The 72,089-nt window shown below is 41.8% G+C and overlaps 1 protein-coding gene across 2 annotated transcripts; it reads right to left on the bottom strand.

The window, feature by feature from the left end:
- Positions 1-20,953: 20,953 nt before the first annotated feature.
- On the bottom strand, positions 20,954-39,749 carry DDX18 (DEAD-box helicase 18). Of its 2 annotated transcripts, none has more exons than XM_008054851.1 (14): positions 39,633-39,749; positions 36,195-36,482; positions 33,505-33,645; positions 31,706-31,841; positions 31,254-31,354; positions 30,934-31,133; positions 30,724-30,838; positions 28,400-28,539; positions 26,734-26,895; positions 26,234-26,344; positions 25,505-25,618; positions 24,254-24,310; positions 23,752-23,929; positions 20,954-22,725 (listed from the first exon to the last, which is right to left on the bottom strand). In XM_008054851.1, exons 1-14 carry the CDS (start codon positions 39,715-39,717, stop codon positions 22,583-22,585), a joined length of 1,971 nt encoding a protein of 656 aa, XP_008053042.1. In that variant the 5' UTR covers positions 39,718-39,749; the 3' UTR covers positions 20,954-22,582. The 2 variants fall into 2 exon arrangements, with proteins under 2 accessions (XP_008053042.1, XP_008053041.1); XM_008054850.1 differs by having other exon boundaries at positions 26,234-26,386.
- Positions 39,750-72,089: the final 32,340 nt, after the last annotated feature.

The following is a 72,089-nucleotide window of genomic DNA, read 5'->3' on the forward strand; positions in this document are numbered from 1 at the left end:
AAGTAGCCAGAATTACAGGCGTGTGTTGCCATGCACGACTAATTTTTTTGATTTATTGTAGAGACGAAGTCTCGCCAAGTTGCCCGGGCTGGTCTCAAACCCTCAGGCTCAGGCAATCCACTCACCTTGGCCTCCCAAAGTGCTGGGATTACAGGCTGAGCCACCGAGCCTGGCTACTGCCTGAAACTTTAAAATAACCACCTTTCTTCATCAGCCACTGCTCATCTCCATCAAGGTTTTAGAAAAATCACACAGGGGAAAAAAAACCAGAGTTATATCCACACAAAAACCTGCACATGGTTGTTTATAACAGCTTATTCACAATTGCATAATTGCCAAAACTTGGAATCAGCCAAGAAAAAAATATTCACGTCATCTAGTCCCAGCCACGTACCCCATTATATCTATAGCTGGAGACAAATGGAATTATGCCCTCTATATGGTGACATGTGCCATAGTGTCAGCTGCCTGTGTAATACTATTTTAACCCCATTCCTTCAATTGCTTTACACTGAAATTTAATAATTAAAAGCATACTCTTCTCCTATACTATAAACTACTATGCCTGGTACTCAGCCCAAATCAAGAGAGTTTTGCTCTCATGTGGGAAAATTGACCTGGCTTGGTGTTGTCCCTAGCCTCCTCATCTCTGTGGATTTGCTTTAGAATAAAAGTGGGTGGAAATATTTTCTCCAGATAAGCAATGGGCTTGTCTCCAACCCACTACCAAAGCAAGGTTACTGATCAGATGGAGATGGGGAAAAGAAAACGCCTTCAAGGAAATGCCTAGGCATAATTGGCATTTGTTTTTCCTACTGTGTGTGGGTGTTGGGGCTAATTTGTTTGCTAGAATGTGGGGAGAGAGAGTGCCTCAGAGTAATTGTTCCTCCTCCTACTCTTGGGGTTTTAATTAGCAGATGGGTGACTTCCCCCACCACCTCACCAGCTGCTTTCTTTCACATGACCAAAGGTAGTTATTTATTTTTTAAAACACTTCCGTGCCTTCAAACCTCAGCTCTTAAAAATGCCTCCTTTCGGCTGGGCTCGGTGGCTCAGTCTGTAATCCCGCGCTTTGGGAGGCTGAGGTGAGTGAATTGCCTGAGCCCACGGGTTCGAGACCTGGCTGGGCAATTTGGCGAGACCTCATCTCTACAATAAATCAAAAAATTAGCCGGGCGTGGTAGCATGCGCCTGTAGTTCCAGCTACTTGGAAGGCTGAGGCAGAAGGATCGGCGGAGCCCAGCAGGTCGAGGCTGCGGTGGCCAGGAGCGGCCACTGCACTCCAGTCTGGGCGACAGAGTGAGACTCCGACTTAAAAAAAAAAAAAAAGCCTCCTTTCTCATGAAAAGATCTTGGACAAAGACCCTTGGTCAAGAACTGAAATTTCCCAGGGCCAATGAGGATAATAAATAATAACCAATGTCTGCCAGGACCCTGCACAAACAGGTCACATCCCTGGGTGGATTTCCGGTGACTTTGCCTGGTTTGATGTTGTCGCTGACTTATCTTTCCACCTCTTGGGCTCCTTCCCTCTCCTATCAGTAGGGGGTGGGGGTTAGAAGCCGAATAAGGTGAGGGACAAGAGGGAAGAGGGTGTGTATCTCAGCCAATCCTTCCAGCATTTTTTTCTCTTTTTTTGAGTTGGAGTCTCAATCTGTCACCCAGGCTGGAGTACGGTGGCGTGCTCATGACTACCGCAGTATCAACCTGTTGGGCTCAGGTGATTCTTCCGCCTCAATCTTCCAAGTAGCTGGAACCTCAGGCACGTGCCACCATGCCCAACTATTGTTTATTTATTTATTGCAGAGACAAGGTCTTACCAAGTTGCCCAGACTGGTCTCAAATGCCTGAGCTCAGACAATCCTCTTGCCTCCGCCTCCTAAAGTGCTGGGATTACAGGCGTGAGACACCGGGCTGGCCTCCTTTCTGCATTTTAGAGAAAAGCATGACTATTTTAAAAAAGGTGTGAGTTTAAGTATAGATTCTAAGAATAATCCCTCACTCACTATCCTGCTTCACGCTCCAGTGTGAAAACACCAGTTCTGCCCAAAATCCCTGGGGCAGAAGGTATTCTGATTTCTGGAAGGCCTAGATTTTCATTCCTCCCCAGGAAGTTTCTGAAATGAACTCAAATTCTCCAGGGGCAGAGAAGGGCTGTGGTGAGTCCTGTTTCCCTAGCGTGCCCACTGGCAGTTCTAAACTCACTTCAGAGTTGGGAAGGAGGGGAGGACACTTTCAAGTCGCCCAGATCTCACCAGCCCTTCTCCGTCTGCCCCTTGCTGTCTTCTCCTTGCCTCTCCTCTCTAGGTTTTTTTTTTGTTGTTTTTTTTGTTGTTTTTTTTTGAGGCGGGTCTCGAACCCATTGGGCTCCGGCGATCCTTCCTCCTCAGCTTTCCGAGTAGCTGGAATCACAGGTGCGCCCTACCACGCCCGGCTAATTTTTTGATTTTATTGTAGAGAAGAGGTCTCGCTGCCCAGGCAGGTCTCGAACCTGTGGGCTCAGGCAATCCACTCACCTCAGCCTCCCAAAGGCGTGGGATTACAGGCTGAGCCACTGAGCCTGGCTCCTCTCTAGTTTAATCTTTCTCTTACTGGAGTTTGATTCCCCGTGGGTGGTAGGAAAGAGCCGTTATGATGGCTCCTCTACAGAGTGGCTTTGATGTTCATAATTTCCGATTCCAGCACATTCCAGGCACACTGTTTATCTCACAAAATCGGAACTTTTTTCCCTAGGCTTTGCAGAAAGTGTGGTTTCTGGATGCTCTCCCTCTAGGCAAACTTAACTTTTTTCTTTACAAATTCTGCTTGTGTGCTGGATGATTTTCCAACCGTTACATCTTGCTTTTAAAAGGTCTCTAAGGGTTGGGCGTAGTGGCTCAGCCTGTAATTCCAGCAGTTTGGGAGGCTGAGGAGAAAGGATTGCCTGAGCCCGCGGGTTCGAGACCCACCTAGGCAACTTGGCATGACCTTGTCTCTACAATAAATCAAAAAATCAGCCGGGTGTGGTAGTGCGCACCTGTAGTTCCAGCTACTTGGAAGGCTGAGGTGGAAGGATCACTGGAGCCTAGTATGTCAACGCTGGGGTGGCCATGAGCGTGTCACTGCACTCCAGCCTGGGTGCCAGAATGAGACTCCAATTCAACAAAAAAAAAAAGGTCTTTGAGGGTTATAGAGAAAACAGAGAAGACTTGCAAGTTCTCACTCTTTGTTTCACTCCCACTTTTCCTTCAGTCTCACTCAGTAAGGGTGTGACCCGAGGCTGGGTTTGCTGACTCCAAGTGGAGAAAGAAAGAACGCTCTGGAGCCCTAGCAGCTTGGGTGCACTGCCAGCTCAGTCACCACCATGGAACACCTTGCACACTGCTCCTGTGGCCTCCGTGCGGCTCGCCTCCTCCCCTCCTATGGGAAGTGACTCCAAATGAGACCGGACAAGCGAATGTGATGGACACCGTCCCCCTTTTCCTCCTCTTCCTCCGTTCTCCTCCTTGTCTTTCCTGCTCTCCTTTTTAGACCATCCAAGTTGACACCCAAATCCTCCAACACAGGGTAGAAAGGCTTAGACCCCCCCACTGAGACTCGAAGGGTTGGATCCGCTTCAGAACCCCCAGTGGGGTTGGCCGTGGCTCTTGGGCTTTTGTTGAAACTCCATTATGGTTTAACTTCTCCTTTGGCCCAAACCTTCCTTCACTTTCTGTGGGTGATATTTATCCCCCTAAGAACACACCCCAGTAAACTTCCTGCACACTAACCCCCATCTCAGCATTTGTGATCTTGGGAGCCTGACCTGCAAGAACCATGATGAGGTAGAAAGCAGAAGACGCAATTGGATGGACAAAAGAAATGCACATTAAACAGGTCAATAGCAACACAAGATGGTGACTAATGACAGTCGTGGTCTACACTCCAATAACACATTCTGGGGGGAAAAAACCTACGGGGGACAGTGGTCAGGGGAGGCTTTCTGGAGGAGGTAGAGTGAGAGCTGGGACTTGTCCAGGGGTCGTAGGATTTAAAAGAGAAGAAACTATGCAGGGTGCTTTAGGAAAAGGGAATTGCTTAAGCAATTTGAGAATGAAACCCCTCAATTGTGACCCGGTGGGTTTTATGTGGACAAAATAGAATGAGATAGTAGGGGGTAGGCTTGTAAGAACTTTGACAGCCAGTGGAGATGTTTGTGCATGCACAAACAACGAGGAAGCACGTTGGAGCAGAAGAGGACATGCTGCATCTCATTAAGGTGGAGGTGATGCTGAATAATTCTTTGGGCTGGGCAGGCAGTCATTTCGACATCATACTTGATACCAGTAGTTGATAAGTCTCTCCTAGTTTTACCTATTACAAAGTTTTACTGTTTTTTTATTTTGTCATCAATTAGAACAGGGACTTGCGTTCCACAGCATGCTTAGCTGTTCTATGAACTGCTGATGGTTCCACGGCTGTTATGCTCTCCCCTTCCTGGGATGCTGACACTTTCTGGCGGGAGTTTGAGAGAGGGTACCTGGGCCGCACCACCGTGTTTGCCCCCCTGGATTTGTGTGCTTAGGAGGGTCATTTTACCCACAGTCTAGATCATGGGTTAGTGTTAGGACAAAATAGAAGCAAGGAAATTGAAGGATGGGTGCGATTTCATGAATCCAGGTAGGGAAGGAGCTTGGACTCAGGTGGGGGCAAAGGGGAAGAACAAGAACAAACAGTGTGAGGGAACTGGCCAGATGAATTGGAATTGCCGAAGAGATTTCTATTCTGCCTGGCTCTGAATTTGGAAACAGGGAAGATGGAGAAAGGGGTAGAGAGTTGGGATTTGAGGCTCTTGGAGCATGCAGAACCCTATCCCTTGGATGTATACAAACTTCTTTCACCTGGGAAGCTTCAGAACATACCCATTCCTTTCTCTATTTAGGGAGGAGGTGAATGGACCTTGATAAGGAAGTCAGGCTTCCTCACTCGGACTTTCCTCCTTACTAAGGCAAATGGTTTGCATTGAGTCATCAACAGTCGCCATAACTTGTTGTGTCCAAAGGGTGTGAATGGGGCTTGGAATCCGATGTGTGACCAGGACTCAGGCCCTATCAGAACTGCCTTCAGTCGGAGAGTGTCTGGTCCCTATGGGACAAGAGCCAGCAGCCTTGATGTTCACATTAGCACGTTAGCCTCTTTTCCTTCCTTTGCCTTGGGCATGAGGAGGCTTGGACCCATGTTTAGTTTGTTTAATTTTTTTCTGGTGAGAATATATATATATATATATATATATATATGTAACATCCTATTTGCTATTTTAAACCTTAGGTGTAATACAGTGGCATTAATTACATTCACAACATGTGTGACCATCGCCACTACTTCCAGACTTTTTTACCACCTCAAACAAAAACTCTATAACCATTCAGCAATAACTCCCCGTTTTCCCTTCCCTCAGCCCCCGGTAACCTCGAATTCACTTTATTTTTCTATGAGCTTTGCCTATGCTAGATACTTCATTTAAATGAAATTGTATAACATTTGTCCTTTAATGTCTGGCTATTTACACTCAGCATATAGTGTTTTCAAGGTTCACCCATCTTGTAGTATTTGCCAGATTCCATTTTTTTCATGGCTGAATAGTCTTCATTTGAAATATATAAGCGGCATTTTGTTTATTCATTCATCTGTTGATAGACACTTGGGTCATGTACATCTTTCGACTATTGTGGATAGTGCTGTAATGAACACAGGCATACAAATATCTGAGCCTGTCATTTCCTTTGGAGTGGAATTGCTGGGTCATGTGGTAATTCTATGTTTAACATATTGATAAGTCAATATTTTCTCTTTTTTTATTTATTTTCTTTTTTATTTTAAAGATATGGGGTACAATTCAGGACTTGGTATATCAATATTCATTATGCAGGTACCCTGGTTGATGAGGTGTGCCCCTCCCTCCCCTGGCAGTTTCCCACCACTGCCAATCCCTTTCTTATAGCATTATGATAATTGTTCAAGGTCCACTTATGAGTGAGAACATATGGTACTCTGTTCTTTGTTTCTGTGATAGATCACTGAGTATGATCGACTCTAAATCCATCCGAGTTGCTGCGAAGTCTATACGTTAGTCCTTCTTTATGGCTGCATAATATTCCATTGTGTATATGTACAACATTTTTTTTTAATCCAGTCCAGCTTCGATGGGCAGCATGGTTGGTTCCATGTTTTTGCTGTTGTGAATAGAGTTGCAACAAACATGCGTGTGCAGGTATCTTTTTTGTAGAATGATTTGAGTTCCTCTGGGTATATTCCCATTAGGGGAATTGCTGGTTCATATGGAAGGTCAATTTCTAGCTCTTTCAGAAATCACCACACTATCTTCCAAAGAGGTTGCTCTGTTTGCATTCCCACCAGCAGTGTAGAAGCGTGAGGAGTCAATATTTTCCACAGTGACTGCACCATTTCATACTCCCCAGAAATGTATGAGGAGCCGGGCTCAGTGGCTCAGCCTGTAATCCCGCGCCTTTGGGAGGCTGAGGTGAGTGGATTACCTGAGCCCGCGGGTTCGAGACCCACCTGGGCAGCGAGACCTCATCTCTACAATAAATCAAAAAATCAGCCGGGCGTGGTAGCACATGTCTGTAATTCCAGCTACTTGGAAGGCTGAGGTGGAAGGATCACCGGAGCCCAGCAGGTCGAGGCTGCAGTGGCCGGGAGCGGCCACTGCACTCCAGTCTGGGTGACCAAGTGAGACTCCAACTCAAAAAAAAAAAAAAAGAAAAAAAAGAAATGTATGAGGGTTACAATTTCATCACATTCTTGCTATCGCTAGCTCTTTTCTGTTTTTGTTTTTTTTGTTGTGTTTTGTTGTTGTTGTTTTGAATTATAGTCATTCTAGTAGGTATGAAGTGGTATCTCATGGTGGCTTATATGTAAGTCTTCATTGCAGAAATTATTTTTGCATGTATCTTTCCCTTTGCTGTAAATGCATAAGCTAGCTCTATTTTTATTGTCTTATTTTTTTCATTGTAAATCTTTTTGGAAATAGGTGAATTTTAAATCATGCATGAAGAAATAAAATGACAAGAAGACTTAAGTAGACATAAGCTGCTTTAAAAGAGCTCATATTTTGTGCTACGAAGCTGTATAACCAAGTTGTTTTTTACCTCCCAGATGATCTTGTCATGGAAGATTTTCTTGTTTCCTCTGCTTTTCTTTTTTGAGTTTCTTGTCTTTGCTTGTACGGTCCAGTGGAGATTTCTCTGTTTCTTGAGCCATCTGACAGTTGAACTCATCTAGCCAAAAGAGATGCTAGTCCTTACTGTCGTTTTTGAGTAACATTTATATTCTGTTAGCAAGACAGGAAACTCCCAGTCTCCTAGTGTTCTTTATTGAGGGTGAAATGAGACAGGTGATGGAAGTCACAACTAGCCCCGTCCCTCACCCTGTCATGGTTGACTCCAAGACAAATTCTGGAAATTCTCTGTTGTTTTTAAAAAACTTTCCCAGGGCCGGGTGCAGTGGCTCAAGCCTGCAATCCCAGCACTTTGGGAGGCCAAGGTGAGAGGATTGCCCAAGCTCAGGGGTTCTAGACCTTGTCTCTACAATAAATCAAAAAATAAGTCGGGCATGGTCGCATGTGCCTGTAGTTCCAGCTACTTGGAAGGCTGAGACAGAAGGATGGCCTAAACCCAGCACATTGAGCTGTGGTGGCCGTGAGCATGCCACTGTACTTCAGCCTGGGTGACAGGGTGAGATTCCAACTCAAGGAAAAAAAAAAGACCCAAACATTTTCCCAAATACTAACCATTATTTGCATTACTGACTTCAGGAAGAGCTAATAGCAGTTAATCACAGTGGAAAATAAGACTTAATTCTCTTTTCTAAGTGGCTTGAGTGTGAAATAGGAGAAGGGACAAGATAACCTCTGGGTGTTGTTTTTGAATCTAAAAATTATGGCCGGGTGCAGTGGCTCACACCTGTAATCCCAGCACTTTGGGAGGCCAAGGCGGGTGGATTTCTTGAGCCCAGGAGTTTGAGACCAGTCTGGGTAACATAGTGAGACCTCATCTCCACAAAATAAAAAATAAAAAAATAAGCTGGGCATGGTGGCCTGCACCTGTAGACCCAGCTACTCGGGAAGCTGAGGTGGAAGGATGGCCTGAGGCCAGGAGGTCAAGACTGTGGTGAGACAGGATCATGTCACTGCATTCCAGCCTGGACAACGGAGTGAGACCCTGACTAAAATAAAATAAATAAAATAATAAAATAAAATAAAATTCATGTTTGCATGTATTTGACAAATTCAACAGCATTTCAAGACAAAACATAAACTAGGACTAAAAGGAAATTTCTTCACATAGTAAAGAACGAATATATATATAAAATATATGTATATATCCCACAGCTAACATCATATTCAATGGTGAAAGACTGAAAGCTTTCTTTCTAAGACCAGGAACAAGACCTGGATGCCTACTTTTGTTACTTCTGTTAAGCATAGTGATAGCCACACCAATTAAGCAAGAAAAAAAAATAAAAGGCTTTCACATTGGGAAGAAAGAAGTCAAACTATCTTTATTGGCAGATGACACAATATTATATGTAGAAAACACTAAAGAATCCACACAAAAATCATTAGAGTTAATTAATTCAGCAAAGTTGTAGGACACAAGATCAACACTTAAAAATGAATTGTATTTCTATAGATATACAATGAGCAACCCAAAAAGAAAATTAAGAAACAATTCTACTTATAATGCTACCAAAAGAATAAATTTAACTGAAGAGATGCAAGCCTTCTAAGTAAAAACTAAAAAATATTGTTGATAGAAATAGATCTAAAAAGGTCTAAATAAATAAAGAGGTGTGGTATTCATTCACTAGAAGACTATTTTATTTTATTTCATTAGATCAGGGTCTTGCTTTGTTGCCCAGGTTAGAGTGCAGTGGTACAATCATGGGTCACCACAGCCTCCACCTCTTGGGCTCAAGTGCTCGTCCTCCATCAGCTTTCCAAGTAGCTGGTACCATAGGCACATGCCACCAAAATTGCCTAATTTAAAAAAAAAATTTGTATAGATGAGGTCTCACTGTGTTATCCAGGCTGGTCTCGAACTCCTGGACTCAAGTAATTCTCCCGCTTCTGCCTCCCAAGTTCTGGGATTACAGGCATGAGTCACCGCATCTGGCCAACAATACTATTAAGATATCAATATACCCTAAAGCAATATAAAGATTCAGTGTAACCTGTATCAAAACCACAAGTCTTTTTTTTTTTTTTTTCAGAAATGGAAAACCCAATCGTAAGTCATACGTCTTAAAAACCTGGATTAGCCAAAACAATTTTGAAAAAGAAAAATAATACTGAATGGCTCAAATCTCCCAGGTTCAACAATAACGACAAAGCTACAGTAATCAAGGCAGTGTGTACTGGCATCAGGATAGACATGTAGAGCAATGGAATAGAATTGAGAGTCTAGAGATAAATTCAAATATGAATGACCAATTGATTTTGAACAACAGTGCCAAGATGACTTAATGGGGGAAAGGAATACTTTCCTCACCAAATAGTTGTGTGACAAATGGATATTCGCATGTAAAAGAATGCTGTTGGACTCTTTCCACACACCATAGCAGAAATTAACTGAAAATGTGTTGAAGGTAAGAGCTAAAACTATAAAACTCTCAGAAGACAACAGAGAGGAAAATCTTTTATGACCTTGACCTTTGCAATACTTTCTTTAATATGATTCCAAAGGCACAAGCAACAGAAGAAAAAATAGATAACTTGTGCTTGATAAAAATTTTAAACTTTTGTACATCAAAGGACACTAGTAAGAAACTAAAAAGACAACCCACAGAATGGAAAAATGTATTTGCCAATTACATATTTGATAAGTTATATAGTCAAATACGTAATTTCCAAATACATTATATACTTATCAAAGCATATACTTATATAGTTATATACTTATCCAAGTATATAACTTATCAAATATGTAAGAAAAATTTTCAACACAATAATGATAAAAATTTTGTTTAGGTGGGGTGCGGTGGCTCACGCCTATAATCCCAGCACTTTGCGAGGCCAAAGTGAGAGGATTGCCTAAGCCCAGGAGTTCGAGACCAGCCTGGGCAAATTGATGAGACCTCATCCCTACAATAAATCAAAAAATTAGCCAGGCATGATGGCATGCACCTGTAGTTCCAGCTACTTGGAAGGCTGAGGCAGAAGGATCAGCGGGTCGACACTGGGGTAGCCGTGAGCATGCCACTGCACTCCAGCCTGGGCGATGGAGCGAGACTCCAATTCGAAAGAGAAAAAAATTGTGTTTAAAGGGCAAAGGATCTGAATAAACATTTCTTCAAAGAATATAGACAAATGGCCATCAAACACTTTTAGATGCTAAATGATGTTAGTCATCAGGGAAATGAATATCAAAACCACAACGAAATACTATTTTACACCTACTAGAATGGCTATAATAAGAAAAACGAAAAATGAAAAATATCAAGGGTTAGCTAGGGGGCAGAGAAATTGGAAATCTCATGGACCGGAATGCAAAATGGTGCAGTGGCTGTGGAAAACTGTTGGTGGTGCCTCAATAAGCTCAGCTTCGAAATGCCACACGACCCAACAATTCCACTTCTCGTCTTATACCCCAGAGAATCGGAAAACATGTGCATGAATGTTCACGGTAGCTGTATTCATAATGACCAGAAGGTGGAGGCAACCCATGTACCCATCAACAGAGGAATGGATAGATGGATACATGGTATATCCATAGAAAGGAATATAATTCAGCTTTAAAAAGGGATGGAATACTGATATATGCTACCACACGGATGAACCTTGAAGGCATCATGGTAAATGAAAGACGCCAGACGCGAAAGATCACATACTGTATGATTTTATGTATGCGAACTGTCCGGAGCAGGCACATTTATAAAGAGAGAAATTAATTACATGAGTGGTTGCCAGCAGATGAGTGCAGCGAAAAATGGGGAAGTGATGACTTAAGGTACAGCGGTCTTCCTTTATCATTATCTTTCGGTAATATGTTCCATGACCCCCGGTGGATGCCTGAAACCACAAATAATACCAAACCCTATGTATATACTATGTTTTTCTTACACATACACACTCGCAGTTAGGTTTAATTTCTTTTTTCTTTCCTTTTTTTTTTTTTTTTTGAGTGGGAGTCTCACTCTGTCGCCCAGACTGGAGTGCAGGGGCCGCTCCCGGCCACCGCAGCCTCGACCCGCTGGGCTCCGGCGATGCTTCTGCCTCAGCCTTCCGAGTAGCCGGAATGACAGGCACGCACCCCCAAGCCCGGGTGATTTTTTGATTGATTGTAGAGATGAGGTCTCGTCAAGTTGCCCAGGCGGGTCTCGAACCCGTGGGCTCAGGCAATCCACTCAGCCTCCCAAAGGCGCGGGATTACAGGCTGAGTCACTGAGCCCGGCTTCTTTTTTTTTTTTGAGTCAGAATCTCACTCTATCGCCTAGGCTGGGGTGCAGTGGTACACTCACGGCTACCGCAGCCCTGACCTGCAGGGCTCAGGCGATCCTTCCACTCTCAGACTTCCAAGTAGTTGGAATTACAGGTACGCGCCACCACGCCCAGCTAGTTTTTTGATTTATTGTCTTACCAGGTTGCCCAAGCTGGTGTCAAACCCGTGGGCTCAGGCAATCCTCTCACCTCAGCCTCCCAAAATGCCAGGATTATAGGCGTGAGCCACTGCGCCTGCTGTAAAGTTTAATTTGTAAATGAGGCACAGCAAGAGACTAAAAACAACAAGATAGGACAATTATAACAATATATTATAATAAAAGTTATGTGAATGTGGTGTATCTCTCATTGGTAGCTGAAACTGGAAAGCGAAACAGTGAAAAGGGGTCTACCATACAGATCTCTTTTGGAGGCAGTGAAAATGTTCAGAAATTATTGTGATGGTTGCACAACTCTGTGAATAGGTGTAAAATCATTAAATTTACACCGTTTAAATGGACAGATTATGTAGTATGTGAATTATATCTCAATAAAGCTACTCATAAAAAGTTACCCCCAAGAAAGAAAAGAAAAGAAAAGAAAAGAAAAGAAAAGAAAAGAAAAGAAAAGAAAAGAAAAGAAAAAGGAGGTTGAGGTGTGGGGATCACATGAGCCCAGGAGTTCACAGACCAGCCTAGGCAACATAGCGAGACATCATCTCCATAAAGAAATCAAAAAATTAGCTGGGCATGGTGGCCCTTGCCTGTAGTTCCAGCTACTTGAAAGGCTGAGGTGGAAAGATTGTCTAAGCTCTGGAGGTCAAGGCTGCAGTGAGCTGTGATCGTGCCACTGCACTCCAGTGTGGGCAACACAGTGAGACCCAGACTCCAAAAAAAAAAGAGAGAGAGAGAGAGACACAGAGGAGAGAGAGTGAGCAGCCCCGTGGGCTATTTTGGGTTCTTCTGTTCCAGGCTCATCAGTGGCTACACAGCTTCCCTCCACCTCCTCCGCTCATTGCTGTTGCCGGTAACAAGGAGGACTTGTGGCTGCTTGGTGCTTTGTCCCACCCACTTGTATTTTGCAATTCAAGGTGACACTTTTGTTGTAAATGTGACCCATGGTTTTTTAGTTTCTCTGTTTTCATGGGGGCACTCAGAAAGATCCAAACATTCTTCCAGTATGGCTGCCGCCATCTTCCCAGAATTCCCACTGGAGACCTTTGTAAAATACCCCTTTTTGATACTAGTTTCAAATATTTTCCCCCAATTAGCATGTGTCTTTTGTTGTCTGAGCAGCTTGGATGGGTGAAGGGACATGAAGAAATGGGGGAACTTGGGGAAGACATGCAGCCTCGGCCACTCACACTGTGTTCTGTGAGCTGGAAGCAGCACTTTCTGATCGCCCAGGGAGTTCATCTTCCCCCATTTAACAGCCTTGAAGTTCTAGAAAGTGATTAGGCTTTCTCAGGTTGCTATCGGTATTTTCTCCTGCGCTTCTTCAGTGGTACAATTCAGTTCACCTATTGCTCAGAAAATATTGCTATGGTAACCTATTCTGACATGTAGAGCAATTACCTAGAGTTGAAGAAAAAGAAGTTGGACTAAAAACCTGAGTACTCTCACCATTTATTACCCAAAGGCGCTTGAAAGAATTAAGGACAACAAACAAATGTAGGTATATTGCTGCACTCTCACCATGACAGAGGAGAAAGGGTGGGATCTAGCTGGAATTATCAGAGGACAATTCTTTAAAGCAGGAAATGTTGGGAAATTCAATTCCTTGCCACACTGGGGTTGGCAGAATAGTGTAATGAGAGACTTCCAGATGTCTAATTTGGGATCAAAACATAGCTTGTCTCCTAGTTTATTTGAGTCCTGTGGAGTTCCATTAAAATCTAAACCTAAGTTCCCATTGCTGTGAAAGCCCATCCCTTGGCACCATTTTTTCCCTTTTCCTAATGATCGACCGGAATCCTGAGCAATGTGCTCATGTCCAAGTGAGTCTTCTGACTGGAAGTGGGGAAAGGATGCTGTATTAGTTTCCTATTGCTTCTGTAACAACTTAACACAAGCTTCGTGGTGTAAAGCAGCAAAAACGTATTATCTCACAATGATCAGAAGTCAGAAGCTGGGTCTCCCTGAGCTAAAAGCAAGGTACCAGCAAAGCCAAGTTCCTCCTGGAGGCTCCCGGGAGAGTCTGTCCTTACTGCCGGCTACATTTCCTTGACTCAAAGCCCTATCCTCCATTTTCTAAGCCAGCTGTTCAGTCTCTTCAACTATCTCTATGATTCTGTGACCTCGGCTTCGGTTGTCACAGCACCTTCTTTGACTCTTGACCCTTTTGCCTCCCTCTCTTAGGGCACTTACAAACGTAAGTGCCCATCTGGGTAACCCTGGATAATCCCCATCTCAAAGCCACTTACTTAATTAATCATATTTGCAAGTTGTTGATGCCATATAAGGTAATATGGCCACGGCTTCTGGGGATTAGGATGTGGACGCCACGGAGAGACTATTAATCGGTCTACCACAGACACCAACAGCTCTCAGGTGTGTCTGCCCTAACTAAAACCTGGTCTTCTCATGCAGGTTTCTGCAGAGCTGGTGCCAAGTGAGCTAGAATGCTGCCCATGCTCCTTCAAGCCAAAGATGCTCAGAGTGACTCTGACAAAACAGTTGTTAATCAGAGTGGCTCTTACGAAACAAACACGACTTTCCCGGGCCATACCAGCACCTCTTCACCCAGACAAGTTGGCAGCCAACAACCATTTTTAAACAGAAAACACGGCCATAAAATCAGTACTCAATTGCCCAAAACACCACCGCTGTGAAGGACACCATGTGGCTGCTATACAGGAATCCTCACCACCCCGTGTCTTTGCATCAGTCACTGACGCAAAGTCTTGAGTGGGACATCCATATAACAGAGCCAGGGTCTCAGGCTCTGCAGGGGAGCAGGAAGGAGGATCTTTCCAGGATGGATCCTGAATGGGAGTAGGGCATAGCCATCCCCCCAAAGTTATATATTGTAGGTAGGTAGGTCCCTCACCCCACTATCCTATTAGGATTAGATCTGGCTGCATGCGAGCCAGCCAGATAAGTGCACATGCACACACACCAGAGAAAACAAAGCTTAGACAAGACAAAACTGTATTATATGTCACATGAAGTGTGAGGTGGGGAGTCCAGTGAGGATATAGTGGCTCCAGGATCATCAGGTACTCAAGCTCCTTCTGTCTGGTATATTACCATATTCAGCATGCAACCTCATAGTCCAAGATGGCTGCACCCACTCTAGACATCCTTTCTGTTTTCCAGCCAGAAAGATGAAAGTGACATAGTGAGAAAACAACATAAGGGGCTACTTGTCAGAGGTTGTGCTTGATACTTCTGTCATTGGCTAGAACTTAGTTACATGGCTGCACTCAGGTAAAAAGGAGAGTGGACCAGGTTGTCTTTTTCTGGGCAGCCATGTGCCTAGCTAAAACCGAGGGCTCTGTAACCGAGGAAGACTAGACCTGAGGGGCAAACCAGCATTTTTGAAACACCCTTAAATAAAAGAGGGGTCTGATTCCTACTATTTTTCCCTCTTTCCTAAAAAATTGACAAAATGGTGGCTTCTATGTCAGTTTATTATCTTGCGTCTCCTCCTACTTGAAGACCATGTGTTTTACTCTATTTCTTCCTCCCCGACTTTATCAATAAAGGGACCCTGGTTGCAAATAATGAAAAGTAACTAAGGAAAAAATAAAACGAGAAAGCGATCAAATGGAAGGCTTGAGAACCTTGGCTTAGAGAACTCAGAAAGCAGGCAGGGGTCTGGATTCCGTAGAATTAGTGTGGCTGAGTGATGACTCTAAATGTCTTGCTCCAAATTCTCTTCCGACTTCCAGTCCTCATGGCAGTGCTACTCATGCTTGTCTGGCAGAATGCTCAACACTGACTCCAAACTAAATTTCTCTTCTTCCCCATAAATCAGCATTGCCTTTTTCTGTTCAATCCCTTCTTACTGAACTCGTATTTTGCCTGCCAGGCATGAAGAGAACAAAGAAAAGTAAGATTCAATCCAGGTCCCCAAGGATGGTCTTGAGCTGGGTTTCCCAGCCTTGGCACTGTTGACACTTCGGGCTGGATAATCTGGGCTGTTGTGTGCACTGCAGGATATTGAACAGCATTCCTGGTCTCTACCCACTAGATGCTGGTAGCATTCTCTTCCCAGTCAGGACAATTAAAAATGTCTCCAACCATTGCCAAATATGCCTGCGGAGCAATATTGACCTCAATTGGGAACTGCTGATCTAGATGCAGAGACAAAAGATACAGAAAGAGAACATTTTCTCGTTTTTTGAGTCAGAGTCTCACTCTATCGCCCAGGCTGGAGTGCCATGGCACACTCATGGCCACTGTAGCCTCAACCTGCTGGGCTCAGGTGATCCTTCCACTTCAGTCTTCCAAGTAGCTGGAACTATAGGTGTGCACCACCACACCCAGCTAATTTTTTGATTTATTGTAGAGATGAGGTTTCACCATGTTGTCCAGGCTGGTCTCGAACCCAAAGGCTCAGGTAATCCTCTCGCCTCCGCTTCCCAAGTGCTAAGGTGCGGGTGTGAGCCACCGTGCGCCGGCTAGAGAACATTTCAATATGAAGCAGCTGGAAGCCCAGGGTACAGAAATGGCCTGTAAAGAAATTAGGATGGAAACCTCGAAAACATTTGTGTCTACATGAATGAACTGGCCAACAAACTGAAGCTTAGCCACATGCAATAATTAAAGGACAAAGTAAGACAGCATTTTCACAGGCAGGAAAGGGTGTGAGGGCGGGAGAGAGGGAAAGAACTAACACTTGCTTAGTCTTTGTTATGCAAAAGCTGCTTTGCAGTTGTTGATTTCGTTCTCATGATATTCCTGCAAGGCAGGGATTATATCCCATCAGTTAGATGAGGATTGTAGTGGTCGTCATGCCTTCTTTGAACCACCCCAGCATCACGGGTCTTGCCCGGGGGAGCCAGTGCCAGTGTTCCCTTCTTTCCCTCCCTGGGTCCGTTGGTGAAACCTCCATCTCACCCGGGTCCTCTCACCCCTAAACATTAGCCAGGAAAAACCCTAATGCACAACTGGGATATTGTATCTCCTCTCTCCACTGCACACCAAATTCAGGTCCAAACCTCACAGTGTAGCTCTCCAGATTCGCGTCTCTGGTTTCCACCAAGTCTCCTAGCCCCAACTCTCACCGCCCTCCCGAAGGGGACCGTCAAGCTCCGCTCACAGCAGCGAATATTCCTTAAGTGCCTACCACACCAGTTCACACATCTCTCACAGCAGCCCACGTGGGAGATGTTGCTGTTCTCATTTTACAGGCGACGGCTGCAAGGGCCAGGGAGTCCCTGTGACAGCGCTAGAGCTCAAACGGTGGCAGGCTGGAGTCCAGGCTGCACACTGTCCCAGCTGCCCATGCTGCGGTGTTGCCTTTGCACCTGCTGTTCAGCTGCCTACATGCCTCCTCTTCCTCGCCTTTACTTCCAGGGGGAGTCTCCTTGGAACTCCAACGTCACACCTTCGTCACGCCTTCCAAAGCCGTTCTGCAGCGCTCAGCCCTTGAGATGGCTTTTTTCATTTCCCTGGATTTGCCTCGGTTCTCTCACATAAGTTTGTAGGAAGGAACTGAGCCCCGCCCCTCCCACCCACTCAGGCCCTTCATCTTGGCGGATGCTCAAACAGGTGTTATCAGAATGCGGTCAAGGGCAGTACCCTATGGCCTTCCCAACCCCCTGGCCATGCACACGGCTACCGGTTCGCTGTTTGTTAGGAACTGGGCCACACAGCAAGAGGGCAGCAGCGTGTGAGCAAACTCCGTCTGCTGTCAGAGTAGCAGTGGCATTCCATTCTCATAGGAGCATGCGACACCCCTGCTCTGAACTACGCAAGCGTGGAATCCAGGTTACACGCTCCGTATGAGAATCTAATGTCTGATCATTCCCCCCAACACCGGCCTGTGGAAGAATTGTCTTCCATGAAACCAGTCCCTGATGCCAAAAAGGCTGGGGATAACTGCCCTACGGTGTCTGGTATTTTGTCTAATTCTCACCCAAAGCCACCCCGGTAGGTGTCTCTACGGAATGTCAGGGCTGTACCCTTGCCCCAGCAGTCAGTACTAGATGAGTTCCTCCTTGCTGGCTTCTCCTGTTTGCACTTGAGGACACTAACAGCATCCTTTGGGGAGACAGGGAGAAGGACGGGCTACCTCGGCCAAAGGTAGAGCCCGTCAGAGCACGCAAGTGCCTGGCTGTGGGCTGAGCAGAGCAGCACTGGCATCCAGGCCAAGGGTGTGGACTTACTAGTGATGGCTGACTCTCTCCTGAGCTTCTACTTCCTCACTGTGACATCTGGGTAATGTCCTTTCCAGAGATGCTGGGAGACTAAAGCAGTAAAAGTACATATCTTGGCTCTGGTCCTGACTAACCTGGGTCTCAGACTCCTTTCCTAGTTATCTTCCTCAGTGCATGCTCTGAGCAGGATCGAGCCTGGCAGGTGTCTGTCCCTGTTCTCGCTTGTAAGCTGGAGAAAAAGAACTTCCTGTAGTGCTCCTCGGTCAGCAAAGACAAAAATCCCAGCGGTTCCTCTGACAGTGCAGCTGGCCTGATGCCGCGGCTGTCCTGTGCAGTGGGCACGGCAGCGGCCCTCTGCTGGGGAGATGGGGAACGTGGAAAGGCTTCTCCAGGAAGAAGGCTCCTTGAGCAGTTTAATGGCCTCAAGCCCCTGAAATCATGACTTTCCGATGGGGGAGAGAGGATGCGTGAAGACAGGTACATCCTGAAAACACGATTTTTCCGGTGTCTCATACTCTCACCCCCTTTTCTGACGATCTCAGTAATGGTATCAATAGGTTTTGCTTTTAAGAGCTGACTGCCCATTCTGCACTTAATCCTTGAGGATACCACTCCGTTCTCCCTTTCTATGGATGAGGAAACTAAGGCAGGGTGGCAAGTCATTTGCTCCAAGTCTGACTCCAGAAACTGATGCCCTGGGGGGGGGGGTCTGAGGACTGTCATTTTTGTCTTTCTCAGCAGTGGACACTCCCCCTCGAGGCTCTGAGATGCTAAAGGTCCCATTTCTCCTCCCTCCAAAATCTCCAGATCCAGAGCAGCTTCTCTGACCTGTCCCCAGAGGTGATGGGCTTGCCACGAGCTCTTTCTTCAACGCATCCTTGCCCTAGATTTTTCAAGTCCCGTCCTTGCTAGAAATCCCCCATTTTCCTGGTGCTCAGTAGCAGGGAGGACACGAATGACAGCAAGCGGACGTTTCACACACAGAGAGGGAGAAACCAAACCTTAGCAGTCATATATGGGCTCTTATGAGCAACAAAACGCCACTCTGAATGACTTCATTGGAAGGAATTAACTGAAAGAATATAAAATGGCTGCAGAACCAGGCTTGCAAAGCAAGCAGGAACAAAGGCTGGCAGACGGAGAGAAGGGCCACAGCCAAAGTCACGCCACACACCAAATCACACTGAATCTGGCGTAAGCACGGCTGTTGCCTGGTGCCACAGCTGGAACCACCCCATTCCTGAGGCAGCTGCCTCTGGATCCTGGATGAGGAAGCCACTGCCTGTTTCTGCTCCTGATTCCAAGTCTGGACAGGTGCATGATTTCATCTCCTGTGCCAACACCAATCAGCAGTGACTGAAGAGAACACCGTTGAGGCTTTGCCTGGTTCAGGGAGGTGTTCTGGGAGGTGTGGGTGCCGCAGGTGTAAGGCTTCCTATAGCATGCTTCATTCCCACATAAGGCATTCAACACAACACAGCTGTTTCCCTTTCGAAAGCCCAAACCTGTGTCTCCTCTGGACCACCCTAGTTTGTAGACATACTAACACCGTTTCCTGTGCTGGGTATTTTCACTTTGCAACATGAGAGCAGAAACAGTAAGAGGCTGCTTGTGTGTGGATTCTAGTCTGGTTGTTACCAACCTAGTAGGGCATGAGAATCACCCAGAGTCCTCCGCTCTGCCGAAGACCTACTGAATCAGAAACTCCGGGGGATGGGACAGAAAGATCCTACTCCACTAGAACCCAGGATGCAGATTTTCCAGGCTTATAAATAGCTGGAACACTTGTCTGCAACTGTGTCATTAGGAAAACATTTCAATTGCTTATGACTACCTTCTCTATCTATAACCACCCTAAGAGGGACCTGGTCACGTTGCGTCCTCTACAGTTTATAGCACCTAACAGACTTTTAATTCATGATGAATTAGGCTACTCACAGCCACACTGCTGTTGCCCCCCAACACTGAGCACAGTGGCCCGAATTCCAAGGGATCCATACTGTCAGAAGTCCTGTCTGGAGACCAAAAGGTCCAAATGGGCTCAGAGAGTGAGATGAAGCCCCTGTACCTGCTGCTGTCTGGCTGCAAGCTTTTCATGCAGATGCACATACGGCTAACACACACAGCACCGCACCAGGGCTCTGTCCTAAGCACTTGATGTGCTTCTCGCTCGAGTCTCGTCACCTTATTGAAGTAGGTGATATCACTTCACTCATCAAACAGCCCAGAGGTTAGTAATGGCACAGATGGAATTCGAATGCAGGCCTTCTAGTTCCAGAGCACTCACTTCCAACCCCTACAACATTTTCAGATGTGGTTTTGGATATCTTGAATTCAGGTTTATTCATACAAAGCCAGCGAAGACTAAAGAGATTAGGCATAGCTAAAGCTGATCGTCACTTGCTGCCTAGAGGACCCTAAGACTTCCATCTGCATGTAGTGATCTGCTTGGCTCCCTGACGATTCTGCCTACTAACCGTCATGGATGAAGTCACTTAATCCCCCTTATCAACCACCCACATTTGCCACCACCAACTGGGCTGTTAGCACAGGAATCACAGCCCTTCTTGTACACACGAGCCTTGCAGATGGTGCTGCCCTGACCCTGTATGCGATTTGGAACATCTCGCCGCCAGAATCACACATAGCACCAAGCAAGCACAGCAGTCCTTCACCCTTGGGGAGCTCTGCTCCAAGAGCCCCAGGGGATGCCTGAACCCATGGAAAGTACTGAACCCTATACTTACTATGTTTTTTCCTGTACGCACACACCCATGATTAAGTTTAATTTGTAAAAAATTAGGCACTCTAAGAGGTTAACAATAAAAACCAGAACAATTCTAGCAATATACTGTAATAAAAGGTATATATAAATGTGGCCTATCTCTGGAAATATCTTACTGTACTTACCTACTTTCAGAGCAGTTAACCACAAGCAACTGAGATCATGGGTGGGGTAGACTACTGTTGGCCTGAAATAAGCCAACTTATTATATATTAGGACAAACCTTTCCACCTTCTGTTTATACACTTTTTTCATCAAACCTCTGGAGACAAACTCATACTGGAGATCAACAAGGCAAGTAGGGGCACTAGACATGTGAAAACAGGGAGCTTGGGACGAGCACGACCCCAAATCCCAGCAGACCAAGCAAGGGTCAACACAGTATAAATAAAATACTGATATAATTATTTAATGACACAGAAAAATAACATGCTATGAAACTGGCTACAAGTAGTAGATAGAGGACGATTTCATTTTTGATAAAAAATTAAAAAGTATGAACATGCTTGTAAAAACGTGGAAAGTTAGATACCAAAATATCAATAGTATTTACGTCTGTTAAGTGGTTAAATATTCTTCCCGTTGTCTTTGTGTAGTTTAAAAACATGATTATTTATAAACAAAAAAGAAAAACCAGATCCCAGAGAAAGTCAGTTAACAAATACCAGGAGTTAGGAATACAAGAAACCAAACCAGGAGTTAGCAGTTAAGGGCTGAAACCCAGGACAGGTCCAGCCAGGGTGACAGTGGTCAAGTCCAGAGGCAGCGTGTTGTTCTTTCCTTTTTTTACTGGAATGTTACTTGTTCGACTGTTTCCTCCACATCTGATGTTCTCAATGTACTTACATTTAATGGGCTTCTATGAATGTGAATTGGCACAGCAGCAAGATGATGCTAGCAACTTTGGTTCTAAATTGCTACGAAATGTAACTATTTTGTAGTTATGTACTACACAAAACACACTAGAAATCAAGTGCTTTTATAACAAAAAAACCCAAGTAACTAGACAACTGACTTTGCTGTGTTTTTCTGACTTCTGTTCAATTTTCACTGCATATCTATTTTTTTCTTTCATGGATCTGGAAGAGGTAATTTTCCTCACAAAGTTCTCATTAATGCATGCTGGGCACTGCCTGATGGTTTGGTTTTATGTCTGACAGTTTGGTCGTGTCTTCTGAGTACTCTGCAAAGTTGAAAGGGCTTGCTAAGACCCAAACCACCTTGAAATAAATTGGAATGAGGAGTATCACCACTCTTTGTTTTTTAAGAGTCTTTGCTAAGTTACCAAATAAAGAATTGCAGTGTATTGGTATAAATGAGCTCAAAAATCTCAATACCACCCTCTGCCTTCTCCACACCTCTCCTGCCAAATGCTGACTGCTGGGACACATTATCCAAATAACAATAACAAATAATCCATAGTACTTGCTCTTTAAAAAAAGCTCTGTTTTAAAATTAAGAATACATAAAAGTGATACCACCTTTATCCTGAGATGCTTGTTTCTCAGGCATTTCCCAAAGCTTTTTGGCCTTCTGTACTGCAACATTTTCAGGAGGTGTCAAGAGAAGTGCCACGGTCTAAGAAACAACTAAAAACAAAAAGTAACCTGAGACTGTTTTCTGTATTACCACCACCTGCCCAGTATACTAGGCCACGCTTTACAGGAATAATATAGCAATCCACACCACAGAAATCTTCACATACCAGGAAGGAAAGGTATGTAAGGATTATATTAAAACAAGGACATACATTTTTGTGAGGGGAGAGTATGTAAAATTAAAATATTGTATCATCACAATAGAAACCTTACTTTGCCCTTGAGCAATCAAGAGAAATTAAAGCCTGTTTTAAATTTCCAAAATAAAAGAGACTTAATGGAAGTAACAGTGCTCAATGCTTGCAACCCAAGACAATACATACTCTTGTTACATCAGTCCAAATTCTAAAGGCTCCAAGATCCCTAACAAGAGTTTTTTTCCAAGGCAAAGTTATTCAAAATGAAAGGACGGTATGTCTTCAGTGGGAAAACTGCCTGGTGTCAGATGATTTCTTGCTGATGTGCTTGAAGATTTTGGACTTCTCAACTTTCTTGGTTTTCTGGTAGCCAAACCCACCGCCACCTCCTCTTTTTTTGAGCTTGCCATCATTGCTGTTCACGTCTACAGGTGTATGTTAAGGAAATCAAGCAGCAGAGATCATGAACTTCAAATATCCACACAGAGAAAAAAACCAGCATGCATACTACGTCCCTCCACTACCAACCCCTCTCAACAATGAAAACGAGGGAATATGAGCCTATGCAACAATTTCCAGAAAATCAGAAGTGGCCAAATGATTGTGGGCTAAAATTAGCAGTATGATTTTGAAGTTCAGCATAATTGTATAATTAAGTACTTCCTCCACACGATGAAAATTTATGACAATGAATGATAAAATGATAAGGAGTTAAGAGGTCAACCAAGAAGTTTGTAGGAACACATTATAAAAAAATAACCCCAGAGTCAAATGACCCCCTTGGGAATGAAATCAGGAATGCCTCACCTAGTGAAGGCGCTATTCTTCCTTTCACATGATTAACATGCACTAATCACAGTAGATGTTTCCTCAATGCCTACCATGAGAATGGTGACCCCAAATTTGGTCTCCGGCCCCCTCAGCAGTTACTGCTACAGCATTAAAGAACAGGCTTCGTTTTGGCCATTCAAGTTGTTCTGAAAATGCGAGAAAGCACACATACATTACAACAGAACAACTAAGGCCTTTTATCTTGGGCAACACCTGGAGTTTTATTTTCTTTTGCTGAACTTGGCACTTCCTTATGCAAAACGCTTTCAGAGCATTAAAAGAGGATTAAAACTCTGAAATGTCCCATCCTCTCTTTAGCTTCAGAGCACCCTGGTCCTCTGGGCACCCTCTGCAGTGCAGCCACAGAAGTCATCTGAGCTGTGCTTTAGTTACAGGCTGCCTCTTCCTCTAATCTCATCCTGATGATTAATCTCCACTTACTCCATCCTACCTCTACATCCTGCACTAGCACACAAAAGCAGACAATGACCAAGACGAACACCTGAGCCGCCAGTCCACAGCCAGAGGCAGGCACCAACCCACTACAAAGTCCCAAACGTCCCTCCGTCAAGCTTTTGTCCCACTGTTCCAGGATGACTTCATAACAAAGAAAAGGATACTCAGATCAACAAAAGGAGGCACCTTGAAACCAAATGACAAAGCAACCTGAGGCAAATTTAAGTTATTAACATTAAAAATCTGTTTCAGAGAATGGGAATCATAGGCTCGTATGTATGACTTATATGCTTCCTGGGCTGACTTGTGAAGAAAGTAGTTCTTTTCAATCAATTTTTCAAGCTGAAATAGAAAAAAAATGTTTTTAATAAAATAAACAACAACAAAAAACCCTTTATTCTAATACACTTGCTCCAGGCTCTGTATCATTTGCAAAATCACGCTGCAGTAAGGACAATGCCAAAGTTCTTTTAGGGGTAGAAGGAGAGGAGGAAGACAGTACAGCACTGTGATAATGAGCACCGCAAAAAACCTTGAAGACCATACAGTCTGACTCCCCATGTCAGGACAGGGCAGACTCGGAGGACAGTGAGTGCCCACTGAAGCACTCAAAAGGCCGTGCTGACAAGGTTCCCTCTTACTCACAAATGTTTAAAAAACACATACCTGAGATTGAATGTCAGAAATTTTAGACCAGGAAAAGTCAAATTCACTTAATGGAACCTAAAAACAAAAGTGTTGAGATTAGTAAACCAGGATGATCAACATTCAGATATTCAGATGATCAGATAAAGACAGGGAAGGATGGCCAGGCCTGTGGAATTCCCTCAGGACAGATAGCAAAATCTGTTTTCTCTAGTTTCTCAGTGTCAGTGGAAGTTTCATCTTTGTTCTGTTAAGACAATCTACTTCCTTCTTTCTGGGAGGAAAGGCAAAGAACTGGACAGAAACAGAGTTGGAGGAAGCCCTTTTCTCTAAGAATCTCCATAATCCTGATTATTTGGAGCAGTGGAACAGCTGGAGGCTTCTAGTTGGAAGGACCATTTGCCCTTTCTCTCTGTATCTGAAGAGGGGCCCCAATACCACACAGCCCTGTGACTGGAGTTTGTGACACCGGAGGCAGCGATAAACACAATCTCCTACAGGGCGGATTTGCATCATTATTCATTAGATAACTGAAAAGCACCAGGCCTGTGCTAGGTGCTGGGGAAAAAATAGGTATCCAAATCCTGAACTCTGCCCTCAGAGAGTTTACAGTCTTGTGGGGGGAGACAGGTAAGTAATGAAAAAGAGGCCACTTATGGTTCTATCGGTTCCAAAGCTAGATTAGGCTGGCCAAAGTTAGGTCAGGCTGGTAGGAGATCCAGTGGGAAGTAACTGGGAAGAACACAAACCATTTTTCCAAAAAGACAAACTGAAGAAAGGCAAGAGGCAGTAGCTATCCTGGAGGCAGTGGTGAAGAATGGGTGGAGGAGGAGATCGAAGGCCAAGAGTTGAACAGGAGGCAAAAGAGCAAAGTGCAGAAGCAGCAGTGAATGGGGATCTTTGTCACGTGAGGTAAGAGAGACACCAGGATGAGTGGATGAAGAGAAGATTACAGGAAGGGGAGCAGGAGTAGAGATGACCAGGTGTACCGGAGTTCAAAAGGAGTAGAGAAGGACTCCAGCAGGGATGGAGGGAGAGGATAGACTGGGACACATGAGGCCATGGGGCAACACAGAGCTACAGGGTTGAGCATGTGAGGAGTGCCTTCTGTCCCCAATTCCTGGGCTAGAAGTATAAAATCTTACTTGCTTAACTGCATAACAGCAGGTTTAATAGCACTGCCCGAGCTCAAGACTCTTCTGACATGTAGAAACGACACTTGATAACAGTCCCCACACCAAGAGGAATCTTTTTCTAAGCAAAGAGCTTCACCTTGGATTGCTTCAAGTACCGAAGGAAGCCCAACTCTTCTGGGCGCAAAATGAGCAAGGCATGGCCTCTTCCATTTAGGCCTCTGGCTGTTCTGCCGACACGATGAATATATTCCTTCGGTGGAGAAAGAAACCCGAGTTAATGCATGCTTCCATCTGAGCCTGTCAGCAAGGTCTCTGCATCTCAAGTCTGTACACAGCGACAGACAGAGATGGTGTACACTGAGCTAATGCACTCCCACGTGGCTGGGTCACACACAATTTCATGATCAAGATGGAAAAAAGGCTGGAAACGATGTTTACATTAACACCACGATCCAATGAGTATGTGTACTTCTTTAAGATGGCCTAAAAATAACATGTTTAAATGCAACCTGACAATTTATTATAATCTACTGTCTACTGAAAGTATCTCTCAATGAAGTTTATTCTACTACATATATTACAAAATCTTATCTACCTCCTTAAGCAAATGTTACTTCCATTAGGCCATCTGCTGCTCTTAAAAGAGTATTCTGAAGATCAAACATGCATAACTTAAGTCCCACTGATGCCTCTCAATCCTTCTTATACTCCTCTTTGAGTCCTCTTAGTAACATCAGAGGAATACTGCAGGGTCGGTCACTGTACAGTAGGGTTGAACCTTAAGACCATGGAATGAAGAAACCTGGAAAGCAAGTGCACTCCTTAATGAGAACCATTCTGAAGACACCCCAAGGATGCCAGTTACCTTAGGGTCATCAGGGGGGTCATACTGAACAATCCAGTCAACTTCAGGAATATCCAGCCCTCTAGCTGCCACATCTGTACACAACAATATTCCTGTATCTGCATTGCAGAACTGGAAGAATGTGGTTGTACGTTTATTTTGCTTCTGCCTTCCCTAGAATGAAATAAAAACATCCATTAGAGTTGGAACCCTGAGGCTGGAAAAAAGTCTAGATGTAGAACCCCTGCACTGTGGAGTTGTTATCCTACTTCGTTTCAGGCTTACCCATGTCCCTGGTCTATGCTCCATTTCCCCAACTGGTCTGCAAGCCCCTGGAGGAAGATGGTGTCTCCCACTCCTTTGAAGTCCCTGTCCTTCCACATGTGGCAGAGCTCCCTCTGCACAGGATCCATCAGCCAGTGGTGCTCAAACTACTCAGTGGAAAAGCAGGCCCTCTAATCCCTGTCTATAGGACTTGAAAAGCACAACCTGTTTTTAGTAAGTTCATCATAATCACTTACATGAATGGCCAAGACAGGCAAATCAATGTAGTTCAGCAACTCGTAGTGGTATTTCACCGACTTACAAGATGAAAAGAAGACCATCAGTTTCTTCTTTCTGTTCTTCTTAAGGAATGTAAAGAGTAGAAGGAATCTCTTTTCAGATGGACAAACAACGTATCCCTAGAGATGGTTCAAATGAACAGATACAAATGAATCAGACAGACATTTTCAGCTTCATGAGCCAATGTAATTTGACTGAGAGCACTGATAAACTCAGCATATAAACTATCCTATCATGCCTTACCTATACCATTTTAAAAACTAAAAAACCAACCAAAGGTTTTTAAGCTACATCTAGTTACAGAGAGTATTTTATTCAACAGAAAACTCAATCTTAAAAGCACTCATTTTAACCCTTTGCACTCAGATTTCCCCTGAGGGGACATGAAGAGGCTGCTGGTGATTACACAGGGCAAACATATGCCAATGAAAATTTCTGAAACATGTATGTTTCCTGAAGTTTTCCACTCAAATTGCACAAGAAAGCAAATAAAGAGCTGGAACATATACTAAGATAAATGTAAAAAAACGTTATATAGAAAGAGAATGTGTGAGAAGTGCTTTTACAGTAGTGGACAGACTGAACAATAGATTACATATTAATGTGGGAGGAAGAAAATGAAACTGCATTCTCTGCTTGAATAGAAAAACACCAGGTGGAAGACGTCAAATTACTACTATACAACATGTATGAGTGAACCTGCAATGTATGTCGGTGACTATTTTACATGTTGCCACACGTTAGAGAAATATAAGATATAAAATTTTGATTTGTCATAAATGAGTTCCTCAATATCCAGAATTCCATTATAAAACAAATATCATTACAATAAAATAACTGGTTCCAATGCTATACTATTTAATAAAGTGACTATTTTGTAAAAATGTGAGGTTGAGTTGCTGGTAGGTGATCCGTGAGATGTCTCCAAATGCAAAGGGTTAATCAACTTAGTTTGGATCTGTTACTTCATTTCTACCTTTTCACAGTGACACACAGTGAACCAATCTCCCCATCACCAAACTTGCCTTGCATCTTATTAAGAGATTATTAAAAACATTTTTTGCTGCATATAAAATTGGTAGTGATTAATAATGCTTTCCATGTGATAAGTGGTACTAACCAAAGAGAGCTGATCAAATTTTACAGTTTGTGATATTTTATAACTGAATAATCTAGAACCAATACCCAAGTTCACTATACTTAAAATGGGGTCATATCTGATAAACCCATCATTAGTTGAAAATATCTTAAGTCAAAATGCATTTAATACACCTAACCTATGTAGTTTATAGCCTAGCCTGTTTTAAATATGCTCAGGACACTTACCTCAGCTCACATAGAGTTGGGAAAAACCATCTAACACTAAGCTTATTTTATAATAAAGTGTTGAACATCTCAAGTTTGACGGAATACTGTATTGAAGTATGGCTTCCACTGAATGTGAATCACTTTCCCACCAATGTAAAGTCAAAAAATCTAAAGTTGAACAGTCATAAATGAGGGACTGTCTGTACTTGAAGTAAAAGTTAACTAATTCATTTGCTTTCTTAATGATCCTCCAAACTACATGAAAACCCACCAATTAAGAAGATCCTTATGGTTTCAAGTTACTGACAAAAGTACCTGCTCAAGACCATCCACTGTTGCATTAGCTTTGTCATCATCAACACCAACATACAATGGCTCCTTCTTCAGGGAAATCCTTGCCAGGTCTTCAACTTTTCGAGTTTGTGTGGCAGAAAAAAGCATCGTCTGTCTGCGTGCTGCAACAAATACATATAAAAATAAACCTAATCTTCCAGGGAATCTTTATAATTGCTCCACAACTACCAATATTCCAAGCAGAAATATCAGAAATGAGATATGTAATATGAATCCTTACAGATTCTACAGATACTATAAAATAGGGCAAAAAGGCATATTATCAAACACTTCAGGTCTATAAATTTGAGAAAGTAGATACAATGGACAAATTCTTTGAATGACAAACTACTGAGGAATAAAACAGAAAACTTGAAAGGCCTTAAATCTACTTAAAAAATTTTAGGGGCAAACCCTTCAGGTCCCCTCCCACTGTGGGAGATTTTCTGTCCTCTCAATAAATCCTGCTTTCTTACTTAAAACAAAATTTAGTCAAAATTTTCTTTGTTTTTCTCTGAGTTAGAATCTCACTCTGTCGCCCAGGCTGGAATGCAGTGGTACACTCATGGCCACTGCAGCCTCAACCTGCTGGGCTCAGGAGGTATTTCCACCTCAGCCTTCCAAGTAGCTAGAACTACAGACATGCGCCACTATGCCCAGGTAATTTTTTGATTTATTGTAGAGACTAGGTCTTGCCATGTTGCTCAGGCTGGTCTCGAACCCGAGCTCTGGCAATCCTCTCGCCTCTGCCTCCCAAAGTGATGGTATTACAGGTGTGAGCCACTGCACCCAGCTAGTCAAAATTTTCATGTAAAGAAAATTCCAGGCCCAAATGGATTCTTCTGGTGAATGCTATTAAAATTTTAAGGAAGAAATACCAGTTCTTCACAAACTCTTCAAGAAATCAAAGAGGAGGATTTACTTGCCAACTCATTCTTTGAAGTCAGCCATTAAACTACATAAAAGTTTGGCAAATGACATTACAATAAAATTATGAGCCAATATAATTCACGAGCACAGATGCAAAATTCAAAATGTAATTTTAGCGAAGTGAATCCAGCAATGTAGAAAAAGGAAAATAGATCATGACCAGGTGGGATTTATTCTAGGAATGCAGGGTTGGCTTAACACTTGAAAAAAATCAACCAATTCAATTTACCAAATCAGCAAACTAAAGAAAGAAAATGCAGAGATATAGAAAAAACAGCTGATCATCTATTTCTGATTAAAAACCCTCAACTAACTAGGAACAAAAGGGATCTTCCTCAATCTGATAAAGGGCATGTAGGTAAAACCTACAGCTAATTTCATTTACATAATTACTGGAAAAAGACTAAATGCTTTTCCCTAAAAGCAGGACAAGGATGTCTGCTCTCACCACTTCTATTCGGTATTATACTAGAGGTTATGGTCAGGACAATCAGGCAAGAAAAAAACAGAAGTTAAACTGTCTTTATTTGTATATGACTGCCTATGTAGAAAATCCAAAAGGCTAGGGTCATCTAGAAAATCACACTGAACCACTGTTCAATACAGAAATAATGATCTTGCTAGATACAAGATCAGTATGAAAAATTCAACCATATTTATAGATATGAGAAATGAACTGGATATTGAAATTTTAAATGAAATACTCATTTGACAAAAGAAGTGAAAAAAACCAGTACACCAAAAACTCCCAAATATTATAAAGAGAAATAAAAAACACAGAATGAAGACATACCTTATTATGGGTTACATAACTCCATTGTCTTCCAACAATGATCTCTATTCAACACAACCTTAATCAAGATCTCAGACTTTTCTTTTTTGAGGGGCAGGGAGAAACTGACCCTCAAATTTAACCAAAAGTGCAAAGAAAATTTAACCAAAAGTGCAAAGGACAAGAATAGCCAAAACAACTCTGAAATAGAACAAATTTGGGGTAACATAACCCAATTTCAAGATTTAACAGAACAGTTTAAAATGTTGCAGGTACTTTATAACCAAGGAATGTACAAGTCAAATATAACGCCGAAAGCAACAAGCCTATGACTACTTGAGAGATGTTAGATGAGGGAAGACAGGTAAGAGCTATGTTAAGACCATTTAACTTGGATTGTAATCTCTAAAACAGCAAAACTACTGTATTAACTTACTAGCAAGTCTGATGCCTATTCCAAACTACCTCAAAGGATAACTGACCCAACGATCTCACTTAGCTACGGTAAAGTTCTGGGAGGTATTAGTACTGTTTTCTATAGGAACAATTCATATCTACCTCCAACAGGTACTTTGCAAACCACATACAGATGCCACCTACTTACTTGGTAAAAGTTTAATAATTTGCTTTAATTCCTCTTCAAATCCAACGTCCAAAATACGATCAGCCTCATCAATGACCAGACACTGTAGGTTTTTATACATAAACCCTGGGGTATTCTAACAAAACAAAGGACGAAGAGAAACCGTTAGTTGTCAAGCTTATGTTTCACACAAGACAATGAGACAGGCACTACATAAAAGCGTTCTCCTACCTGCATGTGGTCCAAGAGTCGGCCTGGAGTGGCTACAATGATGTTGATCCCATTAGCAAGTTTCTGTGCTTCAGCAGATCTGTTACTGCCACCCATTATCAACCCGTATGTGTGCACATGGTGAGTCATTAGCTCCTTAAGAACACCAAAAGTCTGCATGGCCAGTTCTCTAGTAGGTGAGAGAATAAGGACCCCTGTTCCTAGAAAGCAAAAAATAACATATGATAAAAGTCAAATCGTGCTTGTCAGCATGAATCCATTAAGAGTTACAATAAACTTCTGGTGAAATAATGGCAGAAACAAGCAGATTAAAATCTTACCATTCCTGGGCATGAACCTTAATTTAACAATGAGTTCAACCGCTGGGATGAGAAAAGCGAGAGTTTTGCCACTGCCTGTTTTTGCAGCTGCTAGAAGATCCCTACATATTAAAAAGGAAAAGAGAAACAAAGACATTTGGCCTACTCATTTACCATGGATTATGTACGCACATTTGAGGCTCTAAGGCTAGAACATGAACAAGGAAGATAAAATTCCTTTCTATATCACTGAACTCAATCACCTGGGTTATATACCTAACTTGGAAATCAGATTTGTGCTACAGAAGTGAATACTTTCCTTCAAACATCAGTAATTAACCTATAGTCTTTAAAGCAAGCTGGTATATGACTCAACACATAGTGCAAAATCAACAGAATACAGTGGTATTTTCTTTACAATCTACTAGCCCTACAAATAGATGCCAATGTGTAAGCACCAGTGTTAATCGTACCTGCCTTCCAAAAGTGGTCTGACACTTTTATGCTGAATTTCAGTCATGTTTGTAAAGCCCATTTCTTGTATTGCCTTCAGAGTGTTTTCATTGACAAGATCAGTTAGGGAAGTAAATGAAGTATCCTCAAAAGCTCCTAAACAACAGACAATTTATCATTAGCAAATTTCTTTAAAAAGTTAATACTGCTACAGTTACAAATTATGTTTAGAAAAGCTTCTCACAGCAATACTAAACCCCAGTCATTCCTATGTGATACTAAGAAAAATACCCTAATACCAGGAGTCCCCCATCCCCAGGCCATGGACTAGTAACTATTCATGGCCTGTTAGGAACCGGGCTGCACACAGCAGGAGGTGAGCAGTGGGTGAGTGGAGATCTGCTTCCTGTCAGATTGGCAGTGGCATGCATTTGATTCTCATAGGAGCACAAACCCTACCGTGAACTGTGCGTGTAAGGGATCTAGGCTGCATGCTCCTTATGAGAATCTAATGCCTGATAAGCCCCTTCCCCTGTGGAAAAACAGTCTTCCACAAAACCGGTCCCTGATGCCAAAAAAGGTTGGAGACCACTGCCCTATATTTTTGAAGTTTCTCCATTGCTGATGGCCATGTGATTTAAAGTGCAGGGTCTACACTAAAATAAAATAAGGGGTAGAGAAGAGGTATAACCAAAGGACTTAATATAAAATAAAAATGCCAAAGCAAGGGAAAAAAGAGTTAAGAGAAAAACGAAATGTTTGAGAAACCTGATGCACAAAGTAAAAACACTGAGCATCTAAGTCTGAAGTCAATTAAAAAAAAATGCTACTCTCACTCCAAAAAGATAACTGAGATGAGTCAGATATAGCCACAGAATATCAGATTGGGCCCACAGATCTAATAGTGCAATCATTCTTCAGCAGAAAGCATCAAAAATCACCTGGGGAGCTCCCCACACTCCATTCACCCAGGCTATAAACTAGGAATTCTTAGCTTGGCACCACTGACATTTTGGGCTGGCTAATTCTTAGTGGTTATAGGCTACTCTATGCATTATAAGATGTCATGTAGCATCCCTGACTTCTACCCATTAGAAGACTACCCTTGGTTCTGACAATCAAAAAATGTCTCCTAAGGGCAGGGTTACCAGCCTTCTCAGTATGCTAGGGACAGAGGAGGTTTCTGGGATTCAAGATCAGTACCAAAACTGGGAAAGTTCGGAGCCAACTGAGATGAGTCAGTCATCCTACCTGAAAGGCAAAATTGTCTTGCTTGAGAACCCTGCCAAAACTTAAAATTTTGATTAAGCCGGTCTAGGGTTGGGCACCAATAATTTAATAAACAACTTAAGTTCTAGACCTTTCTAGTTAGGAATAGCTAATTCTAGTCTAAACTCTTGACTTTATAAAGAAACAAAGCCCAAACGATATTGCTTGACGATATTACTTTTATACTTCCTTCCTATTTATAACTGTATTAAACCTCTGATCTTCAGACTTCTGGGCCAATGGTTTTTCTATTACAACACAAAATGAGCCTTAGAAAAGGCAAACCAAAGAAACAAAGAATCCTAGAACCAGCTTGTGTGCATGTAAAATATTCAGTGTTAGGAATGGAGAAAAAAATATACAGCGAACAACGATAACAAAAACTCCTAAGGCACCACAAAGTAGAAGATAAAGAGAAAAGAATAGCAGAAAGATATAAAAAACTTCTTGTTGATAGTTATTTTTTCCAGGTAAATTGGAAGTCACAACTGAAACTTCAATCCTATAATTCTCTGAGTGGCACATTATTAAGAAGCTATGTCTAGATTACCTGTCAGTCCCAGGGGTAGGCTGGGCACTTCACTGTCTTCTTCATTATCTGGCTTTTCTACATTGTTTTCAGTTTCCACAGGAGTGTTGGCATTTTCTTCTTCAAACTCCCCTTTGTCTTCAGTTTTTGCCTTTTTGGTATCTTTGGTTCAAAAAACAAACCCCCCCCAAATTTTTTCTTAAAGTGAAAATACCAAATAAGATCAACAAAATAAAAGGTCTGTTGTACAAAGACAAATTTTCACAAGCTTAACATATTCAGCATTAGTTAAGAATCCCTTTTCCAGCTGGGGCTCGGTGGCTCAGCCTGTAATCCCGCGCCTTTGGGAGGCTGAAGTGAGTGGACTGCCTGAGCCCGTGGGTTCGAGACCCGCCTGGACAGGCAAGACCTCATCTCTACAATAAATCAAAAACTTAGCTGGGCGTGGTAGCATGCGCCTGTAATTCCGGCTACTAGGAAGGCTGAGGCGGAAGGAATGCCGGAGCACAGCAGGTTGAGGCTGTGGTGGCCGGGAGCGGCCACTGCACTCCAGTCTGGGCGACAGGGTGACTCCGACTCAAAAAAAAAGAATCTCTTCTCCATGAAAAAAGATTTGGTTATACTTAAAAACTCAGGGTACAGACAGATTTGGCAAAAAACCTTATATTTTAGGCTTCTTAATGTATTATTTCATAAATAAAATATTTTTAAAAGATTAAGGCTGGGTGTGGTGGCTCATGCCTATAATCCCAGCACTTTGGGAGGCCAAGACAGAACTGCTTGAGCCTAAGGGTTTGAGATCGGCCTAGGCAACATAGCAGGACCTCAGCTCTATAAAAAAAATAGCCGGGCATGGTGACGCATGCCTGTAATCTCAGCTACTCAGGAGGCTGAGGCTGCAGTGAACCATGACAGTTTTCCAGCTCTCCAGCCTAGGCAACAGAGGAAGACTCTGATTAAAGAAAAATAATAAAATTCAACTAAGCATAAAGATACTAATTAAGTTTCATATAATATACTGAGGAAAAATAGCACACAATTGACATAATTCTTAAAATTCATTACAAGCACTAATTTTTCTTCCCATGTCAACTACCATACATATTCTATAAAAACTACTTTTGTTTTAAATATGAACAAAAAACCCCAAAGACTCTTCATGATACTAGAGAGATTGTAAAGTAAGGGCAACGATCTATTTAGCTGGGTGATATACACTGGATTGCTCCTTTGTTGTCAGCACTGAGGGAGGAAAGAAAGGTAGGGTGTCCTAGCTTCTCATCTCTACATTCACCACTTTTTGTGGTCCTAAACTACCTTTCCAGTTCTACCTCCCATTTCTGTTTGACATTACACTCTGGGTCAAATGGCTTAACTACCATGCTGGGCTTTTATAAAAATGTATGGCAGTTAGTGATGTCTGAATAGTACTGACCTAGACCAGTCCCAGGAATGGCCTCTTCCCTGTATCCTACTGTCAACCTTGCAGGATATAGTCAACTCTATAGAATCCACATGTTGAAAAGCCACAGACTTCATCAGTTGGTCTCTACAGTTTGTTTCCCCTAGAACAGTTCTTAAAGTTTACCCGTAAGGTTAAAACTCCCAGCCCTACATTTCAATGCTTGAGAGCAGAAATGTCACCTCCCTGGGTCTACTCAGAACAGTAATCATAAATGCACTAACAATATTAGGAAAGGATTACAATCACTTTAGTTTCCAAGCAGTGTGAAAACAATTGTATTTCAATAGTTCAAAGCTCCTTTCTAAATGAAACACTTATTTCAGACTAGATACATGAATATGATATATGACGATAACTCAGGGGCTGGCAAACTTTCTATAAAGGGACAAATAATAAATATTTCAGGCTTTGTGGGCCATTTGGTCTGTCAGCATAGAGACATCTAAATGGGCATTGTGGTAATCAAATAAAGCTTTATTTATAAAAATAGGTGGAAGGTTGGATAGTTTGCTGACCGCTATCCTATTCTATCCTATCTCAAAATCTCTGCTTGTACACATCTCAATTAAAATATCCATTCTTTCATCTGAGCTTATTCAAGTTCAATCATCTACAAACAACAGTCCTTCTTTCTCCCTCTGTTCATTCAAATCACATGGATATTAACACCATTTATTCAGACTTTTCCTAAAACTATTTTATATACTTTGTAACTAAGATTCCATTCAAAGAAATTTATGTAGAAAAGGGGCAAAAAAGAGGCAAATTGAAAAAAAATCGAGAAAATAAATAAAAATAAATCACTAATGCAAAGCCCCTAGATACAGAAATGCCTGGGAAGAACCTCCCAGCCCAGTTTCTTTAATATTAGTAATCCTGCAATTGTTGGCAAATAGGTAAACCTAAAATACTATACCTGTTTACATCCTGTTTACCATTAAAAAGCCCAGCTAACTGCCAAGAAGAGCAAATTTCTAGAATTCTGAGGAGAGTCTTATCTATGTGGTGAGATTTTCTTCAAAGTTAATAAGGAAACTAAAAATATAACATATCACTCAATATTTTGAGATAAGCTAAAATGGACACCCCTCTTCCACCAGTAAGACGTTTCCTTCAGTTACCAGGTTAGTCTCTGGTATAGTGGTGAGTACAGAACATTCTTGTATGTGAGGTGCACACAACAGTAATCGAGGAAAGGTGGAATGATAACTGGATGGCTGAAGTTCAGAGAAAATAAAGTACCTACCAGGCACAGCATCATTCACCATTTTTCTCTTTTTCTTCTTCTTTTTCTTCTTTGATTCTGAATTAGGAGACTGCATTGCTGCTTCTCCATTGGTCAATACAATAGATTTCTGAGGGGATTTTTTAAGTTTTACATTTTCCACTGTTTCTTTAGACATGTCTTCATTTTGGGCTTCTGATAAGCCCTCATTAATAGAATGTTTTAGAGATTTTTTAACCTTTCCTCCCCCCATTGTTTCTTCAGACACACCACCATTCTGAGTTTCAGACAGGCTCACATCTGAGGCTCCTGTTTAAAAACAGAACATACACTGTGTCAAAGAAGAAGAGGTTTACTTAGAAACATTGAGATCCCAAATGAGAAATTTCATGGCTTCATTACTCAAATTACTTAGCTCTTTCTCTCTTTCACACACATTATTAAGTCACTTACAATTTTATGGGGTTTCATTACAGGAAAAACAGGTTTCCTTTATTGAAAAATGTTAGAAACTTAAGACCATTTATCTGTCTTTAAGTAGTCTGGGACAGGAAAACTTCAATGAGATCAAATAGTTAAACAAATGGGGTTAGACAATGACAGCTACAAAACAAATATCTTAAGTACTTAATAAACATGACTAATATATTGAAAAAGACATTTACCTCTTATTCACACAACTCCTATTTCTATAGCTTCAACACATTCAACCTCAACTCTCCTAGACTGCAGTTAATAAAAAATTCAGTTGATAAAACTACTTGTTTGTCCCAATATTTATGATATGTAAATACAGTCATGTACTGCATAACGTTTTTGTGCATGATGAACCACATATATGATGGTGGTTTTGTAAGATTATAATGAAGCTGAAAAACTATCCCCTAGTGCCATCAGTGTCCTAGCACAATGCATTAGTCACATGTTTGTGGTGATTACTGGTGTAAACAAACCACCATAACAAACCACACTACACTGCCAGTCACACAACGTGCAGCACATGTAATTATGTACAATACATAAAACTTGATAATAAATCATGGTTACCAGTTTAAACTATTAATCGTTATTTTAGAGTGCACCCCTTTACTTATTTAAAAAGTTAACTGTAAAACAGCCTCAGGCAGCTCCTCCAGAAAAGCCCTGTTATCACATGCTATTGCCCGAAGACCTTCCAGTGGGATAGAAGGTGGAAGGCAGTGATATTGAATGCATTGTGTCCTAGTATTTTTTTTTTTTTTTTATTAATTGGAGTCTCACTCTGTCGCCCAGACTGGAGTGCAGTGGCCGCTCCCGGCCACCGCAGCCTCGATCTGCTGGGATCCGGCGATCCTTCTGCTTCAGCTTTCTGAGTAGCCGGAACTACAGGCGCGCGCTACCACACCCGGCTAATTTTTTTTTTTGATTTATTGTAGAGACAAGGTCTTGCCAAGTTGCCCAGGCGGGTCTTGAACCCGTGGGCTCAGTCAATCCACTCACCTCGGCCTCCCAAAGAGCAGGATTACAGGCTGAGCCACCGAGCCCGGCTGTCTTAGTATTTTAAACAAAAATGTAAAAAAAAAATTTTTTTAAATAGAAAAAAACATAAGTGTATTAGGAAAGAAAATGTTTTCTTACAGCTGCACGATGTGCCTATGTTTTACGCTGTTATTACAGAAGAGTCAAAAAGTTAAAAACTAAAAAGTTTATAAAGTAAAAACTACAGTAAGCTAAGGATACTTTATTTTTTTGTTTGTTTTTTTTTTTTGAGTTGGAGTCTCACTCTGTCGCTCAGACTGGAGTGCAGTGGCCACTCCAGGCCACCGCAGCCTCGACCTACTGGGCTCCGGCGATCCTTCTGCCTCAGCCTTCTGAGTAACCGGAATGACGGGCGCGCGCTACCACTCCCGGCTGATTTTTTGATTTATTGTAGAGATGAGGTCTCACTGCCCAGGCGGGTCTCGAACCCGCGGGCTCAGGCAATTCACTCAACTCAGCCTCCCAAAGGAGGATACTTTATTATTGAAGAAAAAGTATCTTAATGAATGTAGTAAGGCCTAAGTGTGCAGTGTTTATCAAGTCTATGGTAACTTCCTGGGCCTTCACATTCACTCACCTCTCTCTCATTGACTCACCCAGAGCAACATCCAGTCCTGCAAGATCCATTCGGGTTAAGCGCCCTACACAAGTGCACCATTTAAAATCTTTTATACTGTAGTATTTTTATTGTACCTTTTCTATGTTGCACATGTTTGTAGCCCAGGAACGAGAGGCCATAACACATAGCCTAGGTGTGCAGTAGGTTATATCATCTGGTTGTGTAAGTATACCCAATGATGTCTGCACAAGGACAAAATGGCCTAAGGACCCATTTCTCCCAGCCTATCCCTGTCTTTATTGGAGGCACGACTGCACCTGAGAAAACCCTTACCAATGTTGCCCTGTTCATATTTAGAAAAGATAAAACGTAACACCGTCTTTTGTTCGAACTGTTACCTATACCCACATCAAGAAATAGTAATACTGCATTACCGTGAAGGAATTAGAAACATAAGGAAGCTTATTCCTAAAACCCACAAACCTATTGCCTCCCACAGGATTTCTTTCAATTAACGTGATTTCTTTCAATTAACCAACGGCAGTGAGGCAGTTGTTGGGACTTCAACATTTCCTTGGTGGTGGTGGTGGGGCTTCTATCTTAATCTGGACCCAAACGGTTAACACAATTAATTACTTCAAGATCTGAGGTCCACTGTTAGGAAACTGGGACTGCAAGTGAGGAAGAGAAGAAAGACGACATTCATGTAAAACCTTTTTCCTTTACGTCACTGTGCAGGCCTCAAATACCTAGAGGCTCTTAAGACCTCAAGCTGATAGAGATGGGAACATGGGGGCACGAGAAACTGCGTTCAACACGTGCAGAAGACCCCCTCCAGCTGAAACGAGGACGTGGTGCAGGGGTGAGAGCGTGGAGGCGGGTGGAGGGGGGTAGCCGATGCTATCAGAAAAAGCTCCGTGGGAGAGCGAAGCGACCTTAAGGGGTTAGAAATACAGACACTAAACAGATGATGTGTAAGGAAGGTGCGTGGAGATGAGAGGATTCCACGTGCCCGATGGGAAACGCGGGAGGGATGGAGGTGAGGCGGGACCGGAAGGTGAGGGGCCAGAGTGGGCGAGGTGTTCGTGCCAAAGGCAGGTGTAGCCTGGAGGGAGCCCAGCGGCTTCCTGAACTAACCCGGTGAAGAGAAACGGATGCGCAGAAAGATCGGGGGCAGTGGCAGTTCTGGGGCCACGTGGGGCCCGACCGGAGATGGCCCCAGCCCGCCTTTTCACTCCCACACTCGCACGTGCCCTGGGGGCTGCCGCCTCGCCGCCCCGGGTCGCGGGGACTGACTGCACTCAGTCCCGCCGGTCCCGCCGGCCGCCGAGGGCCAGGGCGCGCGCGGGCCTCCTCTGCCGCCGCGAGTCAGCGCAACTCACCCCTGAGCTTTAGATTCCGCTGTCGCAGTTTGAGGTTCCGCTTCTCGATCTTTTTGCGCAGGAGTTTCATCGGCAGGTGAGACATCTTGTCGGAAAAACGCCCAAAGCGCTGCGCCGCAGCTCGGTCCAGCAGCTCTCCCGGCTTACGTCACTTCCGTCCCGGCGGAAAGTGCGCCGCTCAAGCGACCGGAGGTGCGTCACCGGAAAGCCGGCGCCCGGCGGAGCGGAAATGCTGGTCGACGCGAGAAACGCGGTACCCTTGTCGATCAAGTTCGGTGCAGCGCCCCCTTGGGACCTGGAGGTCGATCCCTGCACCGGGTTCACGTGGTGCCGGAGCTGGCTGCGCGTTGGGGGGATCTGGGAGCTTCGGTGGTTTGAGCTTCTCTTAGTTAGTGGCGAAGAAACATCGTGGAGGGGAAGGCGGTCTTAGGGAAACTTCACTTTTGATATTCCTACCGTCTTTGAATCCTGAGTTCCCCATCAGCGGATTCAACGAACTCCCGGATTGAAAATATTCGGGGGAAAAAACTCAATTAAAAAAAATTACAACAATAAGAAATAATGCAATATAACTACTATTTACATAGCATGTACATTGTATTAGGTGTTATAAGTCATCTAGGGGAGATTTAAAAGTATATGGGAGATTGTCGATAGGATATATACAAACACCACTTTTATATCTGGGGCTTGAGCATCCTAAGATTTTGGTATACTCAGGGGGTCCTGGAACCAATCCCCGGTGGATACTGAGAGACGACTGTATTTTGGAAATTGAATGAAATCTACATTATGTATGCATGCATGGGCATTTCCAGGCTTGTTTGATCAATCTCAGAAACACGCTTTCCATGACACTTGGAACACATATATGTAACATTTTTCAAGACAATATTCTTGTTTTTCACTTTGATATTTTTCCTTCAATTTCATCCTGTACTATTCTGTTGTTAGTTTGTTAGAAATACCGAGTACCATGCATTTAAACTAAGGTTACTACATTATAAATAGTTTGCAGTTTGAAAAGCAGAGGTTTATTTATTCCCTAAACATGCCCGTAGACCCTTCAGGAGTACACAATGGAAATTTCTGTCTGACTAGCTAGTAGTCATCTTTTTTGAGGGGAAAATAAGGGGATGGAGAGAATGTTTAATTTTTTTTTTTAAAGTCGTAGTCTCACTGTCACCCAGGCTGGAGTGTAATGGCACACTCACGGCCACTGGAGCCTCGAACGGCTGAGCTCAGGTGATCTTTCCGCCTCAGCCTTCCAAGTAGCTGGAACCACACGCGTGCCACCGTACCAGGCTAATTATTCGATTTATTGTAAAGGCAAGGTCTCTCTAAGTTGCCCAGGCTGGTCTCCAACCCTTGGGATCAGGCAATCCTCTTACCTCCACCTCCCAAAGTGCTGGGTTTACAGGCATGAGCCACTGCTCTTGGCTTGTTTAATTTTTTAAAAATTGTTACCAACATTAAACAATTGGTAGAGTTTAATAAAAATTCATATTTTCTTTAAAAATTGGCCCGATGGCTCAAATTCTCCCTGAAAATAATCAATTTAAGCTGAACATCAACTGGAAGAGTCCCCGAAACCTGGGTTAATTTGTTTACTCAGAGTGACAGGACATGAGACCCTAGGGATTAGATATGATTATGAGAAGGAAAGGAGAGGGAGAAAACTTGGGAGGGAGTTTACATGGAATTTAAAAGCTAACTGAGAAATCACATTGTATTAAATTGGAAAACCAAGACAAGCCAACAAATCATGATGTACTTATATTAAGTTGTTACTGGTCAGATAGGCTGAGGAATGAGTCAGAAATTTAAAATGGCACACACAGATAGAAACTTATAATTTATCTCAGCTTAAATATATATGTCAGTTCAAGTTTGTATATTATATATAAGTTCATATACATATATACACATATCTATTTCTATCTCTGTATATACATGCATATATAGTCACATGATTACATTCCTGAGCATTGAGTCTGTGACTGAAATTTACATCTATATCTCATAGGTACAACAACAAACTTGTCTTCCATATAGAAAGTGCTCAAAAATTATTTCCTTCTGTGGTAACTTAAATTTGTGGGGCTAGTAATGCTTTGGTAGTAGTAATGGAAGGATACTCCCTTTTCTCTGGAGTGTGACCTTTTCCCAGTGAATGGAATTGGCAGAGTCATCTCCATGAGACCAGAAAACCCACATTCGTGATATGTTCAAGACATTTTGATCAGAGATGATCTCTTGAGATACATGGAAATGCTTAGTTTTGGGAATTGATAACTTTTAAAGAATCACAGATAAGCTACTGATACCAATCTTCTGGATTTTTGGAAGAAGAATGAGAAATTGCAACCTTGCAGCAACTCTTAAAATTGAGATTGAGAGTGCTTTTAAACAGAGTAAATTTCTAAGACCACGTTAGCCGTTACTTTAGCAAACAAATAAATACCACCAGGTTTCATACCCAGAAGGTATATGTGAGGGTATTAGGAGGTAACATTCATGTGCTTCTGAAAATTCTGTTGTCCCTCCCTGCTAGAACCTATCCCAGTTATCTCTTCAGTATACGTTTAAGTCTTTAAAACTTGCTTGGGATCCCCATCACAGAGATCCCTTTCCTTAGAATATAATCAGCCACCAATTCTCCACTCATTTGGCAATTATTTTTTTGAGCATTTTTGCCCTGAGTGGGTGACAAGTGTGTGCTAAATAATGGGGATACAATGGTGGACAAGACAGACCCGGCTCACCTTTGTGGAGCTCTGTAAGCTTTAAAAAATTAAAGAAAATTAAAGAAAACTTAAATTATGGTGGATACAATGAAAGGGAGGCACATGACAGGAGCAGCATCCCAGTCTGAGAGTGAGGCTGGGGGGGTGGGTGGAGCCTTCCATTCAACACCCTTAGCTAACAGTAGGCAGAAGAGGGAAGGAAGATGATGCCTCTTGCTTCCCAACTAAAGCATATTTAAATTTAACGTACACTAGGTCTCATGCATGCTGTTTTTTCAATTGTCACTTGAAATCCTTAAATCTGAGGCAGGTGCTTGTAAACTAAAAAGCAGATTTGTGTCATTTCTTTTCATCCAAATAAAAAACACCCCACTTCACCGGGAAATCAGTCTATTTTACCAACATCTTAGACTTGTGAGCCAGAAATAACTGACTCATCCTCTCCAATCACTGCATTAGGATTCTTGGAGTGATTTTCTAGGAACATTCAAATGCTATTTTCTATAAGGCTAACCACCCTCCAGCATAAAGGAACTTTAAAAGAATTGTATTATTGTAAATAAGCAGGGTGTTGCTTCCTTGACATGGCCCGACTTTCTGGATAAGACTCTGACTTAGTCGGACTCGGTGGCTCAGCCAGTAATCCCGCGCCTTTGGGAGGCTGAGGTGAGTGAATTGCCTGAGCCCGCGGGTTCGAGACCCGCCTAGGCAGCGAGACCTCATCTCTGCAATAATTCAAAAAATTAGCCGGGCGTGGTAGCGCTCACCTGTGATTCCGGCTACTCGGAAGGCTGAGGCGGAAGGATCGCCAGAGCCCAGCAGGTCGAGGCTGCGAGGGCCAGGAGCGGCCACTGCACTCCAGTCTGGGCGACAGAGTGAGACTCCAACTCAAAAAAAATAAAAATAAAAATAAAAAATAAAATAAAAAAGACTCTGACTTGTAGAAAGTAGATGGGATATACTTAAGAAATGTCTTCTTCAGTGACCTGATGCATATAAGAATGAGAGATCATTTAAAGAGCCACCACCATAATTCACCACAAGTCATTATTATTGCAGTGATCCTAGGAGCTGGAGAGGGCACAGAAGCATATAACAGAAAGCTCTCTTTCAAGAAATTTATGTATTTATTAATTTTAAAACATCATCTACTCTGTGCCAGGTACTATTTGGGGATGTAGGGATCAGCATTGAACAAGAGAGGAAAAGGCCTGGTTTCCAGGGGGCTTTCTGCCTAGATAAGGGAAGACAGATATAGTTGAACAAGTGAGTGAACAAGATAAATTTACATGGAGCTAAATGCTGGGAAGATGTTACAACAAGACAATGTAATAAAGAGAGGGATGGGTGGGTGCTGGGAGACAGCATGCTACTCAGCATGGGAGGTATATTTTGTGAAGATAAAATGGAGACAAAGATCTGAGGTCAGAAAAAGGGCTGGCAAAGACCCATCTTAATATGCTATTTTTTTTTTGAGTTGGAGTCTCACTCTGTCGCCCAGACTGGAGTGCAGTGGCCGCTCCCGGCCACCGCAGCCTCGACCTGCTGGGCTCCGGCGATCCTTCCGCCTCAGCCTTCCTAGTAGCCGGAATCACAGGTGCGCGCTACCACACCTGGTTCATTTATTTATTTATTTATTGTAGAGATGAGGTCTCGCCAAGTTGCCCAGGCGGGTCTCGAACCCGCGGGCTCAGGCAATCCACTCACCTCAGCCTCCCAAAGGCGCGGGATGACAGGCTGAGACACCGAGCCGGTTAATATGCTATTAATTAACAAGACAGGAAAGCAAGCGATTTGTAACCAGAAGAATAAGAACAGGAGGGAGAGAGAGAGTCTAGGGGTTGGGCCAGGCTTTCAGAGTGAGAACATAAAAAAGACAATTATTTTTTTGACCACATACCCTTTAAGTCATACAGTCTGACCGCTGATGATTGAATCCTAGACTGACTCTTGTCCAGTAGGTTGGGGAAATAAGAGTTTGGAATTGGATTTATTTGAATATACCTTTTATGAGGAACAATTTTAGACTTACAAAAAGTTGCAGAGGTCGCACCCTGCACCCAGTTTTCTGTAATGCTCACGACTTGTGTAGCCATAATACATTTGTCAAAACGAAGACATTGGCATTAGTAAGTTATAATTTCTGATAACTAAATTAGACTTTATTCAGATTTCACCAGTTTTCCCATTAATGTCCTTTTTTCCATTAATGTATCTGATTCAGCGTACCACATTGCATGTAGAAAATTTTCTGAAATATGATTTTTACCATTTCCTAGACAACCTGCATTTGGGAATAAATGAGAAAAATGATATCAGTCAGAAGCTAACTTTTACCACTTAGTCCTTAACACTTTTTTTTTACTGGTTTTTAATTTTTTTTTTTTTGAGTTGGAGTCTCACTCTGTCATCCAGACTGGAGTGCAGTGGCCACTGCAGCCTCGACCTGCTAGGCTCCGGTGATCCTTCCGCCTCAGCCTTCCAAGTAACTGGAACTACAGGCATGCGCTACCACGCCAGCTAATTTTTTGATTTATTGTAGAGATAAGGGCTCACCAAGTTGCCCAGGCGGGTCTCGAACCTGTGGGCTCAGGCAATTCACTCACCTCAGCCTCCCAAGGCACGGGATTACAGGCTGAGCCACCGAGCCCGGCTAACTTATTTTCGTAAACATTTTTGAAAATGAATCACATATGGAGGCTGCGTTTAGGGAAGCCTCTACGAGACGCCAACCCCCAATCTAACTATTTTACTCCAACAATAAGAGTAAGTCTGACTCTGTACCAACCGATTTCATGCAGTTTATCAAACTGCCTTCCTGTGTTTTACTGACTGCATGTGTCTTTAAATCTCAGCTAATTTTACCTACTTGAGGACAATAACATTATTTCATTTATCTTTAGCGACCAGTTACACTTAGAACTTTCCATTCACTTACACTTTCAAACCAGCAACTATTAATTAATGTTGGTGTGCTGGGAAATTGACAAGGGTTAAGGATACAGGGATAAATCAGCCAAAGCTTCCATCTTCAAAATGCTCACATTTTGGCACGGGGGTGGGGGGGAGTCAAAGATATCTTTATGGCACTGTTTTTAAAGAAGACCTTTCTGATACCAGCAGAAAAAATGGAGGTGAGATGATCATTCAGGGCAGCTGTTGCAACAGTTCAGCAGGGACATCATAAAGGTCTTGGGACCAGAACAGAGTGAGTTTAGCTATATTTTCTCAGAAAGAATGAACATGACTGAGAGACCTATTGGATGTAAGATTTAAAAGAGAGGGAGAAGTAAAGACTGCTTCTGAATTTCCACCTTGAGATGTGTTGCATAAAAATGCAAGAAGAGTAAAAAATAGTTCGGAGGATGGTGGTGGAGAGAAAGAAGAGGAAGGAGAAAATAAGAGAGAGAATGCATTTCGTGTGGGACATTCACTTTGAGAATTACATATAATAGATGACCAACAAACACCTCTTGAATGAGTAAAGGAAGGAATGGATCACTATTTAAGTAACTGTGGACAGATGAGGAAGTTGGACTAAATGGGGCTAAAGTTTTTCTGTGGATAAAATTTTGGGTCTGTTATGCCAATTGCCCAGGTAAGAAAGGGCCAAGAACAGGTGGCACGTGAACTGGATCCTCAGTCTGGGTAGAATCTGGTTATAAATAAAGGTGTCAAGTAGGGTTGAGCCTCCTGTCAATAAGAAGTAGACTCATTAACCGTTTTTGAGGGGTGTTGGTAAGTACTAGTAAAGATAAGGATATGTGGGAACAGATCATAAGGTCCTTAAATAAGAGGTGGCAGTTTGGGCATACTTTGATAATTTATGACAATATAGATGCTTAGGAGGGCAGTGGGAGTGATCAAAGTTATGCTTTTGGAAGGTCTGTTTGTCAGAAATGTTCAAGCAGACTTGGCTAAGGGGCAGCATTGAGAGCAGTTGGGGACTGGAGTGAAGTGGTGAGTTTCAGGTGCCTCCTTCTAGCCTCCACTGCTTGGCACTCTCCCCCCCCCCTTCTTGTGTCTACTCCATCTTGCTCACCTGTCATCCTCCTTCTCCTCCTTCTTCCAGACTCAGCTTCAACACAGCCTCCTCAGGAAGTTCCCATAACCCAAATGCCCTCCTCATAGCTGCCTGCGTGCTGCGTATAATTTTTGTTGATGGTCTTTCACACTGGTGCCAGTGTACTCTCCTGAATATCTTTCTCTTCTAGTACATTATGACTTGCTTAAGGGCAGAGATACTATACTGTCCTTGGGTTCTAGAACTCTGCCGAGCATGTAGCAGGCACTCAGTAAATTGATTCTAATTATGTTGAATATGTTAATAACAGGAAAAATGAAAAGAAAATAATGAACCAAGGGTATATTTGGAAGACAAAACTTATTAGATTTACAGGATAATTTAAGGGAGGCAGAGCTGTCACCTATATAACTGATATAGTCCTTGATGGTGGAGTGGAGATGGTGAGTTGATTTGGAGGTAATAAATTTGGTCAGGAACAGCATCATAAATATATTATACATAAAAATTATATTCTACAATGTGTCACTTATAGAATATAAATTATACAGCATAAGTATATAATCAATATATAAGCTATAATATATAAAAATGCCTGATATACATATCTAAACACTTAGTTTGGAAACTAAAACCACATAAATACAGCATGTTTTGGTTTCCAAACAAAATACTTAGATTCCAAGAAAAAATATTGAGTGTTTAAGCAATCAAGGTTTGGAATAAGAGAGACATAGGCATGAATCTCAGCTTTGCCATTTATGGCTATGTAACTTTGGGCAAATATTTACCTTTTGGGAGTCTTAATTTCTTTATCTACTCAAGGGATAGAGTAATAATTATCCCACAGAGTTGTGTAAGGATTCATTGAGGTTATATGTTAAGCACACTTAGCTTGATGCTTTGCTTTTGTTAAATGACAACTGTCATTATTATTCATGAACATGTAATAGAATGAAAGATGAATTAATCAGGAATAGGGGCAGACAGTTAAAATCTATAGCTATGAGAAAGCCTTTGAGCTGAGGATAGGAGTTTCTACCAGGGTAAGAAAGTTAGAGACAAGGGAAACAGATCCCATGTACATTCATGTGATTACTTTTAAGTAAGTTAAACAGAGCTGTATTTATCAAAGCATCTGCTGGAAGAATTTCTGTATTTTTATATAGGACATTTGGGCTGCAATACTAATTACATTCATATGATGAATTTAAAACAATATATCCAAGTCAGGGTCACCTTTCAGCATCAAAGGAAAGATAAAGAGTTTGGGTCTAGGACTATGATTACTGAGATGAGATTTTCTTGAAGCCCCATGCTGAAAACTAATACCATATATCCATTTTTAGAAGATGGATAAAATGGTTATCAAAAACCAAAAGGAATATCTTCATATGCCTTGTTGAATGTGATACAGAACACGTGCCATTTATGGGTAGCTGATTTGATTCTTCAGTCTCAGAAACCAAATCAGCATGTACTTGATTTGATTGAGGAACCTCACTCATGCTCATTAGGGTGCAAACGTTGTAGAATTTGACTTTATAACTTTTATCGTGTTCTGTCAAATCTCTACACCCACTATGCTGTGAGATACCTTAATATTATATTGGTTTAATTCTATCATTTCTGTCATCTTTAGTTACTAAAACAGCTGGCCTATTGAACATGTCAATCTCATATTCAATTCAAATTGCCCTCCACCTTCCAGAGCAAGCCAGGCTTTCCAAGGACTTGGAGGGGAGGAATGTCTGTTTGCTTTTATTCTCCTTTCTCCTTCTTGTGTTTGTGTCTTAAGCACTGCAGTGAGAAGGGAGAGTAAAAAAATGCAAAAAGTCATTTCTTTTATTGGTTTTCCATAGTGAGCTGGTTCTCCTTTCCTTGTTGGTTGGGATGGCTTTCTTCCTATGCAAACAACCATATATTGATGGTAAGCAGGTTACTTTCCTATATTTCTTTTCTTTTTTTTGAGTTGGGATCTCATTCTGTCACCCAGGTTGGAGTGCAGCCTCGACCTGCTGGACTCAGGCGATTCTTCCGCCTCAGCCTTCCAAGTAACCAGAGCCATAGGCATGTTCCACCATACCTGGCTAATTTTTTTGACTTATTGTAGAGAAGAGGTCTTGCCAAGTTGCCCAGGCTGGTCTTGAACCCTTGGGCTCAGGCAATCCTCTTGCCTTTGCCTCCTAAAGTGCTGGGATTACAGGATTGAGCCACTGCACCCAGCTTCTTCCCCTATGTTTCTAATCACTATCCCTCATCTACTTCTTTGCTAAAGACCTAGACAGGTAGAATCCCCAGCAGATTCCATGGGCAAGGAGCCTAATTCTAAGGAGTTCTCATAGACTCGTGGTTCTTTCTGTGATTCACCTGCATGTTCTTGTTGACCCGCCCCTCCCGCTGGTACCCTCAATGTATCTTCCTGTCATGTATGTGTCTCATTGTCCTATGCTTTATAGGTCACTAACAAGTCTATGGCATCAATTTCATCTACACTTTGTGGGCCCTTTAGCCCCTGTAATGGCTCATATTCCTCTAAGTTTCTTAAACAAGGCATTGGTATGGAACAAAGGTACTAGAAAAGTAAAAAAAAATGTTAGTTATTTTCCCTTGTCTCTTTTTATTTTTATTTTTTTAGAAAGCAGGATATATTGAGAGGACAGAAAAGCTCCCACAGTGGGAGGGGACCTGAAGGGGTTGCCCCTGTGTCTCTTTTTAAAAGTCTTCTCTGCTCAATCAAATATTAAGTTTTTTACTTAGTGCTTCATTATCATAGGCTTATTTTTGCAAATAGCTGCCTGTGAACTCACAATTATAAGACTTCCTGGAGTAAAGGTACAGGTGTAGGCAAAGGAACAAAGGAAGGCCTAAACTATGTATGTGGTGATGTTAGGTGAGAGCTAATACCAAGTAGCTGTGTCAGTGTTATTGATTCTCTTTAACTTGGAGAGCTCACTTCTATGGCTAGGAAAGAAGAATGCATCTTTATTCTCCTCTGTCTTTCCATTTGGCTTGCCTTATGTCTGTGTGAAAGGAATCATCAACTGGCATCCCCAATATCTACAAGGCCTGGAGCCAGGCTATATAAACATGGGGCCAGTTACTTAAATTTGTGTTCCTTGTTTTCTTATCTTATCAATAAAACAGGGGTGATGTTGGTGACTACTTCATAGGGTTGTTGACAAAATGAAATGAGGAGATGCATGTCAAATGCATTGAACAAACCTGTCATGCAGAAATAACTTGATTAATGTTGGCTGGTATCATGAAGGTGTCATCTGGTTTGCTATTTTGTATTTTTGAAGAAAGGCTTCTGTAGGCTGAGAGTTGTGGACAGCTCAAAAAATGATGTGCTCTGTGGGCTCCGGGCTCTTGGCCCCACAGGGAACATATCTTATTACACTTGTTTTCCCAGCATGCAGTGCGGTTCCTGGCACATAGTCAGCACTCAATAGGAAATGAATAAATACATGAATTAATACGCTCTCAGTCCTGTCTGAATTGTTGGTATAGGCATGCCCTCTTTGGTATAGACATAGTACCATGGCACAGTCACAAGTACAGCTCAGACCCCTTGACTTTAAATTCTCTAAACAGTGGGGGAAGAATGAAACTTTCCATGAGCACAGAATTTAAACCTTAAAGTACCAAGGACCTGTTTTACTAGATCACGTCTGCACAGACTTCACCGTCACTTATAAAGCTTCACTGACTCTTGTAGTTGAAAAGCGATTCCCGTATTTTTTCTACTTGAAGTAACATTAGCACTACAGATCTTTCTACTTGCTATCAAGGCTAGCAAGTAGGGTCAACTGAGTAATGAGCAGATTAATCAAGACTTCAGATGCTGCCTCTAGCTCATAACTTATAGACTGACAGGCTCATAATCCTTAAAATCATAATTTTTCCCTGGGGTAGAGGGCTGTTCTATAATAAGCTACTCTCTCTTTTATTTTTTATTTTTTTAGCATTAAGAATCTCAATAAAAGGACTACAATCTTATTTCCTTCAACGGAATGCACCTCAATTCTTTATACCTATTCAGCTAAAAAATGTTTTAGGAAGTCAGGATTAAAAAAGTTGATTCACACACACTCATACAAAAAGAAATATGAGCTAAACCTGCAGACAAAGTACACTCTTTTCAATTCATAAAGTAACTTATGGCAAGAAGTCATTTAGAAATGTACAGTTTGCCATTAAGTCATTATGTCTGTGGTTTAAAGTTTTGAGTCTGCAGTCTGCTCTTAAAACAATGTCTGAGAGAACATGTTCATAATTGCTGAAGTTCTGTTTTCTATTTGCAGCCTTGAGAATTTGGATCTTTGTGACTGAAACAACATATGAGGGAGGGACCCCCCAAAACCTGGAATTACCTTTTTGGAGGGTGGGCCCATTATAGTACAAGGAATAAATTACTTGGGATCAAACAGTCAACCTAAGTTTATATCTGGGAGTTTTGAGAAGGTTGCATCACGATTTGTGGAAGAATCATCCCGAGTTATGGTAAACAGGTGACAGCTTCTTCCACCATGACAACACACCTATCTATATAGAGCTGAGTGTTCAACAGTTTTTGACTAAAACGTCATGATGCTGGTGCCCCATCCTCCCTATTCACCCGAACTCACCCTGAGTGACTTTGTTTGTTTGTTTCCCCTGTTGAAAAAAGGCCTAAAGCTAAACGTTTTGCCGATATGGAAGACGTAAAACAAAAAACGGTGGAAGCTGCCAGTTGTGGTGGCTCATGCCTGTAATCCCAGCACTTTGGGAGGCTGAGGCTGGAGGATTACTTGAGCTCAGGAGTTCGAGACAAGCCTAGGCAACATAGTGAGCACTTGTCTCTACAAAAACAAAACAAAAAACAAAACAAAAAACCCGCCTCCACCACCACCAAAAAAATGGCAGAAGCACTGAAAGGCATCAAAACTGACGAGTTTGAAACTGTTTTGAGCAGTAGAAAAAGCATCTCAATAGGTGTATTTGCATTAAACGGAGAGTACTTTGAAGTTGACTGAAGTTTAAACATGTAAGAATAAATACACAATTTTTTAATAAATAAATTCAGGGTTTTTCGGGTCCCGCTTCGTAAGTCATGATTTTTAACAAAACTCAGAATGGGATAAATATATTCTCTAAAAGCTCATGTGGCTCAGAGTCTTTGATTATAGGTCTTCTCAGAAACATAAGTACTAAAAAATCATGAAGATAATAGTTGTATAAATAAAAAAAGAAGTATTGTAACAGTTACAGTAAAAAATACATCTCCCACTTCAGTCTTTATCCCAGTGACGACCTGCTTTAATTTTCTAAGCTCTTTCTTCAGTAAATATAATATTCTTAAGTAAATAATATGTTGCCATATCTTAATTAAACATTTCAGACTTTTTTTCTTTCTATAATGATAGGAGATTATTCTTGTTTTGAATAGGTGTGTCTCTTAATCTTTCTTGACAGAGCTTTCTCACTGTTTTAGATTATTAATTCATGCTTACCTCATTATACTCATGTAAATATTACTCATGACAGAAGCATGTAGATTTTTTTTCTCAGACATTCTAATTGTCTCGTTTTTCATTTATTTTTTATTTTTTGAGTCGGAGTCTCACTCTGTTGCCTAGACTAAAGTACAGTGGCACTCTCACGGCTACCACAGCCTCGACCTGCTAGGCTCAGGCAATCCTTCCACCTCAGTCTTCCAAGAAGCTGGACCTACAGGTGTGGGCCACCACTCCCAGCTAATTTTTTTACTTATTTGTAGAGACAAGGTCTTGCCAAGTTGCCCAGGCTGATCTCAAACCCTTGGTCTCAGGCAATCCTCTTGCTTCAGCCTCCCAGAGTCCTGGGATTATAGGCATGAGCCACTGCACCTGTCTTGTTTTTCATTTAAACAACATATTATCTACCAAATTTTTAATTTAAAAAGTCGTAATATCATGGATATATCATAATCATGGAATCATCGTTTTCTCAGAGTCATCTTTTCTGGAAACCTCTATCCTATTGCTTCAATCTTGTTTGTTTGCTCTTTGGACCTGTTACCTAATGCTAAACTTTTCAATACATTAGGGCAGATTTATATGATTTGATAAATACCTCCTCCTAAATAATAAGTGTATCAGGGGACAGACTTAACCATATATCACTTATAATGAGGAAGATTATACGATCTGATACCAAAGAGTATTTATTTTTTCCTCATGTATGACTTGTGCCAGAAAAAGCTCTCTCTCACCCCATCATATCCAGCCTGATTTTGGCTTGTTCTCAACATATTTTATAACTTTGAGCAACCTAGTTACTCTTTCTGCTCTTGATAATCACATAAAGATATAATAAAGCAGTAACCTGTACACATCTCCCAATGTCTAACTGCCAGGTCTACTCATGACTTGTGAATAACCTAAAGGCAGTGCATTGAACCAGAAGCTTTTTTGTTTCCTTTTCTAGGTGTATTTTGATGAGTTACTTGTGTTCTAATCCTTGCACCATATTTGAGGACCTATTTAAAGACTTACTTACAAACTGTAATTTGGTTCTTACTCTGGTGTCCCTGGGAATGAATGCAGAAACTTAACTTGATAGCTCTCAAGATAAAAGAAAATGCATTACATTTAACAGAAAAGAAACATAGGAGCACTCATCAAGGCAGTATTCCTTGTTGGCTGTGCTGGATTCCTGTTAGTGACTTTTGTGGTATCACTGGGAACCATGCATGGAGCTGCCTGCTCTTCTGGTGGTGAGCACAAGAGAAGTCATGTGCAATCATTCATTCAGCACAAACAATTGAATGCCTACTGATTGCTGGTACTAGGAACATAATAGGGAACAAAATCCAAACATTGTCACTGTTCTCCCAGTGCTCAGAATCTGTGAAGGTGTCAGGTGCTAATGCAATATTTTGAAGTTAATGTTTTATTGCAAAGGAGAAGCAGGGTTCTATGAGCACATTTGCTGTAAGTGCTAAAGGCAAAGGCAGCCATTACCTGCCTCTCTTGGGGAAAATCCTGCCACCTAGGCAGAATGTTGAAAGTTTGTGAGAGCTTTTGTGTTTGTCCCCACATATGATTGGTGACATTTAGTGAAAGGGAAACCAAGGGATAGACACCCTACACTCACAGGACAAACCTGTATCCAAAGAATTGTCTCACTCCACACATGACTTTCAAATATCCTCTGGATACTCATGTGTTTAACTATCTGAGCTTGAAGCTGAACTCCATTTTACATAGAAATGCAAAATATTTTTGCATGCTTTTAACATATGTAGAAAATAAGTCTTATGCTCTAGTCTCCATCCCACTGGTAACATGCTTTAATTTCCACGTTCTTTTGTCTGGCAGACACCATCGTATTTCTAAGTAACTTATATATTGCTATATCTTAATTTAAAAATTGTAGGCTATTTTTACTTTCTGTAATGATGGAAAATCTTTTCCTCTTTTAAATCAGGTCTTCCCTTAATCCTTTCTAATACAGTTATGTTATAGTTTTTAATTCAGTGTGAATTGAGGGAAGATTGTACTTTTTCTTTTTTGCAGCTTTAATGAGAGTTGTTCATCATTTTGGAAAATCATGTCACCGACAGCAAAATTGCTGATGGCATTTGAGTCACCAGTGCTACACTTGTACTGGGGACTCTTTCATTCATAATGGTTCTATATATACAAGTACATGCAAGTATAAGATTATTTTATTGAATCTTTTAAAGTAGTCATTACTAGGTAATTACATATTGAGATGCATTCTTCTTCTTCTTCTTCTTCTTCTTGAGTTGGAGTCTCACTCTGTCACCCAGACTGGCGTGCAATGGCACGCTCCCGGTCACTGCAGCCTCGACCTGTTGGGCTCCGGCAATCCTTCTGCTCAGCCTTCCAAGTAGGTAGAACTACAGGAGTGTACTACCATGCCCGGCTAATTTTTTTGACTTATTGTAGAGATGAGGTCTCACCAAGTTGCCCAGGCAGGTCTTGAACCCGGGGGCTCAGGCAATCCACTCACCTTGGCCTCCCAAGGCACGGGATTACAGGCTGAGCCACCGAGCCCAGTCTATTTTTATTATTAATTGGTTTTCTTTTTCTCTGTCATATTATGGTTTGGGCACTACATTGGTTGTTTTTGTTGGTTATTTTATTTAATAAATAAACAAATTTATTAAAGCTGAATGACAGACTGGGTACTGTGGCTCACGCCTATAATCCCTGTACTTTTGGGGTTAACGAGGCTGTGGTGGGAGGAGAGCTTGAGGCCTGGAGTTCAAGACCAGCATGGGCAGTTATCTTCAACGGGCTCCAGGTTAGTAAAAAATGAAAAATAAAAACCTGTAATTCCAGGTCCAGGAGTTAGAGGCTGCAGTGCGCTATGACTATACCACTATACTCCAGCATGAGACCCTTTCAAGGGGTAAGCTGCATGCTTGCTTGCTCGTGGTCATCCAGAGCCCTCAAATGTTTTTAGGATAGCAGGTCTGTCTGTTTGAGGATGAAAATTTCATTTAAAATTTGTCCTGAATTTCCCTTTTCAGGCACATTGTAACTTTTTTTTTTTTTTTTTGACCCTCTGGGCTCCGGCGATCCTTCCGCCTCAGCCTTCCAAGTAGCCGGAATTACAGGCATGCACTACCATGCCCGGTTGATTTTTTTGATTTATTGTAGAGATGAGGTCTCGCTGCCCAGGCGGGTCTCGAACCCGCGGACTCAGGCAATCCACTCACCTCAGCCTCCCAAAGGCGCGGGATTACAGGCTGAGCCACCGAGCCCAGTTTACATTGTAACTTCAAAACAGTTAAATCACTTGCACTTCTCCAAATGTAAATTCTTAGTCCTTTGTGTTCATACTTGTTCCATACACTGCAGCCAAGCTGGCTTCTCATACCTTCATAAAGTCTACAAAATCTGCACCTAAGCGAGTCACCCGTGTTGAAAAAAACGTGTTACCAGTAGTAAAATAAAGCTGGCTTAGACAACCTTTGGACTCCATTTCAACTTCCAGTTTCCCAACTGTTGTCTGTACCCATGGCTGGAATGAGACATGCTTTTTAGGACCTGGGATGAAACAGCTTTTTGTGAACTGAGGTGCAACCTCAATGTCCCCAAATCACCACTTTGGGTGTCTTGGTTGTTTATTAAATTATACGTATAGAGATATTTTATGATCCGTACATTTAGTTTGGGAATAATTAAGGTATCATTATCAATATTTGTTATGAAAATAAGTGGGGTCTTCTAAAGCTGAGAAGCTCAAGTATGTAACAAAGAAATTTCTAGAACAAGGAATACCTCACCTGAGGCCTGAATGATGAGCTGGGGTTAATTAGGCAAAGACTCCTGGATGAGTGGAGAGATGGGTGTGGCATGCAGTGTCATACAATATGGGTGAAGTCTTTGTGGAGGGTGAAACTAGGAGGATAAAACTCCTATGGCTGGTGTTCAGAGAGTAGAGTGGAGAGTAGCATTGGGCAAGCCTGGTCAGGTGAGTGGAGGCCGGTGCCTTCCAGGACTTTTAAGCTAAGCTAAATTAGATTTTCATTTAAATTCTAAAGTCAATGGAAAATCAATGAAGGACAGATAGTGATACAATCACATTTTTATTTTGAAAAATAACTGTCTGTATGGAGATAAAATTGGGGTGCAGATATGCAGCGTGAATATGGGAGAACAATAGTCCTATAGTTTGAAGGTAGTTTGTCCCCACCAAAACTCATGTTGAAATTTTGAGCCTCAATGTGATAACATTGAGAGGTGGGATCTAGTGGGAAGGGTTTGGGTCATGGGAGCAAAGCCCTTATGAATGGCTTGGTAGTGAGTGAGTTCTGGTTCTGGTGAGACTGGATTGGTTCTCATGGGAATGAGTTAGCTCCCATGAGAGTGGGTTGTCATAAAGCTGGGATACCTCTTGCGTTTTCTTTCTTCAAATGTGTTTACTTCCTCTTTGAACTTCTCTGCTATGTTATGGCAGAGCACGAGATCCTCTCTAGAAGCCAGGGCCGTGCCCTTGAACTTCCCAGCCTGCAGGCTGTGAGTTAAATGAATCTCTTTTTTTTATAAATGACCCAGTCTGAGGTATTCTATTATAGCCTCACAAAATGTACTAAGGTAGTCCAAGTAAGAGATGATTATAGCCTGGATTAGTTTGGAAGGAAGCGTTGTGAGAAAAGGGAACACAATTACAAAAAAGTTAGGAGGTAAAATAGACCTCTGAATGAATTGCTTATTGGTCATGGGCAGGAGGGACAGACGTGATGTCAGTGATGAATCAAGATTTTGGCTCGTGTAAGTGAGTGGTAAGGCCATTCACTACGTTACAAAATGCTGGAAGAGGAAAGCAACCAGGTGTGGCTAGGGTCAGGATTGCAAATATGGCCTGGGAATATTGAAGTGGGGATGCTGATGAGAGCACACAGTGGAGATGTTGATCAGGCCTAGAAAAAACTTACAAGAAAGGCTGGCCAGAGAGAGAAATGTGGGGTCATCTGTGTGATTCCAGGCCCAGTCTTGGCTGTAATTATATAAAGAAAGAGTGTAGAATAAAATGAAAAGGGAGCCCAGGCTTGAGACTTGATCACCTTCAATATGTAGTGTGGGATGGTGTTTCCCAAAGGATGTCCCTCAGACCAATGATAGCAGCATCACTTGGGAATTTGCAAGAAATACAAAATCTTGGGCCCCACCCCAGACGTACTCTGGGACTGGCTGGCGCCCAGTTGTTTCAGCAAGACATACTTGTAATTCTGATGCTCCTTAAAGTGTGAGAATACTGGGTGTAGGAACAGAAAGAAGAAATCAGAGAAGATGGAAGGGTAAGAAGAGAGTGTGGTATCACAGAAGCCAAGGATAAAACAGTTTCTAAAAGGTATTAGTCTATGGCAAAACACTACTGAGGAACTCCCCACCCAGTCAATTTTAGTATTGATGTTGGGATAACATTAAAAAAAAACAAGCCGGGCTCGGTGGCTCAGCCTGTAATCCCGCGCCTTTGGGAGGCTGAGGTGAGTGGATTGCCTGAGCCCGCGGGTTCGAGACCCGCCTGGGCAGCGAGACCTCATCTCTACAATAAATCAAAAAATCAGCTGGGCGTGGTGGGGCATGCCTGTAATTCCGGCTACTTGGACGGCTGAGGCGGAAGGATCGCCGCAGCCCAGCAGGCTGAGGCTGCGGTGGCGGGAGCGGCCACTGCACTCCAGTCTGGGCGACAGAGTGAGACTCCAACTCAAAAAAAACCCCAAAAAACCCCCCAAAAAACCCAAAACTCACCAACTATATAACTCCAAAGTTCTCCATGCAGTTCAGCTTTCTTAATTTCTGTGAGCAATGAAATTTCAAAATTTGTGATTGGCTGTAACCCTGACATATTTACTAGTAAGACAGAACAGCACTACATTATAACCTTCATGTAATCACAAAGAGGGAAAGATATTAGAAGTGAAGAGAGATATTAGAAGTGAAGAAAGGTGAGTATAGAACGTGACGCTTTAAGGTCTAGACTCAGTCACAGTCAGACATGGAAATAGCCCGGGTGATTTGCTTGGAACCTTTGAAAGTAAGGACATCCCCTATACAGTGGTTCTCAACCTTGGCTGTTTTTTAAAATGTCCTGGGGAACTTTTACAAAATACTGATATCCTCACCCCAGGCCAATTAAGTCAGACAGAATCTTTGGATGTAGGCTGGCTTCCTCATTTAAAAAATACTCCCCAGCTCAAACACTGAGCACAGGAATTCGAAACCAGTCTGGGCAACATAGTGTGACTTCATCTCTGCAAAAAATCAGCCAAGTGTGGTGGTGCCTGCCTGTAGTCCCAGCTACTTGAAAGGCTGAAGTGGAAGGCTCACCTAAGCCTGGAAGTCAAGACTGTGGTGAGCTGTGATCATGCCACTGCACGCCAGCTTGGATGAGACCCTAACTTAAAAGAAAAGAAAAGAAAAGAAAAGAAAAGAAAAGAAAAGAAAACAACAACACTCCCTAGCTGGTCATAATGTTCATCCAAGAGTCGGACACCTTTGAGCAGGTTCAACGAATTAAACAATCTACCTTTCAGGTAGAGTTAGAGGTGTGGTTTATTAGTTTAATCTCATGACTGGGTAGAGCATGCTAACTTTAATAAGCCATTGAGTAACTCCTTTTTAGGGTTGCAGTTCCCAGTGAAAATTAATTACATACTTTTTTTTTGAGCCGGAGTCTTATTCTGCTGCCCAGGCTGGAGTACAGTGGCATGATCACAGCTCACTGTAGCCTTGACCTCCTTGGGTTCAGCGGATCCTTCTGCCTCAGCCTCTCAAGTAGCTGAGACTACAGGCATGTGCCACTACACCTGGCAACTTTTTTTGTATAGATGAGGTCTCGCTATGTTGTCTAGGCTGGTCTCCAACTCCTGGGCTCAATCAATCCTCCCGCCTTGGCCTCCCTAAATGCTGAGATTATAGACGTTATCCCCTGCTCCCAATCAGTTATTACTTTTTAAGAGATCAAATGAACTGTGGTAAGCTAGATAAACTATATACATTAAAAATGTTAAAAGTCATGTAGAGGAGATATTAGTTTGTAGAACCTGTCTTGGGCTCCGGCTGCCTTAGTTAATTTAATTCGTAGTCATTTTGATCTTATTTCCGAGGTCTATAAATCACCACCAGAGGGCCCTGAAAGCATTTCTGTCTGATTTCAAGGACCATAGTCTCATTCAGCAAGTACAACTGATAAAATATCCCAAAGTGCAAATAGGACAGGTGCCCTGGTCCCTATTTAAGGTTTTGCTTTCTCCCATAGACATTTTCACCCAAAATGTAGCAACATCAGCTGAAATGGCTTTTATGTATTCTGAGTTTGGTCCATTTATTTTTTTATTGCGATGCTGAATAATCTTTTACATCTTGGCTTCCTTTCGATTGGTTTTTGAATAAACTTTATATTGGCTATGGTAAAAAAAAAAAGTTACTTATTTTCTTAAATTAAAGGCAAAAGAGAGAAGTTATCTTTGCCCCCCACCCTCACCTTGTTACTGAGCTGGGAATTTGTGAGGTCTGTCCTGGATACACACTGAGTTTTCTGAAGACTCTGTTCTTTGTACTAGACCTGCTTCAGGTTTTCCGTTAGGTCATCTGTTTTAAGAACTCTGAGTTATTTTAAAATAAATAACTGATTCTCAAAGGGGATATTATTTGTAGTCATAAAGTATTTGTCTTTGTTCCTTTAGGCACAATAACAAAATATCACAGATTAGGTGGCTTTTAAGTAACAGACGTTAATTTCTCATGGTTCTGGAGGCTGGGAAGTCCGAGATTCAGGCACTGACTGATTCCACATCTGGTGAGGGCCTGCTTCCTGGTTCATAGATGGTAACTTCTCCAGGTGTCTTCGTATGGAGGGGGAAGGGCAAGAACCTTCCTTAAGTCTCTTTTATAAAGACACTAATCTCATTCTAATCTAATTTGGGACATAATCATTTCACAATGACTCAGACTCTTAATACTAGTATCCTTTAGGGGATTAGGTTTCCATTTATGAATTTTGGAGGGAAAGAGATATTCAGAGCAGAGCAGTATCTTTTGTTAATCTGGGCAATTCATTTACATTTTTAGAGAAATATTTTTTATATTCAGATACATACTAATAGACAGATTATACATTTGTTTAAAGTATTGTTATTAAATGATCTCTTTTCGTGGGAGAGATTCACAGTGTATGAAATGAGATACAGGTAGTAAAACTCTATTATTTTGAAGAAATGAAAGACTACTTGTCTATCCTGCTTACATTTTGAGTTGACTTCTGTAGGTTTAAGATCACTTATCTGAAGTGTGATTATTCCCAAATATTAGGATGAACTTTATAGTTTTCCTGAACCCAACATAGAATTAAAAGCAAATATTGTACCAAATGCAAACATACAAATACATTAATATGCTCTGGTAAGGTTTGTATGAATATAAAACTGTTCCATAAAGTTCTTCGATTTTGTATTCAAGGACAAAAAGGATAATCACTTGGCAGAAATTGGCAGTAGAGGTTCATTCATCACAAATCTGATGGATAGAGATATCCTTTAAGATATTGTCCACCTTTTGAATTTTATACATATATGAAATCAGATACTACATTCAATTCCACTAACAATGTAGCTTCCCCAAACTCACAATTTCTTTACAGACTAAATGTGTTTGCAATGTGAAATAAACTCAAAGTTTAAGATGAAGGATGCTTAAGGTCCCTGGAAGAATATCTAGTTAGGATCAAGTTATTGAATTGATTTTGGGTTACTGGTCATTGGATGTAACGGAATCATCTGTGGTTTGCTTGCTCTATGTCTGCATGCATGTTAAAGAATTTTCTCTTATAGAAGGCATTTAACGCATTCCTTTAACCAATGCGTTTATAATATCAGCAAATGACATCAGCTTGCTCACATGGCTGCTATTTGTAGGGCTTGGAAATGCCAGGGGTAAACACACCCGCTTAGAATGAATTTAACAGTTGATTTCTAGAGATAATTAATTTTATTTGGCAGACTTCATGATTGTTGGATTAAGAGCAAAGATTTTGCTGGGCATGGTGACTTATGTCTAGAATCCTAGTTACTTGAGAGGTTGAGGTGAGAAGATTGCTTGAGCCCAGGAGTTTGAGGTTACATTGAGCTATGATCGTGCCACTGCACCCCAGCCTGGGTGACAAAGAGAAACAGAGTCTCTAAAGAAAAAAAAGCAAAGATTGTATTTATGTGTGTGCATGTATGCTAAGGGGTGGGTGAGTGTGGTGGGAGTGTGTTGGAGATGGGGGTGGAGAGGAGTAGGATATTTTCTTCATCAGTAAATTTAAATATGTATTTTTTGTAAGTAAATTTAATTGTACAAGAGTCAATTCAAGTATTTGTAAGATTTCCTCACTTGAGAAAATAGAATCACCATCTATAATGCAAATTCATTTTGTACCATGTAAATCTTGATGGTACACAATTTCTTTACTTATCTGGAAGTCAATAGTTTCTAATGTTCAGTTGATAATCTGGAAATTAGACAGAGAAATAGGTGTTTGACCATCAAAACAGATCACTCTGTGTCCAGAATGTGAAGTCCATCCATGTCCTTTGTTCAAGAAAAAGCCTCTTTAGCTCTATTAGCCTATGGACTTATGTATCCACACTTCTAGAAAGCCTGGTAACTTTAATTTCCCAAGGTAGACAGAAGCTGAGGATGCTGAAGGGGGAGAGACCGTGGATCCAGGGATCCGCACTGACAGCTGACATTGAAGAGGGACACTATAAAACACAATTAATTTTAAAAAGACAGAAATGTCAGATCATAATTTAGGATGATTGAGTAGAGGAGCAGTCTTTTATCTTAGCAGTTCTTGAGAATGTTACTATATGGCACTAGTGGTTTCCAACAGTGACTCCTGGAATCTTATTGCTCTATGTTACCTCAGGGATATCCAGTTGGTGAGACTCAGCCACACATCTGAATCTCACGGCAACTCTTCTTTGTATCTATTTTACATGTTGGAATTTTACAAAAGCCTTCTCAGTTGAAACACATACTCAAAAATCACCTTTTAGTGTATGGTTTGGTTCCATGATGAGGCTGAATCATCAAGAAAAGATTATGGTCAACACTCTTTGTGTAAAAGGCAGGGAAAGACATAAAATATTTCAGAAACATTTGCGTTAATATAGTGGGAAATATTTCGGCATGGTAGGCTCTAAGTAAATATTTGATAAATGGACCAATTACAAAATGCAAAGAGAAAAACTCAAACTGTTCGAGAGTTGCCTTCTCCCACATCATTGAATAAAGTATGACTGAATATAGCTCCTTAGTTGAGTTTTGTTGTGTTTATAGATACTTGGGTTCAATCTTTTAAGAACAACTCAAATAGAGACATGACAACGTTTGGTCAGGCACTTGTCTCAAGTACCTTCAAGTATTATTCTGCAATCTTTAAAATAGCCTTAAGAAATATATCATCAAAATATGTGCAGTAAAAGTTGATGATTCATTCTCTTGCAACTGTGGAAATTGAGAAGAAAATCAGTTCTAGAAGAATGTATAGTTTATTTTGTCACATAATCAATATATTTAATTAAAGAAAAGATTATATTCTCAAAGGTAATTAATTTTATTGTTTGTTATTTTATGGATTGAGTATCTATAGCCAAATATGAGGCAGAACTGAACATGGAATCTAGTTTTATATGTGTGTGTGGGTGTGTGGTTAAAATTGTAAAACACAACATATATACAGAAAAGTATACAAAATAGAAATGTACAGCTCAATGATTTATTAAAGGGGTTGGGAAACTTTTTGTGTAAGAGGCCAGGTGGTAAATATATTAGGCTTTGTAGGCCACATGGTCTCATTGTGGCTATTCAACTCTGCTATTGTTAATGTAAAGGTAGACATAGATAATGTGCAAACTAATGTGGACTTTGTTTCAATAAAGCTTTATTCATGAAAATAAGTGGTAGTCTAGGTTTGGGCCATAGGTGTGGTTTGCTAATCTCTTATTTATTACAGCACAAACGCTAGTGTTACTACTAACTGGGATCAGAAGTATAATACCGCCAAAATTTCAGAAGCATCTCAGTCTCTTCTTCCAACCACCATCACTGCTCTCTTGCTCCTGTCCTGACTTCTATGGTAATACTTCCTTGTTTTTCTTTATAGTTTTATCAACCAAACATACATACTCATCATACATAAATTAATGGAGTCTCACAGCATGTGTTCTTTTTTGTTCAGCATTATCCCTATCGGATTCCGGCCTGTTGCATGAAATGGCAATTTGTTCACTTTCAGTGCCATAAATAATCTTAGTATGTGACTATGTTAACATTTATTCTCCCATTCTAATACTGGTGGACATTTAATTTTTTTTTTAACATTTTGGCTCTTATGAAAAATGTTCCTGTAAACATTTTTGTGCATATCTCTGCACGCACATGTGCATGTATTTCTGTTGGGCATATACTTAGGAGTGGAATTGCTAAGTATGCTTTGACTTGTACTTAAATAGATGATACCAACAGTTTTCCAAATTAGTGAACTAACTTATCATTTTACCCTCAGTGTGCAAGAGCCTTTTGCTCTGTCAGGGATCAGCAAACTATGGCCCAGAGTTAAGGGGAATATTTGCATGATCAAGGTAAGAAAAATCTTCTTAAATTAACACAACCGTAAAGAAAAAGATGTGTAAAACTTCTATTTATTAAGTGATACCATGAAGAAAGGAAAAAAAAAAAGAAAGAAAAGGGAAACCAGTTGTGCCACATAACTGACAAAGGCTCTTATCTAGAATACAGAAGAAACCCCTACTTATCACTAAGAGAAAAACCAATGGAGTGGGCTAGCACTGTGAGCCATGGAGAGTGCACTGGACTAACCCCTTGGTCACTGTTCCTCCCCTTCTGGGAGCCACGCCTTATTGTTGCCCCAGACCTGGCCGGTTGGTCATCACTTACATCTTGAGAACTCTGCTGTTGGCAGCTGTTGGTGAATGAAGTGGTAGAATCCATCAATCTCTCCTTTGGCCTCCTGCTCAGATTGACATAGCTAGGCTCCCGCGGGGAGAGCAGGATATGCCGGAATCTGAGTGTCCCTGGGGTGGAGAGGGAAACTGACCATGGTGGTGGCCACTCTCATACTCCTCTCCTCATCCGGCCTCCTTGGACCTCAAGGTAGTTTCCAGTCAACTACAACTGGGGAGAAAGCGTGCCCACTACTTGGGATTCAAACATGGCAGGGTAGGCCAAGAGTTTTCTATTGTTATTTAAGTACCTGCATTCATAATTTCCTCAGTTTTGTCTCTTAACTATAAGCCCTATGAACATTGACTATCTGGCCCTTTACAGAAATAGTTTGCCAAGCCCTTTTCTGTGGTTTCACTAACACTCGAATATTTCTAATTTTAGATATTCTGGTGGGTCTATAGTTATGCCACATTGTAATTATAATTTTTATTCCTCTGATTTCTAAAGACATTAATTACCTCATCATGGTGGCTGCCATTTGGCTATCATTTTCTAAGGAATATCTAACTACTCAGGTCTCTACCTCATTTTTCTTTTTTTTTCTTTTTGCTTTTTTTTTTAGTGTTTAGTAAGGGTTCCTTCTGAATTCTGGATATGAGCCTTTGTCAGTTATGTGGCACAAGTTTCTTCTTCCACTGTGTGGTTTGCCTTTTTTCCCCCTTTCTTCATAGTATCATTTAATGAAGAAAAGTTCTACACATCTTTTTCTTTATAGTTGTGTTTATTTAAGAAGATTTTTCTTACCTTGATCATGCAAATATTCCCCTAAATTGCTTCTAAAACAGGGGCTCTCAAACTTGAGTGTGCATCAGGATTGCCCAGATGGCTTGTCAAAACACAGCTTGCTGGGTCCCACTGCCAGACTTTCTGAATCAGCAGGTCTAGGTCAAGGCTGGAGAATTTGCATTTCTAACAAGTGCCCAGGTGATGGTGACTCTATTTGTCTGGGGACTGCACTTTAAGAACCACTGATCTAGAAGCTTTGCTGTTTTGCCTTTCACGTTTATAATTACAATCCAGCAGGAAATTATGAAGTTTTCATGTTTTTCGTGTGGAAATCTAAGAATCATTTGTCGAAAGACAGTCCTTTCTTCACTGTTCTGTAAACCATGTCCAAATGTTCATGAATCTGCTTTGAGCTCTCTAGTTTATTCTATCAGTCTCTTTGCACTGGGCCAGTACCACATTGTGTTAATTACTGTAGCATCATCATAAGTCTTGATATAAGGTCAAGAAACCTTCCTCCTTTCCTTTCCTAATACATTTATGAACAGTTTATCAATTCACACACACACTCACACATGCACACACACACATGCACAAGTATGCACCCTAACAGATTTTTTTTAATCAGAAGTGCACTGAATCTATAGATTGGCTGGTAGAACTGATATATGATAGTATTAAATCTCCTATCTAGTGCTTCTTTCTGCCTTTTATTCTCCCCTAAGGAACCTTTTGAGGCTTTCCCTCCAACCTCTCCTACTGTGAAATTTTAATGCCACAGAAATACTGTATATCTGTGCTTTGCACATAAGATGTTTTAATCCTCCCAACCCCCCCCCCCCCAATTTTTACCCTTTTTGGAGCCGTTTTATCCCTGCTGTGAATTTATGCCCCAATCTCTTATATAGTTTTCCATTTATTTAGATATTCCTTGATTTCTTTAATGTTTCTATAACTTTCTGTGTAGCAGTCAAATGCACTTGTTTTTTGGTCAATTCTAAGGTATTTGATATTCTGGAATGTAGGGTTCATGTCTTTCTGGGTTGGCTGTGCAACCCCAAGCGGGCTGATGGGGACAGGTGAGTTCAGTGCTGTGCAGGGCACCTTGGCCTCCTGGCTCTGTATCTAAGCGCCTGCCACCTCTGTGCCCCACCTCACATCTGATTTGTAGGTTCCATTTTTCAAGTCACACACTTGAAAGTTCTAGTCTAATTCCAAACTCATTTGTCATTTGAAGCTATAAAAGAAAATAATATATATGGTTTTAAGTGCGGAACAGATATTTGGAAAGGAGGGCCATGTCTTGGGAAGCATTCCTAATTAAGGCATAAACAACAGTAATTATTTATTTCCTTGTGTACAAGACCAAGTGACAATGTATCAGTAGATGGCACTGTTTCTTAATAGATAGAGAAAGGCCTATACCGATGGAATAGGCTTGAGTGAAATACTTTTCTGTTAAGTTGGTATTAAGAATAATATAAATAAGACCAAAAAAAAGTTCTGCAGAATCCCCTGGGATCTACTTCTGTGGTGAGCTTAATTAAAGTCAATGAAGAAGCTTAAGCTCCTTCACCCTCTCTTATTCTTGGTGGGCTCTTGCTCTAATTGTGTCTTTTCTCAGGCCAGGCTCAACTAAGTGACGGTGTATTGTACAGTTAGTGAGGTCAGAATAAAATCACCCAGACAGAAGCCCCAGGTGCCTCTTCCATGTGGCCCTGTGCTCTGGCAGAAGGCAATGCTGGTTTTCATTGTCAGAACCATCTGTGCAGGAGACAGCATGGAATACGAGAAGAATAAACCCAAGAGCCTTCCCTCAGTGTGTTTTCCATGCAGCAGAGCAGATCTGGCTGCAAATCCTGCTTCCGCTGCATCCTACCCATTTGCCCTTGGTAAACTGCTTCATTTCACTGGCCTCAATTTTGTTAACTGAAAGATGAAGATAATTGCTACATCACAGAACGTTGTGAAGATTAAATGAGGCCATATATGTCATGCACTTAGCCAGGTACTGAGTGACAACATACTACTGTGATTCTCTCATATCATTTGGAGCTTTGAAAGTGGTATGGAAAGTAGACCTCGTGGATTGTCAGTGGTAACTGTCATGTGCTCAGGTGAAAAACGTCAGCGAACTTGGTTACCTTGGGAAGAACAGTCAGGCCCAGCCTGCCCGCCAGGTCCTGGTGCTGGACCATGCTGCCCGTGTCTGCAGCTTTGGCAGTGAGCTCAGCCTGGTGTATGTGCCTTCTGTGCTGGAGAAACTGGACTGAGGGCGGGCAGCAGTGGGACCCCCTTGACTGACTGCAGGGGCTTCCTTGCCTGGGTGGGAGCTGGGGTGCCGTGTGGAGCCAATGCACTGGACATCGATTTGGGGGACATGTATTGTTCCCAACTTTAAACTCTTGCAACCCAGACATATGGTCTTCAACAGCAGAACCTTTGCTTCCTGGGTTCTCTGAGGAGCTTTCAAAACACACCAGTGCCCCAGCCCTGGAGAGCTGGTTTCATTGGCCTGGGATGGGCCAGGTCCCCAGGTGACTCTAGTCAGCAACCGGTTTAGTCGCCCAGTCTATGGTGTGCTGTTTTTACATGGCGTTACCTGCAAAGGTGAGACCAAGTCTCAGGCTTGTGGTGCAGTTGTAGGTTAGCACCGGAGTGTGAGATGTCATAGCGAACTGTTTCTTCCTGGGCTCTGTGCAGTCGGATCACGTAGGTCTTTGACAGGTATCTTTGGCAAGAGATTCTGACGGGGCAGAGCTGTGGTTAAAATATGAAGGGCATGTCTTCCCTCAGGTGTGCTTCCTGAAATACAGAAATAAAGCTATATGAGGAAATTACAGAAAGCAACACAAAGTACTGTATGTTTTTCTCACTTTCTCTACCTTTGTCTATGCTTTTTCCTCTGTTTATGTGTGTGTTTGTGTGTGTCTGTCTGCTCTTTTTGTATCTTGTCTGTTTCTGTCTTTGATTCTGTTTCCTTCTATCTCTATGTGTCTGTCTGCTCTGTACCTGTGTGTCTGCATCTATTTTTGTTTGTCCTCTTTACCTCCATTTGCCTGTCTGTCCGTCTGTCTCCCTATGTTCTGTGCTTGTCTGTCTCTCTCTTAACTCCTTTGTCCTGGTGGGGCCTGATTTATGAACTCCTGGGTCATCATGTATATTAATGAGGGTTCTCCAGAGAAACAGAACCAACAGAATATATACATAGTCTCAGAGTGGGCTTGAAGACAGAAGATTGATGTTCCAGTTTGAAGAGAGTCAGATGGAGAGGGAGAGAGAGAGAGAGAGAGAGAGAGAGAGAGAGAGAGAGAGAGAGAGAGAGAGAGAGAGAGAGAGAGAGAGAGAATTCACTCATTCTTTCTTTCTTTTCGAGTTGTTGTCTCACTTTGTCACCCAGGCTGGAGTGCAGTGGCATGCTAATGGCTACCACAGCCTCGACCTGTTGGGCTTATACGATCCTTCTGCCTCAGCCTTCCAAGTAGCTGGAACTATACGCGTATGCCAACAAACCCAGCTGATTCTTTGTCTTATTTTAGAGATAAGGTCTCGTCAAGTTGCCCAAACTGGTTTTGAACCCCTGGGCTCAGGCAGTCCTCTAGTCTCTGCCTCCCAAGGTACTGGGATTATAGGCATGAGCCACCGTGCATGGTGAGAATTCTTTCTTATTTATCCTTTTAGCTATTCAGGCCTTCAAGGGGTTAGATAACGAGAACCCACATTAGGTAGGGCGATCTGCTTTACCAAGTCTACCAATTTAAATGTTAATCTCATCCAGAAGTACCCTCACACACATGCCCATCATAATGTTTAGCCAAATATCTGGACATCTGTGGCCCAGTCAAGTTAACATGTAAAATGAACCATCATGGCATGAAAACCTGTATGTCCACAGTCCTAGAACTTCTGGGTCTAGAGATCTCAAACTGGCTTAAGGCTCTGAGGGTAAAATTTCCCTCTAAGGTATGTGCTATGGTCTCCTGACCTCATGTCTGTATTATACGCAGTGAGCTTCACTCTTCACACTATGTCTAACCACTTTTCTAGCTCATTGAATCTGTGATCACTTTTCTCTCTATTCTAATCTAGGATAGCAAAGCTAGATTAAATATGGCTTATGTCTCTGAGAAAATCAAAACATTTTTATGACTCCCATTGAAGATATTACTTGGCTAAAAGAATTCAGCAATTTCTCTTCAATCCTCTATCTTGGAGAGAAAGCTTACCTCCTTAATGATGTACCAATAGAAAGGAAGGGATTTCAGTCATTTGTACCCTGTTCTCCAGGGTGAACCCCGGAGAGGTTTTTTTTTGTTGTTGTTGTTGTTAATCAAGAAAGAGGGTTTTTCTCCCACTTGACTGCCTCTTCATCCTGGTTCTTCTTTTGTTCAGTTACCTTGTGTTCTTTCTTTGCTGAAACTTTGCCTGACATCCCCAGACAGTTAAATCCTTTACCAAACAGGACACATACCAATGGGCTGCTCTGGATGTAAACTGTCTTCTAGAAATAGCTTGGAGTTTGAAAATACAAGTTTGTCAGGACATAAATCTTGTGATGCTTAAACAGAACTTAAGAGATGTTAAAACATACTCTTCTATCCAACAAGAACAGAAGAAAAGGCATGTCCATAACTATGTAATAAAAATATGACTCCCTGAGCTAATTATACCAGCGTTTTGCATTCTTGTCTGAAAAGCTTTGACCAATTATTGCAATTTTCTTGTTTTTATATGATGGATTGAAATGTTTCCAACAGTGTTGTGTTTTGGAAAGCAAAGGGCAAAAAGCAGTTTCAAATATTAAACATTAAAAAAATGAAATAGTCTCTGTGCCCTCACTACCTGGCAGTTGGAGGTGGCGGTTGGAGGTGGCGGTGAGGATTTGGGGGTGGATGAGATTGGAAAGCTGTGAGTATACAGAATTGGATGGGGTGAAGGCAGTGAGGGTGAGGCCTGAACAACAGAATATCCTAGAGGACTTCAGCACCTTTCTCTTGACAACAAGAGCGTGTTATATTTCTATTACATAGTTATGGGTCTGCCTTTTATTCCTGATGGATAGAAAATTTTGTATTAAAACCTTTTAAATTCTGTTTAAGCACTGGCCAATGCTCAAATCATTGCAGAAAGTATACGGGTGTCTCCATTCTCTGGGAGCAATTTCCGAATCAATCTGGGCTGTTTCCAATCCATTCGGCAGAATCTTCAGGTCCGCAGGGGGAACTGGGATAAACTGTGGCCATCAGTTCTGCGGAAGTTCTTGAAGTTTCCCAATCAATTTAGAGGTAGATTGTTTTTTTGCACTTCAAAGGATTTCAGTTTTTAAAATAAAAATTGAAGCAAGAGGCAAGGACGGTCCAGTCACATTCTATGCTTTAGGGTTGACCGAGCACAATCAGGAATTTGGTTAGTGGCACCAAGGATATAGATGAAAAGGAAAGCACAGGCTGTTTCATAAAGAAATGGCTGTTTGATTTGCTTTGAGGGAAACAGTGCAGGAGGCCTCTAGGGATAACCCACTGGAGTAAGGGTGGGCTGGGGCGTATTTCCTTTTTTGAAGTTATTGAGTGCCAAATGTAAGCAGAGCCTGACACACGGTCAGATAAATCACAAATGCTCCCAGGACTGTCTAAAGCACCGCTTTCCTACCATGGCATCTCTGCTCAGAGTCCACAATGGCACCCATAGCAACTTTTATCTGACACTTTCAAAACAAAAGTGTGTACGCACTAAGACTTATCTCTTCTAGAGAAACTAGTTATTTGCATGGTAAGAAATTCAGAAACATATCCCACTGCACTGCAATTGATGACTGGCATCTTGCTCCTTATTGAACTGTAAGCAGGTCAAAAAGACCCTCCTCTTAACCAAACTTGGTCAGTTTCCTCCAAGTCTTCTTGGCTTGGCTAGATCTTGGGCTCTGCCCTTGGCCTGCTTAGTCCAGTTTTAGCAAGAATCCTACAGAGTAAGTTTAGCAAACATCCCTTGCCCTTGATGTCTTATAATCCTGGTTTGCTTTTGGCGAGAATCCTGTTGAGCTAGTATAACAAGAACTGCCCCCCCAACCTTGATGTTTTATCTTAGTAATTTTCTATCCACTGATTCACACCCTATTTCTTGGCTATAAATTTTCACTTGTCCATGTTATATTCAGAGTTGAACTCAGTCTCTTTCTTCTACTTCAAAGCTCATTGCAGCGGTCTCTTAAATAATCTCTTCCTTAATGTCTTTAGGAAGTGTCAGAATAATACAGTGTCAGGTAATTTTTTTCTTTTATAAGGATCAGTTTGACTTTATATTCTCAAGATTTAATACAAGGCCTGAATCAAAGTGGATGCTCAAGTAATACTTTTTTTTTTTTTTTGAGTCTGAGTCTCACTCTGTCGCCTAGGCTGGAGCACAGTGGCATGCTCATGGCCAACCCAGCGTCGACCTACTGGGCTCAGGTGATCCTTTCACCTCAGCCTTCCAAGTCGCTGGAACTATAGGTATGCGCTACCATGCCTGGCTAATTTTTTGATATGTTGTAGAGGTAAAGTCTCACCAAGTTGCCCAGGCTGGTCTCAAACCCCTTGACTCAGGCAATTCTCTTGCCTTGACCTCCCAAAGTGCTGGGATAACAGGTTTGAGCCACCGAGCTTAATAATTTTTTAAAGGGAGGGAGGAAAGAAAGATATAAAGAAATAGCTTTGTTTGGTATTGCAAGCAGGGTCTTTGAAGTCCACAGACCTGTGTTCAGATCTCTGTTTTGATGTTTACTAGCTTTGAGATCATGGGTAAGCTACTGAATTTTCATGTATTCAGCTTCCTTAGCTGTTAAAGAATGGGAACAATATTACCTGCAGTATTTTGTAGAGTTGTTGTGAGGAGCAAATGCAATAACGTGAAGTGTCAGACACTTGGTATTTGATCAATAAATTATTATCATTGCTATTGCCATTAGTAACAATAATGGTGAAATGGCTATCCATTCTGGGGCATATAGGATGTAAGATATAACTCCATTTAGAACTCCTCTCTTGTTCCAAGACTTTTCTATTCTGTTATGGTCTGTATTGTGTCCCTCTGAAAGTCCTTTGTTGAAGCCCTAACCCTAAGGTTATTATATTTAGAGACAGGCCCTTTAAGGAGGTAAATAAGGTTAAATGAGGACATAAGGATGGGATCCTAATCCAACAGGACTGTTGTCTTTATAAGAAAAGGAAGAGACTGCAGACCGCCCTCCACCCTATACAGAAGAAAGATCACTTGAGGATACAGTGAGAAAGTGGCTATCTACAAGCCAGGAAGAGAGCTCTCACCAGCCTGACCACACTAATACACAGTCTAAGGCCCACTGGTAGCCCTTAGCACTACTATGTAAACAGCCTTTTCCCCTGAACTCTCACACTGTAACTTCTCTACCCATCATTGTATTCCTTTCTCGCTCAATTTGGTTTTTATC

This window comes from Carlito syrichta, unplaced genomic scaffold (genome assembly GCF_000164805.1).
Source record: "Carlito syrichta isolate Samal-C Ts95f unplaced genomic scaffold, Tarsius_syrichta-2.0.1 Scaffold301546, whole genome shotgun sequence".
In the NCBI taxonomy this organism is placed as follows: domain Eukaryota; kingdom Metazoa; phylum Chordata; class Mammalia; order Primates; family Tarsiidae; genus Carlito; species Carlito syrichta.

Bases quoted from the DNA above. Each gene is read 5' to 3' on its own strand.
- DDX18 (XM_008054850.1), bottom strand. From the start codon at position 39,717: ATGTCTCACCTGCCGATGAAACTCCTGCGCAAAAAGATCGAGAAGCGG. The intron at 33,646-36,194 runs GTAGGTACTTTA...TTTGAACCAAAG, and splicing joins GGTGAATGATGCTGTGCCTG to ATACCAAAAAGGCAAAAACT. The intron at 28,540-30,723 runs GTAAGTAGGTGG...TATTTGTTGCAG, and splicing joins AATTATTAAACTTTTACCAA to CACGCAGACAGACGATGCTT.